This window comes from Labeo rohita, chromosome 17 (genome assembly GCF_022985175.1).
Source record: "Labeo rohita strain BAU-BD-2019 chromosome 17, IGBB_LRoh.1.0, whole genome shotgun sequence".
NCBI lineage: Eukaryota > Metazoa > Chordata > Actinopteri > Cypriniformes > Cyprinidae > Labeo > Labeo rohita.
The window spans coordinates 23,849,595-23,921,683 of NC_066885.1; the positions used below are offsets into that span (position 1 = coordinate 23,849,595).

General features: G+C 36.4%; 2 protein-coding genes across 3 annotated transcripts; both read right to left on the reverse strand.

Annotated features, from left to right (window-relative positions):
- Positions 1-19,059: 19,059 nt before the first annotated feature.
- Positions 19,060-55,222, reverse strand: LOC127179647 (doublecortin domain-containing protein 2C). The gene is made up of 13 exons (XM_051133313.1): positions 55,138-55,222; positions 54,768-55,044; positions 51,720-51,768; positions 47,273-47,349; positions 46,854-46,985; positions 46,631-46,777; positions 44,178-44,229; positions 36,846-36,939; positions 33,458-33,558; positions 33,226-33,369; positions 25,135-25,204; positions 20,003-20,053; positions 19,060-19,809 (listed from the first exon to the last, which is right to left on the reverse strand). The coding sequence occupies exons 1-12, from the start codon at positions 55,220-55,222 to the stop codon at positions 20,010-20,012; spliced, it is 1,272 nt and encodes a 423-aa protein (XP_050989270.1). The 3' UTR covers positions 19,060-19,809; positions 20,003-20,009.
- A 3,636-nt stretch (positions 55,223-58,858) lies between these two features.
- colec11 (collectin sub-family member 11) lies at positions 58,859-67,025 on the reverse strand. 2 transcript variants are annotated; one of them, XM_051132625.1, is made up of 7 exons: positions 66,861-67,025; positions 66,312-66,442; positions 63,487-63,558; positions 60,896-60,967; positions 60,752-60,805; positions 60,532-60,627; positions 58,859-60,272 (listed from the first exon to the last, which is right to left on the reverse strand). In XM_051132625.1, exons 2-7 carry the CDS (start codon positions 66,439-66,441, stop codon positions 59,881-59,883), a joined length of 816 nt encoding a protein of 271 aa, XP_050988582.1. In that variant the 5' UTR covers position 66,442; positions 66,861-67,025; the 3' UTR covers positions 58,859-59,880. The 2 variants fall into 2 exon arrangements, with proteins under 2 accessions (XP_050988582.1, XP_050988581.1); XM_051132624.1 differs by having other exon boundaries at positions 58,859-60,290.
- Between the last annotated feature and the right edge of the window lie 5,064 nt (positions 67,026-72,089).

Consider the following 72,089-nt stretch of genomic DNA (forward strand, 5'->3'; position numbering starts at 1 on the left):
TTCTCGCTATTGCAAGTATATATTTCACAATTGTGACTTTTCTTAGAATTGCGAGTTTATATCTCGCAATTGTGACTTTTTTTCTCATATTTTCAAGTTTATATCTCGCAATTCAACTTTTATTTCTCGCTATTGCAAGTTTATATCTTGCAATTGTGACTTTTTCTCAGATTTGTGATTTTGTATCTCGCAATTCTGACTTTATTTCTCACAATCGTGAGTTTATATCTCACGTTGTGACTTTAGAATTGCGAGTTTGTATCTCACAATTGTGACTTTTTTTTCTCAGATTTGCATGTTTATATTTCGCACTTCAAACTATTTCTCGCAATTGTGACTTTTTTTAGATTTGCGAGTTTGTATCTCGCAATTCAAACTTTATTTCTCGCTATTGCAAGTATATATCTCACAATTGTGACTTTTCTTAGAATTGCAAGTTTATATCTCGCAATTCTGACTTTATTTCTCACAATTGTGAGTTTATATCTCACATTGTGACTTTAGAATTGCGAGTTTGTATCTCACAATTGTGACTTTCTCAGATTTGCACGTTTATATATCTCACAATTCAAACTATTTCTCGCTATTGCAAGTTTGTATCTCGCAATTGTGACTTTTTTCTCAGATATCCCAGATATCTCAGATATTTTCTCAGATATCCCCCAATTCTGATTTAAAAATCTCACAATTCAAACTATTTCTCGCTATTGCAAGTTTGTATCTCGCAATTGTGACTTTTTTCTCAGATTTGCAAGTTTATATTTCGCAACTCTGAAGTCAGAACTGAGAGTTTATATCTGGCTTTATAACTGACAACTGTAAGTTTATATTCCCCAATTCTGATTTAAAAATCTCACAATTCAAACTATTTCTCGCTATTGCAAGTTTGTATCTTGCAATTGTGACTTTTTTCTCAGATTTGCAAGTTTACATCTTGCAATTCAGACTTTTTTTCTCTGCATTGCGAGTCTGTATCTCGCAGCTCTGACTTTTTTCTCAGAATTGCTAATCTGTATCTTGCAATCATGAAATTTTTCTCAGATTTGCACGTTTATATCTCGCAATTCAAAATATTTCTCGCTATTGTAAGTTTGTATCTCGCAATTGTGACTTTTTTTCTCAGATTTTCAAGTTTATATCTCAGAATTCAACTTTTATTTCTCGCTATTGCAAGTTTATTTCTTGCAATTATGACTTTTTTCTCAGATTTGTGATTTTATATCTCGCAATTCTGACTTTATTTCTCACAATTGTGAGTTTTTTCTCAGATTTGCAAGTTTTATATCTCGCCATTCAAACTTTATTTCTCACAATTGTGTTTATATCTCACAATTGTCACTTTTTTTTTAGATTTGCAAGTTTGTATCTCGCAAATTGTGACTTTTTTCTCAGATTTGCAAGTTTATATCTCGCAATTCAAACTTTATTTGTCGCTATTGCAAGTTTATATCTCGCAATTCTGACTTTTTAGAATTGCGAGTTTATATCTCGCAATTCTGACTTTATTTGTCGCTAATTGTAATTGTAAAGTATGATTTCTAAGCCTGGAAAAGTCATGAAAATAATAAAATACCTCCAAAGCCAATGTATAAACCCTTACCCTAAATCATTATCCAGTAAATCACATGCCTATGAAAAGGTTATGGGTCCTTTGCCTATTATTGTGGACAATGTGGCGTCTTGAAGTCAAAAGATTGAGAGATACTCGACACGAGACCTCTGATTAACGTGGAAATTGAAGCTTGTTACACTGTGGGCGATAATCAGCTGTGACACCAATCCAGCTCACAGGTGACAACTACATCTACTGCATTTTGTTCTACTGCAAATGATGAGAATTGCAAACAACTGATTTAACATTAAAGTAAGAGTTATGGTTCACTTAAAAGCAATTTGTCCTTTAAAAACCATGAAAGCTTCTTACTTTATAAGGATCTTGTGCCTCTTTAAATCAAAGCTTGTAATTTAACTTACCTAACATGTAAGAATCACATAAAGAAATCCATTGTTTTCTATAAGATCCCTTGTGTTGGATTGTTGTGGGATGGAAAAAGAAGACCAAAACTCAAAATTTGTCTTTTAAGACTTAGCTGAAGGGCAAAAATTGTACTCCCCATCCAATTGCCTAGTTTACTTGACTTTATTGCAGAGAGCTGGAGATTTACTTCCACCGTTTTTTTCTAACAACGAAATAGTGAACATTCAAGTCAAACTGAGATTGATGGAGCAGTGCCATAGACATGATGGAGGACTTGTCATACATTCCAATAAGAACTCACTGTGCAAATGCCCCTCCAGAAGCCCTGCCATTTGCTTCTGCGGTAGTTGTTTTTCTCCTGTTGTTTTCTCCAGAGTTCAGGGACACTACATTGTCTGGCCGCAAACAAACCTTAATGTAGACAGAGCCAAGTCGGCAAATCTCAGTGAGTACACACAGCCAGACCCCCCTCGCCTTTTCAGCTGGAAGTACACAGGAGAGCGAGGCATTTTTCAATGCATTTAGATGAGACCTTTAACAAAGGTCTCTAATGCAGATATCAATGATCCCTGAGAGAGGCTATTGGAGTGAAATTGGCTGACGGGGATGTCACTGCGTGCATGAAAAATGATGGCTCCAATTTGTCCGCTTCTCTGCTCCCTTCCTGCAGCCTCGGCGCAAGGCTGCCCGAACGGTCTTTAGAGGAGGAAGAGAACCAATAACGCGGCCCGTAGAGTTGTCTAACAAGTTAACTACTTGAATTGCCACTTTACCTCCAATTTTATCAGGCTGTCAGAGGGACCGTAGCAGAATATGATGAGTCAATGATCGCATCCATGGAAATAATAAAAGCCTTTGGTTTCAGCCAAGCACCAAAGGAAGTGTTTCCCTCAGTCCAAATGAATCGTTTCTCATAATATTGCTGGAAAGAAACACTCTGCGCCCTAAAACTCTATCCCTTGAACTCCTATAACAGATCCGGAAGGGGGTTCGACGCTGACAGGGGGTTGTTTTAATGGAGTGACTCCAGGAAGCCCAGTGATAGAGTGCTCAGCATTGCGCCCTTGAGGGGAAAGGTAAATTTGTGAAGTTAATCACTTAATGAGGCCAATTAAACATGGAGAGCTCAGGTGTAATGAGTGCCACCTCTGAGCCTGCAGCAAATGAGTCTGATTTCTCTCTCTGGGCAAGAGGACAACAGCGGGGTCTTCTCTGTTATCTGCCCCACAACCGAGAATGACCCACTTAGGTCATTCAAATAAAGCTCCTAAGCAGCAGTAATAGGATATGCCAGTGTGTTTAGCGCAAGTATGGGCCTTCAGGCCACAAAATCAGGCATAAAACAGCAACACATGGTTATCATCACTCAAACCCTCCAGTACTTTGAAAGAACTGTGCTGAATACTAGCGCTAGGCTAACGTTAAAATCTAAACAAAAACTTTTTTCAAGTTTACCTATGTCAAATCATTCTGCTTTGTTATGCTGTATTTTACGTAGAAAGGCTTAAATATTTATGTAGTCTAAATTTGTAAGTCAAGTTTGATTCAGGGCATAACAACAAAAGATTTAGCCTCAAGCTTGTTAGCTAACAGCTAGGGATGCACCGATACTACTCTTTCCAGTACTTACCCAATGCTGATACTTTTATTTTTGGTACTTGCCGATTCTGGGTACAGATACTTATATTTTTAAATTTACTGGTAAATTTGTAAAATATTGGGTACATAGACTAAAACAAATATGTATAATGTTAGTTGGTTAACTTAATTTATCAAATAGATACCATCAAACCAAAATTTATTCAGAAACCTTTTTCTCACATTATCACAGTTTATTTGCTATAGTTCAGAAAATGGTAATAAAATATAACAAGTTAAACTGTGTCAGAGTTAAACTGCATCCCTACTAACAGCACAGCAAGACTGACATGTGATATTGATGGTATAATAGAGGATTTGCTTTTACGTCACAGTTACTTGGATGCACGGCCATATTGGCGATACTCGGATGTAAACAACAGCATGGATTGCACAATTAATGTACTACTGAATATGTTGTTCTGCTAATTTATGAAAAAAAAAAACTTGGAAGCTGCTAAATCATATAGAGAAGGACTTAGTAAAGGAAGGGGCGCAATATTTTGAGAAACTAAAGTTAATAGGTGGTAAAGATTTGTATGAGCAGTATTAATTAAGATATTAGCCTAATATTTCACCTAATTTTTCTGCAAATGATAAGAACAAACATGAATGATGTCAAGATTCTTGCCCTGGAAATCCTGGTTCAATCTGACCAACCACAAATGCTTTTGTGAAAGTTTTTCTTTCTTTCTTCAGGCGTAAAAAAATATGTTTTTTGAGGAAAACATTTCAGCATTTTTCCTTCATATAATGGACTGATATGGTGCCCCGATTTTGAACTTCCAAAATGCAGTTTAAATGCGGCTTCAGACGATCCCAAATGTGGTTGTAAATGATCCCAGCTGAGGAAGAAGGGTCTTATCTAGTGAAACAATCAGTTATTTTCATAAAAATAAAACAATTTATATACTTTTTATTCTCAAATGCTTGTCTTGCCTTGCTCTCCTTGAACTCTGTATTTGTCATGATCTGGTCGGTGAGCTGCGGACCGCTCACCACCAGATGTCGCTCTTGCGTTTTGTCACGCACGGACTGCCACACTACACCCCGGACTACACTCCCCATCAGCCATTGCACTTCCTCCTGTCCAATCAGAGACTGTATAAATACCCCGGTCTTCCTGTCACTCCTCGCCGAGTATTGTATTGTTACTATCATTCATACTAAGCGTTTCCCCTTGCCATTCTGTGTTTTGTTTTCTTGTTGTTTGAACTCTCGCCTGTCTTTACGGATTACTCTCTGCCTAGCCCTTCTCTGATTTCGTTCGCCGCTGTATTGACCCTTGCCTGGATTTAGGATTACTCTTGTCTCGTCGTCCATACACCTGCCTGCCGTTGTCTGACCCTGCCTGCCTGACCATGTCTATGTCTAATCCCGTTAATAAAAGTATGCAAATGGATCCGCTCGCCTCACGTCTCTCACTCAACGTTACAGAATACTCGGCCACAAAAGGATCCAGCAGCTTTTCACCCAGACATTCATCAGGTATGGACACTAACAGGATTTTATTCGGACTTAAACAAGGACCACGTACACTTGAACAGCACATAATTGAATTTCTAGCCATTGCAAATCATTCTGACCTCCCGGATTGCATTCTCATTGAAATATTTTGTGATGGTTTAAATGAACTGTTAAAAGCGAGACTGAGACGCGAGGGTCCGCGTTCGTCTCTGGCCGTGTTTTTGGACTTTGCTCTTTTGTGTGAGGGCTCGTCGTTTACTGTGGGGGTCGCGGACGGAGAACGCGACGATGTGGTAATGGCGGCCGCTCACCCCGCTCGCGAGATGGCGGCCGCGCCGGAGCGCGACGCTACGGACACGTTTGCCGCTTGGATCGCTCGTGAAATGGCGGCCGTGTCGGAGCGCGCTCGAGCGATGGCGGCGACGGCGGAACCCGTTCACAAAATGGCGGCGAAAACAGAGCTCCGTCACGTCACAGCTGCCATGCCAGAGCCAAGTCACGCTGCAGCTGTGTTTCCTGAATCTAGTCAAGTTTCTAAGCCAAGTCAGGCTGGAGCTGCGTTTCCTGCACCAAGTCAAGTCAGCGCTGCTCTTTCTAAGGCAAGTGAAATTAAAACTGTGTTTCCTGTGTCAAGTCAAGTCAGAGCTGTTGATACTATGTCAAGTCAAGTTACAGTTGTCGCTTCTGTCTCAAGTCAAATTACAGCCATCAATCCTGAGCCAGAGCCACTGCACAAGATGGCTGCCACGCCAGAGCCACTGCACAAGATGGCTGCCACGCCAGAGCCACTGCACAAGATGGCTGCCACGCCAGAGCCACTGCACAAGATGGCTGCCACGCCAGAGCCACTGCACAAGATGGCTGCCACGCCAGAGCCACTGCACAAGATGGCTGCCACGCCAGAGCCACTGCACAAGATGGCTGCCACGCCAGAGCCACTGCACAAGATGGCTGCCACGCCAGAGCCACTGCACAAGATGGGCGCTACGTCAAAGCCTGCTAACGCCTCGTCAGCCAAGCCACAGCCTGTTCACGTCATGTCTTTTGCACCCGAGTCTGCACCCATCATGGCCGCACTTCCTGAAGCGGTTTCTGAGTCAAGTCACATAACAGCGGCTGTTCCTGAGTCAAGCAAAGTTGCAGCCGTGGTTCTTGAGTCCGGTCACGTCTCTCCTGACATCCCAAGACCACGGCTTATGATGGCCCACGTGCTGGACTCACCCCTAAGGGCCGTATGGGCAGCTAAAGTGGCGCTCCTTCACGTCGCGGCTGCTACCCCAGGGTCAAGTCAAGCTTCCAAGTCCGGTCAAGCAACTGAGTCAGGTCAAAGCACAGCTGCCGTTCTCCTTGAGTCAAGCCAAGATACAGCTGTGCCCCACGAGTCAAGCCATGTTGTTCCTGAGTCAAGCCACGTTACAGCAGATCCCCACAAGCCAAGTGACGTCATCGCTGCTGCTCTTCCCTTAGTGGCAGTGGCCATGTGGTGTGTGTGGGCGGCCCACTGTGCTCCTGAGGACACGCCTGTTCCCAGGTCAGCACCAGAGCTCTCGTCTGATCACAAGCCTGCACCAGAGCTCTCGTCTGATCACAAGCCTGCACCAGAGCTCTCGTCTGATCACAAGCCTGCACCAGAGCTCTCGTCTGATCACAAGCCTGCACCAGAGCTCTCGTCTGATCACAAGCCTGCACCAGAGCTCTCGTCTGATCACAAGCCTGCACCAGAGCTCTCGTCTGATCACAAGCCTGCACCAGAGCTCTCGGCTGATCACAAGCCTGCACCAGAGCTTTCACCTGATCACAAGCCTGCACCAGAGCTCTCACCTGATCACAAGCCTGCTGCAGAGCTCCCATTTGATCACAGGCTTTCTTCAGAGGTTCCGTATGGTCTCAAGTCTGCTTCAGAGGCCTTCCCCGTCGGAGAAGCTGCGCCAATGCCTCCAGAGGTGTCGGCGCCGGCCGTAGAACCTCTTACGGAGGGGGCGTTAACCACCAAACTCTCTGCTTCTCCCTTTTTCCTGTCTGCATCCTCTGTCACTGTTCTCCCCAGGTCCCAGTCAATGACGCAGCCTCCTGTTCCGCCCGGAGGGCTGCTCCGCCTCCTGTTCCGCCCGGAGGGCTGCTCCGCCTCCTGTTCCGCCCGGAGGGCTGCTCCGCCTCCTGTTCCGCCCGGAGGGCTGCTCCGCCTCCTGTTCCGCCCGGGAGGGCTGCTCCGCCTCCTGTTCCGCCCGGAGGGCTGCTGCGGCTTCTCCCTCTATTCTGTCTGCCTCCTCTGTCCCTGCTCTCCCCAGGTCCCAGAGCGTGATGCAGATTCCTGTTGCGCCCGCAGGGCTGCTGCGCCTCCTACTCCGCCTCCGGCTCCACCCTGGAGGGCTCTAGTGCCACCTGTTCGGCCTCCGGCTCCGCCCTGGAGGGCTCTAGCGTCGCCTGCCCTGCCTCTGGCTCCACCCTGGAGGGCTCTTGCACTGCCTGCTCAGCCTCCGGCTCCGCCCTGGTGGGCTCTAGCGCGCCGCCTGTTCCGCCTCAGGCTCCGCCCTGGAGGGCTCCACCGGCTCCGCCCTGGAGGGCTCTAGCGTCGTCTGCTCTGCCTTCGGCTCCGCCCTGGAGGGCTCTAGCACCATCTGCTCCGCCCTGGAGGGCTCCACCGGCTCAGTCCTGGAGGGCTCTTGCATTGCCTGCTCCGCCTCCGGCTCCGCCCTGGAGGGCTCCCGCTCTGCCGGTCCTGCCTCAATCACCGGGTCCTCCGCAGGGGCCTGGCCCTCCAACCCTCACCCTGTCTCGCTCCCTCCCCACCACTCCCATGGACTGTTGTCCTGTTGGAGCGTCTGGAAGCCGCTCTTTGGGGGGCTATGTCATGATCTGGTCGGTGAGCTGCGGACCGCTCACCACCAGATGTCGCTCTTGCGTTTTGTCACGCACGGACTGCCACACTACACCCCGGACTACACTCCCCATCAGCCATTGCACTTCCTCCTGTCCAATCAGAGACTGTATAAATACCCCGGTCTTCCTGTCACTCCTCGCCGAGTATTGTATTGTTACTATCATTCATACTAAGCGTTTCCCCTTGCCATTCTGTGTTTTGTTTTCTTGTTGTTTGAACTCTCGCCTGTCTTTACGGATTACTCTCTGCCTAGCCCTTCTCTGATTTCGTTCGCCGCTGTATTGACCCTTGCCTGGATTTAGGATTACTCTTGTCTCGTCGTCCATACACCTGCCTGCCGTTGTCTGACCCTGCCTGCCTGACCATGTCTATGTCTAATCCCGTTAATAAAAGTATGCAAATGGATCCGCTCGCCTCACGTCTCTCACTCAACGTTACAGTATTCTGATTCAAGACAGTTAGGGTATGTTGAAAAACTCAGATTGTATTTTCTCCCTCAACTTCAGAAATCATTTCAAAATCACCTACATCATCGCAGAAGTACCGACACAGTCTTTACAAAGTGAACATGCAAAGAAGATCAAACACCCTTAACAAAAAAGGTAAAACAGCGATATAGGACGATTTTGAAGTTGAGGGAGAACATGAGATGGGAGTTTGTTGACATACCCTAACTGTCATGAACCAGAACAAAAACAGTCCAAGCAGAGTAAGACAAGACGAGCATTTAACATTTAAAAGTATATAAATTGTATTATTTTTATTAAAATAACCAATCATTACGCTACATAAGACCCTTCTTTCTTGGCTGGGATCATTTACAACCGCATTTGGGATCATTGGAAGCCGCATTTAAACTGCATTTTAAAAGTTCAAAAATCGGGGCACCATATCAGTCCATTATATGGAGAAAAATGCTGAAATGTTTTCCTCAAAAAACAATTTCTTTACGACTGAAGAAAGAAGACATGAACATTTTGGATGACAAGGGGGTGAGTACATTATTTGTGAATCTTTGTTTTGGAAGTGGACTTTTTGTTCTATTGGAAGATTCTGTTTTTGTTCTATTTCCTCAATGAAAATAGTTTCAAACAGCCACAGCAGATCTGTTTTGTATCTCTGAGGAACACCCAACGGTGTTTCGTTACTAAATCAATCATTCATTTGAACTAATCAGTTGAATGAATGACTCGTCAACTCATGCAGTGATTTGCAGCCATCTACTGGCGATTTTAGGTTTATATTTAAAGTATATTTTCCTTTTTGTCCCCAAATCATTTCAAATATCACTATTGAATATTTTGTTTTTAAAACATAAAGACATTATTTAAGGATTTTGTAACCGCAGGTTAAATGCAGTCATGTCCTGCATTAACCAGTCTATGTGTATGCATCTAAATACCACTTCAAATGCAGATTCTGTGCCACCTCTGCATTGCAAACACAAATTTTGTTGATACTGATTTCATTTGATTGGTAACAGCCCTGTAGTGTCTTACTATTTAAATTTATTGATTAAAAATAAGAATTTGACACAAAAGATGATGCATATATTTAATTAGGTTAGATAAAATGCCCTTATAAAGCTAAAAGTGGCCATAAAAGGTGAAAAAGCTAATTTCTGTTACTACTGCAAATTAACCACTGCACAAAATATGAAGAATATCAAAAGCTTTAGGAGTCAGCTGTCCACGGCAGTCCTAAACCTGTCAAACTACCAGCACAATAACACACTCAGAAATATTGTCTAATTATGGTTATCAACAGAATTCCAGAAAATATCAATAGATCATTTTTTGTCATTATCGCATACCCCTACTCACATACTGTTATTCGCCTATGGTATGGCAGTAGGGATGGTTTTCCAAAGATTACATAAATGCTGCTTCTTATATCATTTAGATTTAATATAAGGTACTTTGTACTTTATCATAGGCTATTATTTTTCATATTGTATGATCCCAATCATAGCATCAAGTACATTTTGATAAAGACAAAAAACATTTAAGCGAGTCACCACAAAACAAGTAATCTGATGCAAATAGGATAAAATAACCCCTGCACTCATTCACCCCATAATGCATTGCAAATACACAGGGTTTTCATCAGATGATAATGCACCTCTTCATAAAATGGCAGGTGACCGTGTATTGTAAGGCTGTGACTAAAATACGTCTTTGATTTACACTTATTCCATTATTAGCCTGTCTTTGAAGTGACCCGAGAGCACTCGCTAACTCTCCTCATTACGCAGACAGAAATTAAGCTCTATAGCCGTAGAGGACTTTGATGTTTCCCGACACCCGTGAACCTGGGAGCAAAACATTGTACTCTCTTACATCAGATACAGTGTTCGTCCCTTGGGGCAGTACATTCATTAAATGTGATAGGAACAGATAAAAGACAATGTCCTTCCCCTTGTCAAGATTAGGTTGAGGCACTGGGTGGTGTTGTGGGGAGACTAAGACTGTGATTTTATAGACCAAAACATACCTTGAGTAGATTTACATATGCATAAGTAAAGTACATGCTGCAATTATTGACATCGCTGCTGTTTGATGAGATTTATTAGTCTGTCATTTGCTTGATTCTGACAGATCTCGGAAACAGGGCAGTATGCGTGGCAGGTAAATGATGGCCTTCATAAAACATTATATTGCTGCAATGAAATGGCATAAATCTTTCATAACACGGGTCATCATTATATGCAAAACAGATTTCACTCTGGCAGGATGTTCAGAGGAAGGGCAGGACATGGGCACATGGAGACATCAGCCTGTACTAAATGCACTAGAAGTAAAGCATATAGTTTTTTGCGATGTTAAATCTGGACAGATCATTTTAAATCAGCTGTTTGTGGGTTGGTTCTCAGAAAAGCAAAACAAAAAACAAAACAAAACAAAACAAAAAAACTAAACACATACAAAAATAAAACAGCAAAAAACTCAAAAAATACAATTACATCAATGAAACAAACCAATAAATAAACAAAAATAAAACAAATAAAATAAAACAATGAAACAAAAAGAAAAACAGACGAAACAATACAAATACAAGACAAATAAGCACAAAATAAAACAAATACAACAATAAAACAAAATACAAAATATAAAAAACAAACAAAAAATAAAACAAATCATGTACAACAATAAAAACAAAAAAACAAAAAACACTAAACAAAACACAAACAGACAAAAAACTAAACAAATACAGCAATAAAACAAACTGAAACACAAAAAAACTAATCATATAAAACAATATATATATATATATACACATTACAAATGCAACACCAAACAAAAACTGACAAGAAAAATGCAACAATAATTTTTTTTTTTTTTGGTCTGATTGGTAAAACAACAACAGACAAAAAAAAGCTACAACAGAAAAAAATCTTCATAAAACAACACTTACAACAATAAAACAACCCCCCCACCAAAAAAAGATAAAGCAAATCAAATAAACCAAAACCAAAAACAAACAAACAAACAAAACATTACAAATACAAAACAAACAAACAGAAAAAACACACCAAAAAGCAAAACAAAAACTGACCAAAATTAGGCAAATACAGCAATCAAAAATCAACTACAATAATAATAAAAAACACCAAACAAAGCAAACACAGACAAAAACTAAAATACAACAATAAAACAAATAATAATAAAACACCTCAAATACAAAAATCTAAAGAAACAAAACAATACAAATACAAAACAAACAAACAAACAAAATAACAGTCAAAACTCCCAAAACAAAACAAATATAACAATAAAATCAAAACAAACTCTAACAAAATCAAAAAAATCAAAACAAACTCAAACAAAATCAAAACAAACAAAATAAATCAATACAAAAACAAACACAACAATAAAACAAACAAAAGAAAAAAAAATAAAATAAAATGTCACAATACTTACAAACAATGACAGGATTAGATTATTATCAATAACAGACAGTGGCATTCCACTTCATCTAAATAACTGATGAAAAATATTCCAAATCTTATTCAACTATTTTAAGGAAAATTTCAAGCAAAGCATCAGAGTATCGGATAATTTTACATGACACTGCTTGTGATGCTTACAGTTGTCAAAATCTGTTAAAGTAATCAGCAAAATGTTCACATTTCAAATCAGTATTCCGTTAAAATGATATACAAACATTTGCAATAGCACTTAAAAACTACAGAATTTAAATTTAAAAGGCATAAACATTCAAATTACTGGAATGCATCAAAATGCTTGTTCCTATAGGAAAACGCTATTGAAAGCAGTCCTGAGGGTTACACTCCTACATGTGTTTGTGTTCAGGATTCACCCTCTGACATTAAGCATGAAAAGCGGCGTGGCCATCCATGCAGCTAAGCAGTAAAGCTCAAATGCAAATGGCACAACACTCCGCTCCAGTGCTGCCTCATCAGTTCTGACACCCTGCTGGAGTGGTAATCTGTGAGCCATATGCATAGCAAAGCATCATGGCCATCTGCCCTGGGAACACACGCATCCATCTTCCTGAGGATACAGGTTTGTGTACATGTAGGTCCGGAGCATGTTAGGATGGTGAGAAAGATAAAACAGGAGAGTGGGTTGGAATACCACTGGCTCCCTCTACTGTGCTAAATACACTTCAGTTTTAACAATTAGCAATCAAAACCAGGAATTAAAGATAGATCAGTTCCACGTCGAGTTAAAAATGACATATAAACAACAAAAAAGCACCACAGAAGTGGTCTGTATGACTTGTGTGCTTTATGTCAAATCTGCTGAAGCCATAAGGTGGCTTTGTTAGACTTAACAATTTATTTAATGTGCTTTGTGAATCAGCTCCAAAGAGTGACTCTCAACTGGCCAAAAATAATGACTTGTTTACTCATCCAGTCAAGTTTAACTCATGAACTCGATTTAAAAACAGATAGCAAGCTCCATCTGCAGCCTATACAAGCAAGGCATGTACATCAGTCTGCACTAAATGCACTAAAGGTACTTTAGTGTTTTATTTTTGTGATGTTAAATATGGGCCGATAAATATAAATTCGGTGTTTGTGGGTCGAAAGCGTGAATATTTTGGCTCTGTAGCACTTTTAAAATATTTCTCTATTTGTATGAGCATCCTGACCAGCTCAACTAAGTTATAATTTGGGACAAACATCAAAACAAAACTAAACAAAACTAAACTAAACAAAAACTGACTTTTTTCTTCACAAAAATACAATTACAACAATAAAACAAACCAGAAAACAAACAAACAAAAAACTAAAAAATAAAAGAATAAAAGAAAAACATAAAAACAAAACAAAAAGTTTTTAAATTACAAAACAAATACTACAATAAAAAACAAAACAACAATCATAAAACAAATACAATTAGAAAAAAAACAAATCAAGTACAACAAGACAAAAACACTAAACAAAGAAAAACAGACAAAAACTAAAATACAACAATGAAACAGAAAAAATCTTAACCAAACAAATACACTTACAACAATAAAACAAAAATGAAAACAAACAAAACAATACAAAACAAAAAATAGACAAAATGACAAAACAAATACAACAATAAAACAAAAAAAATAATAACAAAACAAAACCAGTAAAAACAAAAACAGACAAAAAGCTAGAATAGAACAATGAAATGCACTTACAACAATAAAACAAACTTAAAAACTAACTTTTAAAATCTAAAACTAAAATTAAAATCTAATGAAACAAAATACAAAACAAAACAGACAAAAAAATGGACAAAAAATTAAACAAAAACTGACAAATACAAAAATAAAACAAAGAAAATTTTATCAAAAAACACAAAAAAGAAAAACAAACAAAACAATACAAATACAAAACAATACTGAACAAAAATACAACAATAAAAAACACAAAACAAAAAACAGACAAAATGACAGCAATAAAACAAAACAAATCCTAAAACAAACACAATTACAACAATAAAATAAACCTAAAAACAAAAACATAAAACAAATCAAGTACAAAAATAAAACGAAAAAAAACAGACTAAATAAACGAATACAACAATGAAACTGTTGTAACAACATTTTTAAATAACAAAAATACACCTACAACAATGAAACAAACCAAAAAACAAAAGAAAAATAAATAAATAAAAAAAATTTTCATCAATAATTTTTCAAGCAGGCAAAAACAGTAACATAACTAAAATAATAACAGTGACAAAAATTATCTAAATATTTAATTCAATAAATTCATATTTATTACTATAATTTAAAAAAAAATGTATTTTTAAGAGAGTCAGCATGTTCTATACCTAATGTCCACTTGGGAATGATTCAGTAAACCTTACCAGACCACGCTAAGAATGATATCACCACAGACCAATCTGTTCTCTTTTATTTTTAGAAAATTTCCTCAGAGCATCTAATCAGTGCACAAACCCCAGCAACACCAACGTCTCCCTGCCTGCCATCTTATCATACACTAGGGGCTTTTATCCCTTCTTCCAGTCATTAACAAGGAATAAGCGGATGGCAGTCTGGAAAAAAACAAAGCCATTCTAGTGGTTCTGCATGATGTCAGTGCTAAAAAGCATTTTCAGAGAGAGACCTGTATGTTTCCAACAGTTCTGAGACTCGTGGTATTTCAATCAAGAAAGGAAATTCTGTTAACCGAAGGGGAACGAGGTGCTTTCAGTTCAGCTGGGATCAATTTAAGGACTTGCATAACTCTAAAATGTCTGCATTAGTAGTTTCAAAGACTCCGCTCAAGGTGAAGGAACATAAACTGGGTTTTGATACTTTTGGTTAGGCATTTAATTAACTGAAAGTTAGGCTGTAAAGTAGGTTTAAGATGACAGCTACACAATGCTCTGTGACAGGCTGCCTGAACTCCTGCTAATAAGTGGCGAATATATCCCAAAGGTGTGTGACATGATCCTGTACCATCTGGCAGTCATCATAAAACTTTCAGGTAAACTTATGAAATGCACACTCTTTTTCATGAACCATGTTAGAGTTTTAAAGGTATTTTATTATTTCATTACTGCCAACATTTTTAGTCAAACATTAAGGCTACTTATGAATGGCCATCAGTGGAGAAAGATGCTTTTTGCTGCCAGATGGTGTAGTTATCCCAGCAGGCATACAATGTCATATGACGTTGATATTTGGTTAAATTTTGCTTGCGATGGCGGGTGAGCAAAATTCAACGTCTAATGTCAATGTTAATGTCAACGTCAGCTGACGTTGATTTTTGTTGTTTTTAGACTGTGTGACCAGAATCCAACAATGACGTCAATGTCAAATTGACGTCAAATTCTGACTGCAACGTCTATACGATGTTGGGGTCTAATGTCAACCTGATGTTATATTGACGTCCGGTGCCTGCTGGGATGACATTCACCAACAAGGGCTAACAATAGCAAGCTAACATGCCAGACCTTCAACTTTTGATTTGGCCAGCCCGTCATAACATCATCTCAATCAATAGCACTAGTTTGGGGTAGGAGTTTAGGACCTGTTTTCCAACCAGTTTGAGGCAGCATTTGAGGAAACCTGTTTGAAAACACTCACTATTATTAGAGATAGGAACCGAGAAACATTCTGTACCATTTTATTTAAGGGATAGTTCACCCAAAAATGAAAACTTTCCCATGATTTACTCACCCTCAAGCCATGTCTATATGACTTTATTTTTTCAGATGAATACAACCAAAGTTATATTAAAAAATGTCCTGGCTCTTCCAAGCTTTATAATGGCAGTGAATGGGCGTTGAGATTTTGAAGTGCATCCATCCATCATAAAAAGTGCTCCACATGGCTCTGGGGGATAATAAAGGCCTTCTAAAGTGAATCCATGCGTTTGTGTAAGAAAATATCCATAATTAAAACTTTATAGACCATAATCTCTAGCTTCCGCTAACTGTTGTACGCACATTCACGAGATGGTGGCGTTCCAGCGGATGACATGGGCAAACGCAGTGACAATGACGGAAGTGATGAACACGGAAGCGCAGTGGAGAGAAAAACAAAACACCCGTCATGAATTCAAAGTACAAAACAAGGATTTGTAAAGAAAAGTGTCGGAGGATTTCGATATAAGTCATGAGCAGACTGATTTTCCTTTGCTGTAAACAAAATTGGTTTTCACGAAACTAGAATATTCTCACTGGATCTTACACCACGCCTACATCCCACATCATCCGCTGGAACGCCACTCTCTCGTGAACATGCATACGACATTTAGTGGAAGCTAGAGATTACAGTCTATAAAGACTTAAATATGGATTTTTTACACAAACGCATGGATTCACTTTAGAAAGTCTTTATTAACCCTGCAGAGCCATGTAGAGTACCTTTTATGATGGATGGATACGATTTATTGTACTTTAAATTCTTAACAACCATTTACTGCTATTATAAAGCTTGAAAAAGCCAGAACATTTTTAATATAACTCCAACTGTATTTGTCTGAAAGAATAAAGTCATATACACCTATAATGGCTTGAGCGTGAAATTAATGGGGTAATTTTCATTTTTGGGTGAAGTATCCCTTTAAATATACATGCATACTGCATACACTACTATTTGGCGTCAGTTAGGATTTAAAAAATGTTTTTGAAGTCTCTTATTCTCACCAAGGCTACATTTAGCTAATCAAAAATATAGGTAAACAAATAATATTGTGAAATATTATTACAATTTAAATAACTATTTTTTTCAATGTTGAAATTCCAAAAGGACTGAATTTAAAACAGAAATTTTACTAACAATGTGAAAGTCTTCATCATTTTTTAACAATTTATTGTATCTATGCTGAATAAATTAAAAAGTCGTAATAAATCTCACACAAATCTTACATAAATCAAAATAAATCTGAATACACACTTTATATTTATAAATACAGACTCACATGACATGTATTTTATAGGGCTGTCAGTTGATTACACTTTTTAATCTAATTAATTACATGATGTTTTGATTAATTAATCTAATTAATCACTAAATAAATTTGACTGTGAAAATACTCACAAAAGATTATTTACAGCTATTTTTGTGTTAAACGAGAAAGTATCAAGTCGACATTACAAATTATAGCAAATAGTAGAGAAAAATATTTTGGTTCAACATAAAATTTATTACACATTGACATTTAGGCCTACTGTAAACTGTGGAAAATAAAAGAAGATAATTTGAGAAACATCTCAGTATTCATTGGTAACCAAAACAGCTTTGTTACCAACAGTCTTCAAAATACCTTCTTTTATGTTCCACAAAAGAAAGGTTTAAAATGCCATGTAAGTAAAGGTGAGTAAATGATGACAAAATTTACATTTTTGGGGTGAACTAGCCCTTTAATGTTTAATTTTTATTTTTATTTTTATTAGTATTACTATTGTAATTTTAATAAAATGACACTCTAAATAAGTACACTAACTAAATCTGATAAATCTGTAAATGTCTTTATGAGACATTCATTTATTCATCTGATTCTTTCGAACAGCTGATTCATTCAGGAATTAAGTAAATGGCTCTGTTTATGAATGAATAGGCCTTTAAATCATTGGTTGACAAGATTTGTTCAAAACGCAGATTCATTCAGAAACTAAACACAGCTTTGTTGCTTGTAGACGCAACAATTCTGCTATGGCTTCAAAGGTAATATGTTCTCTGTATTTAAAATATAACACAATATCAACTTATTTTTTTACTGAACTTTAAGCTTGTGATAGATCAGGACAAAATCAGCACTCATGTCATATTGCTCTTGCTGCCTGTGTGATATCCTTTGATATATGTGAGACAAAACGCATACAGGGGCATTTTTTGCACCAATATCTTGAATTTTAGGGCTCAACTGCATTTATGGAGTTGTTGCCCTGCATCACATTTGTGAGAATATTTAAATCATGTTATTTTCATAACTAATTAATTAAGTTAACGCATTAAACTGACAGCCCTAGTATTTTATAAAAATTAGAATATTAGTTTATTGATGTTTAATATAAGACAACTTATTGAATTCCATTACAAAGTCATTATAAGTCTGTATCAACAAACATTTTGCAAGAATTAATTACTATGGACTACTTATTGAATTTGTTTCATTGGTAATAAAATTACATTTCTTTTGTTCAAATATTTATTACTTAAAAGTACTAAAAGAATCATTAATTGAACTATGAAGGAATCACTGAAGAGGAATTTGATTCAGAACCAGAAATGAATCATTAAATCTCTTTATGATTCCCATACTTACATTAACTGAGAGCATCATAGTATGATGTTCAAAATACTAAAAGCAACAGAACAATAACTTAATGTGAAAGCTATTTAATGTCTTAGACACAAGCATTTTTTAAGACATGCATGCCAAGTTAAATTAAACGTCTGTGTGCATTATGATATCATGCCCAATAACCATTGATCTTAGAGCAGAGGGCAGCCTATAGCATGTGACATAAAAATAAGGTATGTTGTCCTTGCAATGCCAAAGCAGAGCTTGTATGATGTCATCGGCCGCTCTGACAATGATGTGTCGCTATGTTTTATCAATCACAGAGTAAGTTATCCATACGCCCATTTCACAAAGCGAATTAAACCTCAGCTTCTGGTCCATTAACGCAGGGGTGAACCCAAGGATTTAGGAAGGATGTGTGTTCGTACACTTCATCAAAGTGCTTTTAATAAGAGCATTCGGTTGAAGGCCAAGCATTGTCCTTCTAAAAGTGCCACATTTACATAGTGTACAATTATGAAGCAGAGAGCCGAGGCGGCCCGAGAAATCATTTTGCATTCCCCATTGTGAAGAAAGATATAAACCATGACCTGGAGGTCAATCATTAGTCCCTGTTCTATACTTGTCTGATACTTTGCAAGCCGCATGTTTAATTTGTTGATTCATGGCATTGTGGAAGTCCATCCAAGGGATTAAAACCTCAAGCAATAACCCTGATATTAAAATACTGGTTTCATAGACTTACAACCTCCCAACCTCCACAAAAAGTTCATGCGATTAAAAACTAATTGCGTAAAATAATTTATCAAAAGCGCCACGATGGTTCCCACTCAAGACCTTTAGTTCTTAATTATTAATTCAGTGCAATTAGGCAGCTTACTATGTACTGAGTGTGAGGGCCTATGCAATATTTATAGCGATGCATAATTATGTAATACATTCCAGACATAAGAAGCTATATATCCACAGTGGGCTTGTCAAGATAAAGACATTTTTATTTGCTTTATAAGATTGTTTCATCTCCAGAAGGGTCTTGGTGGATAAAAGAGCCACAACTGAAGGGGGTTTTAGTGACCTTCCATATTAATTCTATCAAGACACATGAACATTAGGAAGTGTTCAAAACACCAGGCAGTCTTGCTATCAAAGTGCACAGAGTGCATCAAAGGCTTACCTTAAAGAAAAAATATGGATGAACTGCAGAGTCTGTCAACAAGTGAACATTGAACTGAATTAGACTGTAGAACACAGTGCATTGTGTGATAAATTATATATTATGTTCATGCCAGTATTGGAAGATTATTGAAGGTCTTCATGGTGCCTGAAGCAAATATGGAACCCCATCTACAATGGACTCGCTGGAGAAGTTTGGCTTTCATCTCGAGATGAGCTTCAAAGCTCGTTTCGAAACAGAGCAAACTGGCAATCAAACTAATGTGTAACCGGGCAGTTGTGCACTTTACAAAGCCCATCATCAGAACCGCAGCTGAGATCACACAGAAACAGCGTCTTCTCCTCATACAAGGTCTTCCAAACATGTTATTTTTTTTTTCATGTTAGAAGCTATGGCGAGATGCTTTGAAAATCTTTAATGTCTTGCTCGTGGCATGCGAGTGAACATCCTCCTCGACCAGAAATCTTCATATATATGAATAAAACAGAAAGCTTCAGTACAACTCCTGCTTCTTGTGCAAATCTTCGTCTTGCATTACTAATATGTAAGGACAGTGTATAACTCTTTGATAATACTTTATGTTCATACTTTATATCCAAACTTACAACAAACAGAATATACTTTTAAACATTCAATAACTTTTCATTCAGTACATACCTGTTATTTAAAGGCCATTAGGTCCACAGTTCAAGGTTACTTTCTTCTTTTCTGAATAAATGCAAGAAAAATGATATAAATTAGAAAATAGAATATTATTAATTCAGAGCGACAAGTTCAGAGTGAGCTTGACATGGCAACCCACTCCACAGGCTAGCGATATAACTAAAAGTGCAATACTTATTAATTTATTTTAAAAAATATTACTCATTTATATAAGTGTGAAACGTTATACAGGGTTCCCACGGGTCTTTGAAATCCCTGAAAGTTTGTGAATCTGAAAAAAATCAAGGCCCTGGAAAGTTTCTGAAAATAAACATACATAGATACAGGTCCTTGAAACTGCTTATATCAAAGTCCCTTTAAGGCAAGTTTCATTTCACTCGACCATCTTTGAAATTCCTTTAGGGCAGGCAAGTGCAGCTCCCTGAATAGAGAAACATTGAATTCTCCAAAACGTTTCACCAAGCTAACGGTATGTCATATTTGAAATCACCAATGAAATCTGACAAGAACTGCTTCGTAAATATTGTTCTTTATGCTACAATAGCATTAAAAAAAAGCTTGATGTGCTGACTTTACTAATCAACGATTCATTAAGAAGGCAGGGCTTTGTGGCCATAATGAGCGTTCTATCTTTCCCCATTCAAAACTATATGAGTGAGAAGTCTTGGGTATTCTGTAATCTTTGGTTTGAACTTATTTTGTGTAAAAAGTTTTTGGAAAAAATTCCATATGTGACCCTGGACCACAAAACCAGTCATAAGTGTCAATTTTTCAAAATTGAGCTTTATACATCATCTGAAAGCTGAATAAATAAGCTTTCCATCGATGTATGGTTTGTTAGGACAGGACAATGTTTGGCTGAGATACAGCTATTTCAATAGTTGGAATCTGAGGGTGCAAAAAATTCAAAATATTGAGAAAATCACCTTTAAAGTTGTCCAAATTAAGTTCTTTGCAATGCATATTACTAATCAAAAAGTAAGTTTTGATATATTTACAGTAGGAAATTTACAAAATATCTTCATGGAACATGACCTTTACTTAATTTCCTAATGATTTTTGGCATAAAAGTAAAATCTATAATTTTGACCCATACAATGTATTTTTGGCTGTTGCTACAAATATACACCAGCGACTTAAGACTGGTTTTGTGGTCCAGGGTCACATATTATTCCCTAAAATGTCCGCTAATGTGTTATTTCTCAACACTTTGTGGCCTATGCATACCAGCTTGCTTGATTTACGTTAGTTAGGGTGACCATACTTCCTCTTTTCCCTGGACACGTCCTCTTTTTTGGACCTAAAAAAATGCGTCTGGCCGGGATTTCTAAATTGCCCAAATTCGGCTTTCTACAGTCGCCATTCATTTTGTGCATTTTTGTATTAGTTCTTAGCCCTACGCAGAACTGTTTTCTTGATCCCACTGAAAACCAGGCCATTACCGCCTGTTCACACAATCATTCTAATATTAAATGTAATTTTTACGCATCCAGGAGCCGCTATCGTATGCAGATTGCAGAGTATTTAATTATATTTGGAATGAGTGGCTATTCACTTTCACTTTAAATTTCGCAATAACACGCACCCTGTATAAAGGGAGCACATCTTACAAGATCAGATATAAGCACATTATCTGCTGGGCAGCAAATTCTCCAGCATGATTTGTCAGTTATCTCTCCTTACTCTTGTCTTGACCCATGATCAGTTAAATCTGATTCCTGCAGCTTGTGTTGAATGCAGGGTTGCCAAATCTGAATTTTTATTTATTTATTATTATTATTTTTTTTTTTTTTGCACAGAACTAAATTAAATTTTAACTGTTGCGAAGGGTTCATTTTTTTTCCTGTGGGTTAAATGTTTGAAATATTGCATTAATTACATTTGACTGAAATGCTCGTATTGAAACATTCTGCTTTCTACCTGTGTTAAAACTGTGCAAGATGTTACGTTTTATGATGGCCACTGGTAGGAAGCCTTTCAGCTGTGTTTATGATCAGCCTGCACAAGGGTGACTGGAAAATATACATTTTAGGTATGGAAATGAAGTATTTTGAGTTTTGATATGGGATATGGTCATTGCACTTTTTAATGGCTTTTTAACCCCCCCAGAAACATGACAAATAGAATATCAGATCTCTGTCAAATGGCCAAAAATAAATGCAATAAAATAGTTTTGTTTAACACATGAAAACATGATGTAACCTTGCTCTCACCTGAAATGTGTTCCCACATTAAGTCCTTGATTTTGAGGTTAATGGACCTGGAAAGTCTTTGAAAGGTCCTTGAATTTGAAGTTAACCAAGGTGGGAAATAAAGGAACTAATAGATGGCACCATACTTCCCCAGTTCATTGATTACATTAAGAATTGCAAACATTTTTTGTATTACAAAGTTTCTAAAATGTTATGTTTACATGTGACCCTGGACCACAAAAAAATGATAGATTTTTCTTTTATACTAAAATCATTAGGATATTAAGTAAAGATCATGTTCCACTAAGATATTTTGTAAATTTTCTACAGTAAATATATCAAAACATAATTTTTGATTAGTAATATGCATTGCTAAGACCTTAATTTGACAACTTTAATAGGGGATTTTTTCAATATTTGGATTTTTTTGCACACAAGACCCTTCTTCCTTGGCTGGGATTGTTTATAGCCCTTTGAAGCTGCATTTAAACTGCATTTTGGAAGTTCAAACTCACAGACACCAATGAAGTCCATTATATGGAGAGAAATCCTGAAATGTTTTCCTCAAAAAACATAATTTCTTTACGACTGAACAAAGAAAGACATTAACAATTTGGATGACAAGGGATAAGTAAATTATGTGTAAATTTTTGTTCTGGACGTGAACTTCTCTTTTAGGTTACAATTTTAATCTGCTCAAGCAGACTATTAAAGCCTGTTAATACCTCTGGCTAAAACTAGCTAATGTTAAAGTTAGTGAGTCAATGTTAGCGTACAAACCTAAATAGCTAACTGTTCTCACATTGTACAGTGCAGGTCAAAAACACATAAACAAAGGTCTACAGTTCAGTGCCTCTCCATATTAAACTGGTTAAATGTAAATTAATTTAATCTTGAACTGCGGTACATAAACAGTGTTGGATGATGTCATCTGTCAATCGTGACAATGTTTTATTACTCCTATGAGTCTAGTTTGTGGACTTCTGCATGAGGGCGCCTTCTGGTGTCGAGTATGAGTGAAACGAATCATGTTAGAGTTTACCGATCCATAATTACGCTGACGTGGTGCAAAAGCACCTTTTGTTTCATATTATCGTATGTGTACTATTCATTTTCAAATATTGCCAATATATATTGTGACACCCCTAATTAATACGATAAGGATATTTAATTATTTAAATATCACGATTATCCTCAATACCTGTATATTGTGACACCCCTACTGTTGACAGTACTTTTACCATGTTTTTAGGATTAAAATGTTATGTAAAATCAGGCATACAGTGTGATATGAACAAACCCCTTTGTAAAAACCTTAAGAAAATCTATAAATTATTACATGTAAATTGTGGCGTTAGTGCTACTGAAGTGTCGATTTGTGGCTCAGTGCAGGAGGGAAAAAACTTGGATTGTATCTACAAAATTGAAATCTACAGATGTAAATATAAAGTGCAATAAAATAAACATGGTTGTATTTTGCAAAGCCAGATAGCCCAAAACCTCAGATCTAACTAGTATATGGAAAAAAAAAACAATGTTTTCCCTAGTGTCTTGCCTTAAATGGGAATAAAAAGTAGATTAAACCATTCAAAAATCTTTTTGTGGGAACAGTTTGATCGGACATTGAAAGTGACACCATAACATATGATACACCCACACATTACATGACTACTGCATATTACATGATTGGTGTTCATTATTCCTGTTGTATGAAAGAAGATACAAAGTAGTGTGGTACACACTGCAGATTGTGTAATACTACACTAAATGAGTGCTAGGCCCCAGCCCCAATCAAAATCCAAAGAAAACATGGATGTACTTTTACATCTGTGAAGTGTTTCCTGTTTCCAATGGAGGGCTGCCATCCATTTTGAGGTCTGGTATGGATTAAACATTTTGATATGAAACAAGCAGGTTTCAAAAGTCTTCCTCTTGAGTAGAATACTAGATTTTGGTTTAGCTTGGGGGGAAAAAAAAAAAAGCTTCTTAAGTCTTTTGTAAATATAATTCTAAAATTAGTCCCCATTCATATCATTATATGAAAAATAAGGGCTAGAATAATGATTTTTTTTAATGAGAGAGGGTACATGTTTTGGCTGAAAAATCCTATTCTGACATACCAGAAATCAAAATTGAATCTCACCTCCATATTATCATTCAGATGTTTACGTCCTCATATCTAGTGCAGAACTTGGCATGAAAACATCTAAATGACTTTATCTCTCCCAGTTATTGCATGAGAGATAAAGCTATTAAGAGAATAGGAAACAAATGAAAGATTTAAAGGCTAAATTTACATAGAGAGTAAAGAAAGCATGCTGAGATGGTGCTTGGTGTCCATCATATGCAGGATAATAGTGTGGTTATATTCACCCAGGAGGCCATGCCTGCGTTTGTTACGCTTATGCCTTCAACGTATACAATTCTGGTATGGAACTGGCCTAGTTTGATGGCTCCTCAGCTCCCATTGACTTGATAGCAAAGGGATAGCAAAGTGTCTATAGTTGCGTCCCAACAGATGCAGCATGTCATCTTAGTATCATTGAATATTTTATGAACATCCTACTTAAAGGGATAGTTCACCCAAAAATGAAAATTCTGTCATTAATTACACATCCTCATGTGGTTCCAAACTTCGGAACAAAAATTAAGATATTTTTAATGAAATCCGAGAGCTTTAAAATAGTTCATATACTAAAATAAGGTTAATATTTCATTTTTTTTCCAGTCAGTGTTAGATTTTTAAATATTTAGTATTCACTGTGATGATCTCATATGATATCAGTGTTGCCCAACCTGTTATTTTATGATCAAGACCGCGGTGATATTTTAAGGTTAGTTATTACTGTGTAAGTGGTCTCTTTATAAGTGTATCATGTGGACTTGCATCCCAGGAATTTTGGCTGTGGTTTTAGCAGGCATTTAGGAACTTACCCTTTAAAAACTTAGACATATGCGATTGTATTCCACACTTCTTTGAGGACATCTCCTCCCCCTTGGTGTCCTGAAAACATAAATCAGAATCTCATCCTTTGATCTAATTACATTTCAATGCAGTACGATCCTCATTTAGTGAAGCTGTCAAGTTACGCCTTAAAATGATATATTAAAGTCAAGCTAATGCCTCTTTTGAAGTGAAAAGAAAGAAATATGGCTTTTACTCATGCACTACCACATGAGTACTATATAAATGATAATCAGCTCAATTAGGATGCTTAACAAAGTGGTTTGCTTTACTTCTATTAGTATTGCATTTTATGAATGATAAGACGAGATCTTTAGAGACTAAGTGTCGATCTAAGCATGGATTTAATGCTTGTAACTAAAAGTAAATTAGTTAAAGGAACGGTTCGCCCAAAAATGAAAATCTGCTGAAAAGTGTACTCACCCTCAGGCCATTTCAAGTATTCTCATACCATTACAGTTGAACCACTAATGTCACATGGGCTATTTTAATGGGCTATTATTTAAGTCCTTAACTACCTTTATGGACCTTGAATGTGTCAGTTGCTTTGCTGTCTATGCAGGGTCTAAAAGCTCTTGGATTTCATCAAAATATCTTAATTTGTGTTCTGATAATGAACAAAGGTCTTACAGGTTTGGAACGACATGAAGGTGAGTAATTAATAACAGAATTTTAATTTTTGTGTGAACCCAAAACTTAGCTTGACAGCTATTCACTTTCATTGTATGGAAAGGAGCAGCTTGAACATTCTTCAAAACATCTTCCTTTGTGTTTTTTGTGAGAAAGAAAAATATACAAGTTTAAAAGGACATGAGGATGAATAAATAGTGAAAGAGCCTCGAGAAACTTGTGAAAACTCTACCAACATTTCAGTATTTCTAGAACAGGGTCTAAAGATAGAAAAGCAGTGTTTTCTTAAGTGTTCCAACAGCCTATTGGACAAAACCTGTGCATCTCCATCTGATTAATGACTATCCACTGTCTAATAAACAGTAATTGAATGGTCTACTGCAGAGGCCCTAAAAGCCTGGGAGAGCTGCTTGCAGCCCGCGCTATCGTCTGGGGTTGATTATGGTTGACCTTGTGCGAAGCGCACTTTGAAACAGTGAGTCTAAGCTAGGGAACTGTAGCCAGAGAGCAAAGCAGAAGATAAATGAACAGATACTGTATTGACACTGCAAAAGGAGATCGATAGTGTGATCAATATCTATTTGATTTTTATCACAAAACTCTGTGGAGGAGGAAGACGATTGATCAAACGTACCGGGACACATCGGCATATCTAACAATATTAATTAAGAAAAACTGCTTAGGTGACTGATTGCTAAATCAGTCAATATTGTTAAAATCAAAACAAACGATTTCTGCATTCAGATGTATAGCCTAATGCTTTTTCAGGATGGATTTACTGTAAGCTTTGTAGTACAGGAATTGTCTTAACATGCTAAATGAGTCTGTAGGCATAGTAGTTATTATAATAAGAGTTAATAGTTAAAAAAAAAGAGTTATATAACAATAACTTTTTAATATTATTACACTTTAAAAATGCAACCCAGCACTGTGTGATATATGGACAAAGCAGTTGGGTTAAATGTCTATATTTCTTGCTTAAAATTGATTGTTCCTGATGCCTCTACACTCTAAAACTGCTGGGTTTTTTTTTTTTTAACCCAAATGCTGGGTTCAGCTTGTTGGGTCATTTTATTGGGTTATTTTAAGATTTTTTTTTTTTTTTTTTTTTTTTTACCCAGGTGCTGGATAGTTTTTCTGTAACTAAGCTGCTGGATCATTTTTAACACTGGGTTATTTTTTTCTACCCAACCGCTGGGTTAAGCCTGTCTCTGACAAAACAACCCAGCTGCTGAGTTACAGAGAGAGCGCAGGCTTTTTGAGTCCTTTACAGCAGAAAGAGGTTCTCAGCGCCACCAATTTGGTGCACTTCTTCAGTGAAATAAAGGTTTGTATACATTTTATTTTATTTATAAAGTCTTTACTGTGCTGTAAATTGTATTATTTTACGCAAAGCAACATAAGGACAAAGTGTCAGTCGGCTACACCAGTCAGCGGTCACTTTCGCATGATGGAAACGCCTTTTGTCTTGCATAAAATAAATGGATTTTATTCGTTATAGTACTGAATTGAATTTAATTTGATGTTAAAATATGTTCTCTAATGTCAGTACTGTTTGTTTATGGGCAGGTTTTGGAGTCAGTAGCAGCATCTACGAGTGAAACACAAGGCCGCGGTCTGAAGTTCATAGTTAACCGCAGCTCTTTACCATCTTTTTTTTTTGGCGACACACTGGCACGAGAATTAGCGCTATTTCGGTAAAAAGTGATTACAGAGAACGGTTGAATACACTAACATCAAAATACTAGTTTTAAATGTTACTTTTTTATGTCTAAAATGCATGTTAGAAGAGTTTAAATGTATGTAATATTGTAAACTATGCTGTATTCACCCAAATAAATGTAATTTGTCTTGTATTTTGTTATTGCTTAATAATAAATGTTCATCTTTTGATTATTGCTGTTGCTTCTAGTAATTCTGTGTGTGTTTTTTATAGGTTCCAGTCCATTTAAGCCAGCAATATAATGATGTTTAAACAATAGCTGACTAATTTGGGTTGCCAAATAACCCAAGTTGGGTTGTTTATAACCCAGCATTTTTTAGAGTGTAGTAGTTGTGTCTGATTTTTAATTTACAGCAGATTTTGGCTTATTTTTGGCATATTTTTTCATTTTAAGCAAGAAATATAGTAATTTTTAATATTTAACCCAACTGCTCAGTCAGAACAACCCAGCTGCTGAGTTTGTCCAAATTCCACCCAGCGATGGGTTGTATTTAGGGAGTATGTTACATATATTTGTGATTAAATCAAGTCTTAGTATTTTATTGTTATTTGTTGCTAAACAAATACACTTGATTATGAAAATTAAGTGATTATAAATAGCATTTGAAAGCACAAATATAAGGTGCAAAACCTGTGTTGTTATAGTAATAACTAAAACTTTATTTTGCTAAATGAAATAAAGCTGAAATAAATTAAATATAAATATTAGATTAAAAAAACCTTAAAACATGTAAAGTAGAAATGTAGCCCTGGAAACTAAAAGAAATCAGTAAGTTCAAGTTTAAGTGCTAAAATGACTAATATAAAATGAAATAAATTACAAATATATATATATATATATATATATGTGTGTGTGTGTGTGTGTGTGTGTGTGTGTGTGTGTATACAAAAACAAATGACAAAACCACATAATAAAATTACTAAAACTAAAAATCTAAAAGCTAATTCAAAATATTAATAAATACCATAGTAGTACAATGCTAAAATAATGGTTTCCATCCATAGAAAAGTAAATATATACTTAAAATTACATAATTATTAATTTCATTACAGGGACAGATATTTTAACAGGTCACCAAACATACTTCAGCAGATTTATCTGAGATTTACTGTAAGTAAATTGTATAAAAATACCAAATCATTGCACTTGTTTTGCTAACAATTACTGTAAACAATCTTGATGTCTTTATGACAGCTTAGCTTTTCTTTTGTCTATGTGCAGGGGTTCAGTGTGTCTTAATGTAAATCAAAAAATGGCATCATTTCTGTTAAGGTGGCTGTTCTGACTAAAACACTATCATATAATTGAATCTGTTCATCAATAAAAAGCGCAACTCTAGTAACAGTAGCAGGCGATATAATTCAAAGGCTTGTCAACGGATGAGGTAATATTTATTTTGAAGCATGACTCATATGTAGTGAATGAAATGTTTTAAGAAGCTTTCAAATATATCATGCTTTTAAAAAGCCTTCTTAAATTACATGCTTTTAAACATCAGAGGGTGCATGAGCACTTTCTCACCAAAGCAGCATTTTTACATTATGATTGCTTACCTCAGGTTCTAGTGCAACAACATACTTGTTATGCTTTGTTCTCATGCGAACACAATACAGCTGCCATTGTAAAATATATCAACTCCATGATGGCAGATTAAAACCGTCACCTCGATATGAAAAGCACAGCAGATTCATAATAACTCATTATCACAAAATATCTACGCCATAATATACACGTTACTGTCAGATTCTTATGAAATAGATCTGTTTGAGGGTCATAATCAAGCCTTACGATGCCGGATAATAAACACGGCTGGACAGGAAAAGAACAGCGTGTCGCGGCTATGTGTGCAATGGGAATACAAGCCTTCAGCGTGCGAATATTTATTGGACATTGTTGAGTGCTGGGGAACATAGTTAATGGTTAACATTACGCAGTCCTTCTGAGCAAGTCCTGCAAGATTAGCACTTACATGTCTTTAGTGCCGCCACTGCGAACGGGTCGTAAAAAGGAGCCCTCATCTGCTCTTGTAAATCAAATCATGTTTTGAGCGGTGATGATGATTCTGCCAATTAGTTGAGGCTGGACTGGTGAGAATTACTACTGACTATTACACATGGTCCATTCCCGAGATCTATAGCCACCCTCGATTTGGCAATCTCCATACAGGACTAAATGTGATAAGAAATGAATTATACTATTGATGAGGTCCTTAACAAGGTAATAACCGCGCTCCCCAGTCAATAATTATTCCGATAAGAATATCTTTATTATGAAAATGCCGACTACAGCAGAAAGTCACAGCACCAAAACAATACCCAGTGGTGTAATTGCCTTTGTCTGAAATTATAGTTTTCATTAAATGGAATGCTGCATGTTATTGATTGTTTAAATAAGACTCGATATCTTCCTGTTTCAAAGCACTGTGAAATTGCATGGCATTGTAATATTCCAAAGCATTGTTGTGTCTGTTCATCAATGTTATGAGATTCACACTATAACGAGTCAAGGACTATTGGCCACAATAACTGCTGTATCTAAATGGACTAATTTTATGGGGTTAGATCACAGACAAAAAAACAAAAAAAACAAATCGCTGCCTTTCTCCTTGTGACCTCATCTACTGTGCAAACAGAATGTAGAGGAAATACGACTCGTGCTGCATTCCATTCAAAGCCATTGTGGGATATTCCTACTAAAGCCATAACCCAGCTAACAGGGAAGGTTCTCAGAACTTTGGCTAATGTTCTAGCAAGATTTTCTCAAATTAATAAACAAACATTCTTCCAGTAACATTAAAAGAACATTAGTTACCTGGTCTTTAATAACATTCTCAAAATCTTGTTAAAGAGATAGTTCACCAAAAATGAAAATTCTGTCATTAATTACTCACCCTCATGTCGTCACCCACACGTAAGATCTTCGTTCATCTTCGGAACACAAAATAAGATATTTTTAATGAAATCTACTGACAGCAATGCAACTGACACATTCGAAACCCAGAAAAGTAGTAAGGACATCATTAAAATAGTCTGTGTGACATCAGTAGTTCAACCTTATTTTTACGAAGCTATGAGAATACTTTTTGTGTGCAAAGAAACAAAAATAACTTTTTTAACAGTGTCTCCTCTTCGTACCAGACTTTGACTCACGGCCACAAGAGTATCACGTCGCACGCATGTGGTGCTGCTGACGCAGGAGTCGGCATTCTGATGTAAAACCTAGACGCGCTGTGCCTTGTTTGCAAGCAGACAACACACGCTGTACATAAAACAGTCTTCGTAAACATGTCTAAAGGTTTCAACAGAGAGGATGACTTGCTTATTCAAACTAGAATATACAGACGATGAACTAAGAGATATGGACGTTCTATGTCAGAACATTGGCTCCTGCATCGACAGCACCACACGTATGTGTGTGCATGGTACTCTTGTGAACGTGTCAACGACTGACATGGAAGAGAAGAAATTCTTGAAAAAAAGAATTTTGTTTTCTTTGTACACAAAAAGTATTCTTGTAGCTTCATAAAATTACGGTTGAACCAATGTTGTCACATGGACTTTTTTGGACCTTGATTATGTCAGTTGCTTTGGCGTCTATGCAGGGTCAAAAACAGGGCTCCACACCTTAACAGGGTTAACTTTAAATTCAAGGACCTTTCAAGGACTTTCCAGGTCCAATACCCTCAAATTCAGGGACTTAATGTGGGGGCACATTTCAAGTGAGAGCAAGGTTACATTGGGTTACCCTGAAGATACATTGTTACAGTTTTCATGAGTCAAACAATTATGCAAAAAAAAAAAAAAAAAAAAAATATATATATATATATTATTTTTTTTTTTTTGCATTTATTTTTGCCCACAAGACAGAGATCTGATAGAAATGAGCGTAACTAATGTAAATCAATCAAGCTTAGTATGCATAGGCCACTAAGTGTTGGCGAAATAACACATTAGCGGACCGGAGGAAATAATATGGATTTTTTTCCAGAAAACTTGCACAAAATAGATGCAAGCACTTTCAAGGACCTGTATATATGTATGTTTATTTTCAAAAACATTCCAGGGCTTTGAAATTTTTTCAGATTCACAAACCTTCAAGGATTTCAAGGACCGGTGGGAACGCTGTATCAAAAATATATTGATTTGCGTTCCAAAGATGAACAAAGGTCTTACAGGTTTGGACTGACGTGAGGGTGAGTTATTAGCGACAGTAAAGTGGGTGAAGTAAACCTTTAATGGCAATGTTAGTAATGTTCTTGGAACTTGTTTGTGTTAGCTGGGAAAGACATTTGTGTTATGCATAAGGAAAAAATGTTTCTGTTTTGCAGGTGTTTATCAAAAAAAATAAATAAATAAACACATTCTTTTGAGATGACCTATATTAAAGGGGTCATCGGATGCAAAATTCATTTTACATGATGTTTGAACATAAATGTGTATTGGCAGTGTGTGTACACAACCACCCTATAATGATAAAATATCCCTATTTAAAAAACTTTTTCTCAAATCACGCCATTCTCAGAATCTTGGCAGAATGATGTAGTTCTGCACAGGCCACTCCCATGATAGTTGATTGACATGACTGTCTTACCTTACACCCGCCCTGAGTGAGCTGTGAACAGTCCACCATTGTTTCGACGCTGGAGTAAGAGTATACAAGAATGTCTCCAAGTGATTAAAGTGTTTTGTTGTTGAATGTAATAATGAACATAGCAGTCATCACTTACTCCCAACATCAGAGTCAATGAAGACGTAGTGGATAACTTTTGTTTTAGAAGGGAATGCGCCTAAACTTGGACCTGGAGGGCCAGTGTCACGAGAGTTTAGCTCCAACCCCAATTAAACAAACCTGAACCAGCTAATCAAGCTCTTACCAAGCATACTAGAAACTTCCTGGCAGGTGTGTTGTGGCAAGTTGGAGCTAAACTGCAGGACACTGGCCCTCCACGACCGAGTTTGGGCACCCCTGCGCAATTCATTCGTGATCCAGTTTTACCTACAGAAGAAGTGAGTATAAGGGGTTTTTTTTATCAATCTTTTGCAATCTTTCCTAATAATGTGCTAGTTAACAAGTTCTGCAGATGAATGCAGATAAAGTAAACAGAATGGCTTGTCACACCACAAAAGAGATGGGCGGGGTGAGCAGAGCTCATTAGCATTTAAAGCAACATGCAACAAAATGGGTTGCTGTGTGCAGAGCTGATTTTAAAAGGGGGAAAAAAGGTTTTTTACACTACCATTAAAAAATTTTAACCAAAGTATGTCTAAAGAATTATATCAAATTGTGGAAAATTGGCATCTGATGACCCCTTTAATGGTTATTTTGTGCGTTTTAAATTCAGTCACCAGATTCAAATCCACAAAAAAGCTCATTTACACATCTGTCTTGGCAGCTGACAGTTTTTGCATCTTAAATAAGTACAAATCAGAAATATTTAATGTTTCAGATGTTCAATTGCTTTTTCCATTAAAAATGAGCTTCATACTTTTGCTTCTTGTTGATCTAATGCCTGGTCCCTACTCTCTCCATGGCTGTTGGGTTGAAGATCTCCTGGCTCCTTCATACTAGAGGTAACATTTACTACATTACGATCTCAGAGAATGGTCAGTGGTCAAAGCACAGTGGTCGGTGTCCTGCAGAGTTGACTGAATATTTAGATTCTATGCTAAGAAGGCATTATTAGGTCTAAGCTAAAGTCTATTTTACCTTATTAGTTCTGGAAGGGGATGACCTTGGTGAAAAAGCTGCATTTGAATGGTTTGTAAAGTTTTTGGCAGGGCTATCACCACCACTTTCTGGTCTGGGGAATTTGTAGGAGTTTTGCTCTTCCTCAATTTCTTTTACTTCCATCTGTGGAAGAAGAAAACATTCAAGTTTTGGAATTCAATAATCTGCATGACTGAAATGTGACAGCATGTATATTGCCTGTCATCTTCACCTGTTCAATGGGAAGATCCACCTTCATATTTTCATCTTCCAGTACTTCAGATGCGACTACTGCCTCCTTTCTTTTGTTGGTGGCTCTGAAGACACTTTTTTCTAGAGAGGGCGATAAATCCTAATTACATGCGAAACATATATTGGATGCATCCATTAGTACACACAATTCTCTTTATTTTCAAAAGCATCCAAAGTTTTACATTTAGAAAAGTTAAAGACTGCATGATCATCCTAAATATTTAATCAAAAGCAACCATTCAGGATTTTACTGTAACTTATAAGATCAACAAATAGAATATGCATGTTTCTCTAGCATTCAGGGCCTACATGATAGAAAACATTTAAAATCAGAGGATTAACAAACAGCAGGATGATGTGGGATCGGTTTAGTCCATTAGTAAAAACCTTGAGATTCCACAGATGAGCTTCATTGCTTGAAGTGAACATAACAAAATGATACTGTAAATAGACAGGCTCTGTTGCAAATCAACTACAAATCAATTAATGTTTGTTACAAAACGCTCAATATCTTCTCTCAAAACACAAGCTATTAACACAGACAAAGAAAAAAAAACCTGTCTGGAGATGAAATGTCTTGTTTCAGCAGACAAGACATGAGGGTTAAAGTGATAAACACTCTTCAGCATTACCCAGAACACTTCACCTCACATCAAATCAAGTCCGTCCGAGCTCAGCACTTCACAAAGCATTTAATGGGCTTTCTTGATCCCGAGATGCAAACTGCATTCGTCGGTGCCTTTGACATTCAAAGGTAAGACAATCTTGGCTAATGATAGGCTGACAGCAGACACACTCCTCCTCCAGTAGGTGATGGGAATGGCTCTCGCAGTCATGGCATGTTTGATTACCCCTCTGCAGCGATTGATGTAGTTAAAAGGAGGTTTCTTGTTTTATTTTATCTCGCTTTCTGCCATTAGGAATGGCATTATGTGGATCTTCTGCCCCAAGGGACATGATCAAGTGTCCAGAGTAGGTATGAGCCTTCATCGAAGGGGCTTTTATAAGCATGGCTGCAGACATACCGTCCGAGGCTAATGCGAGATCTGCATGAGTGAGGGAAACTCAACTCCATCACAAGGACTGCTGGCTCGGCTCTTATGAGCAAAGTGATGGCAGCTCCGGAGCGCCTGCAATTACTCACCAAATGACCTCATGGCATGTAAAAGACACAATGCACTTGCTCAGTCAAAGTCTTGTTCAGTTAATCTAGTGTCATTCACATGTGCCCCTTCAGATTTGTGAGCCAGATGGATTTTGCATAACAACAAAAATATTAATTTCCTTAAAGGGATAGTTCACCCATGTCATTCCAAACCCTAAGACCTTTGTTCATCTTCAAAACACAAATTAAGATATTTTTGATGAAATCCAATCCTTTCTAACTCTGCATAAACAGCAACGCAGCTGAAATGTTCAAGGCCCAGAAAGGTAGTAAGGACCAGTGTTGGGCATGTTACTTTAAAAAAGTAATTAGTTATAGTTCTCACAAATAGTAACTGAGTTAGTAACAAAGTTACATCATCATAAAAGTAACTAATTACCAGGGAAAGTAACTACTGGGTCAGATGTGTCAAATAACTTGGATGCCCCCAATATTAAATATGTTACATGGAACATTGTACACTAATCTACACTATTTTAATGTTGCTGTGGGACAATGTAAGAGACACCTTCCAGGCGCTAAATATCACTACTGGGGTCGCTTCCATCCACCAAAGGGTCTACTTTTTTATTTGTGTATAGTCATAACAACAACAAAATAATGTACTTTTGTAAAATAAAAAAATACATAAACTCTGCCGTCTCGGTCTCCGTCACCTCTCTTCAAAGACACATAAATAAAACAACCTGAATCACAGTGAATACATACTTTACAGACATGATAAGCTTGAAACGTCTACTTTTAAATGAAATAGGTCACGTCGAAAACAAATATTCTTTGATAAAGTAATCTATATGATACCAATGCAAGTCTTTTCCTGTCTAAACTCATTATCTCTAATGTAATCATGCCCATGAGCAGCTCCGCTTTTCAAAGGTTAAAAATTTACATGAGCCACGTAGACATATAGGTAACCTCCGTAAACAAACGTGAACACAAGAAGAACACAATGTGCTGCGATGAGCAGCTTTGCAAGTCCTATGGCTGAGAGAGAGCCTACTGGGAAAACCACTTCAGTGAGCTCAATTATGTTAATGCCACATTTTACTGTCAGTAACGGTAACGGCGTTGTAACGGGGGAAACATATTTTTTTGATTACTCATTACTGAAAAAAATATTGCTGTTAGTAACGCCGTTATTCCCATCACTGGTGAGGGCATCGTTAAAACAGTCCCTGTGACATCTGTGGTTCAACGATAATGTTATGAACATACAAGAAAACAAAGAATACAAAAATAACGACTTTATTCAACAATTTCCTCTCACACGTGTCAGTCTTCGACGTTGCATTGCTGTCTATGCAGGGTCAAAAAGCTCTTGGATTTCATCAAAAATATTTTCATTTGTGTTTTGAAGATGAACAAAGGTCTTACGGGGTGAGTAATTAATGACAGAATTTTCATACTTGCATGAACTATCCCTTTAAAAAATGTTATAGTAACAACCTTGACACCCCTCCTCAAAAACACTGGTGTATAATGACTATGTATAACATATTATGCAGTATAGGTGACGAAAAATGATAGTTATAAATCTCTATATGTAACAGAGTGAGAGAGACTCTGTGAATGAAAGCCAAAGAACAGAAACCAATATAGAGAACCAATAGAGAAAAATCAGAGAGAATGAGAGAGGGAGATTTCTCATGAATAACTTATGAACATTTTGATTACCTATCAGAAAAAATGGAAACATTTTGTTTTCCCTGGCATAGCTAACAAGGCACTTGCATACATTTTAAACAAAACGGCCTGATTGAATTTATCTATGATTTAAAGCCCTCCGCAGCATTTGAATCCATGCTGAGCTTTAATATTCCTCTCACAGGACGGCATTCTATCCAAGAACGAGAGCGTATTTCCCTAATGTAGGTGGGCTTTAGAGAACAGCCTGTCAATTCAAAGCAATTTGTGGCGCGCGCACGCCCGCGCTCGCTCGCTGTATCGCGCCTCACACATGCAAGAGTACAAGATCCTGCTTTTTTGGCACTCTCTCTCACTCCCTTAATCATAAATGCATCACAATCACACAGCAGAGATGGCATAAGAGAAAGACGGAGGAGAAAATAAGACTTCTACAAAAACAACAGCCACAGCGCCTATCAGCAATTATGTAAAACGCCTGTATCTGCCGAAGGAAGAGGCGGGAAACGGAACTCCTGGGAGACAGAAGGAAAATCGTATCACAACTTGCCATACTCACCCGCCGTAGCGAAGAGATCTGGGATTTTTAAACCCTGGCCGGGCTGTTTAGCATAAAAAACGGAGCCGGCGCTGTCCACTCCTGGTTTTGCGAACTACAAGAGTTAAAAAAAGCAATCTTCAAATAAAGACCATACATGGCTTTGATTCGATCTGATGCTTAAAGTGTGTCTACAATCCTTTGATAACAAGAAACAACTGTGTTTCGAGCACAGCCCGTTCTTCCTCTTTTACTCTCTCTTTTTCACATTTTCCATTGACCTCAATTTTTCATGAGCTGATATGCTTTGTGGCTCCCCAGCGACCGGCACGGTATTGAATTCATCTGGTTCCAATACATCCCATGCACAACCTATCAATCACCAGAGAGCACAGCAAACTAATCATTTATTGATGAAACAGGGCAGCCATGAATTTCTAACTGCAATAGTCTTATTTATCAAGCCAGATCAAACAATGAGGATCCAAACAAGCTTTAAAAAAGAGACTTGGAGGGAATAACTTATTCTCCAGCAGACAGCAGACAGTTATTGATGATGAAAAAAGAAGACTGGGGCACTGGAGACACAAAGAGAGACGGAGCAGTGGGAAGAGGAGTTTAGAGTGATGCTTTGACAGCAGGATGCATGTCTGAATTAATACTCCCACAAAAGGTAATTTTCTTCCAGCAGTCAGTGCATAGCCGATCTACCGTTGGGAGCAAGGTGAGCCATTTCTGGCGCAGTGAGGGAAAGAGAAGGCTTAATACATTTTTCTCCTGCTCTTGCCACTGTTAGTTGGCTCCATAGAGAGGCAGCTTGGGGGTACTTCACTGATCTCCGTCTTCCACTGGTACACACTTCGGGCAATGGTGTTTGCAAGCCCACTAACATGGGGCCTGGGGAATAGCTGAATATTTGTTCTACTCGCTTGCTTTTTTAAAGCAAACTCTGCCTGACGTGTCTCTGAATTTGAACAGACGTTGGTGGGCCAAGGAGAAATAAAACAACAGAACTGACAAAAGTTTGACTGGAATATTCAATTCAGTTAGGCTAAATTCATTCAGAATTCAGAGTCTTGAGTCCTTAGTTTGTCCTGAACAGTTAAACTGCCTGCTGTTCTTAAGAAAAATCTTTCAGGTCCCATAAATTCTTTGGTTTTCCAGCATTTTTGTGTATTTTCCAAAAATTGTGTTCCCTTTCCAACGATAACTGTATGATTTTGAGATCCATCTTTTCACACTAAGGACAACTGAGGGACTCATATGCAACTATTACAGAAGGTTCAAACACTCACTGATGCCCCAGATGGGAAAGAGCCGGGGGATAAAAACTTTTGAACAGAACGGAGATGTGTACATTTTTATTTTTATTGTTCCTAAATATCATATTTTTCATTTAGTACTGCCCTTCAGTGTGTACAGAATATACTTACATATTTCCCAGAAGACAAAATAAGTTAAATTTACCCTGATATTCAAATTCAAATAGTTTTCACCCACCCGGCTCCTAATGCATGGTTTTTCTCTCTGGAGCATCAGTGAGCATTTGAACCTTCTGTAATAGTTGCATATGAGTCCCTCAGTTGTCCTCAGTGTAAAAAGATGGATCTTGAAATCATACAGTCATTGTTGGAAAGGGTTCAAATATACAAAAATGCTGGAAAACCAAAGAATTTGTGGGACCTGAAGGACTTTTCTGAAGAACAGTGGACAGTTTAACTGTTCAGGACAAACAAGGAACTCATGAACTATCACTAAACAAACAAACAAACAAAAAAAAAAAAAAAAAAAACACACACACACACAGCTGTAAATCAGTCAGGTAACAGACATCTTTTATGTGAAATATCTTATTCAGGTCAGTACTAAATAAACAATAACATGCATTTTGTATGATCCTTCTTATTTTGGAAAAATAATTAATATATAAACTTTTGACCTCAACCGTAAATGAAACTTTTAGGATGAAAGTGCTGAATTCATATGAGACCAAGTGAGTTTTTAAATAGTTTAAGATCACTTTTAATTTAGTCCCAGCTTCAGAAAGCCTCCCCGTGAACCACAGTCCATTCACTGACCATTTGATTCATGTTGCACAAAACTGGCAACACTGCTTGAAAACTGGCAGCTTCAATCTGACTGGGCTGGCTATTCAATTTCACTATTCCGTTGAGGTTCACAAGTCTGCCTGTAAACAAATGCATGTTTAAAAGATGCTGGGTTAATACAATGAGTGTTTCCGTGGAAGAACTAATCACTGGATGTGATGCCAGGTTAATGCCATCCAATCACTGAAAAACATTCAGTTTTCCTACACCTATCAGTTAGTGTGTTATCTAGGTATCTACTTCAGATAAAACCACCTTTAAATGGCACATAAAAACAAAATAAACTGTGGTTGGTCACTTTTTATGTCAGTCTGACGATTCTGTTCCCATCTAAGTGGGTGATTCTTGATTGGAATAATGCTGCCTTCACGTGCTAAAATTTTCCTGCTTTCCACTTCTCAAGTTGTAATTACAAGTTTGACGGGTTCAAGTGTTTCGTTGTCAGAAAGAATAGGAATTATGGAGGACACCAAGTTCATTCTTGCCTATTTCTTGGGGAAATCTTATTAAAGCCAAAATGGAAAGTCAATATCACATGGATATTGAATTAAATGTAGAGTCCCATTCAGTGACAACCATATAAACATTAACCACAGTAGTGTATACATTCAGTGCACCATCTAGTGCATTTGCACTGTGGAAAATACAAACAATATGCATCAAATGGTTATATACATAATATGTATAATATGTTCTCTCCTCCACTCGTCGAAATCAGAAACTCAGTTATTAAATACAATGTTTACGTTTTTCTATTAAAGGATTACTTCACTTCCAGAATAAAAATATCCTTATAATTTACTCACCCCATGTCATGCAAGATGTTCATGTCTTTTTTTCTTCCGCTGAAGGGAAATTGGAGGAAAACATTCCAGGATTTTTCTCCATATAGTGGACTTCAATGGGGATCAACGGGTTGAAGGTCTAAATTGCAGGTTCAAAAGGCTCTACACAATCCCAGCCAAGGAATAAAGGTCTTATCTAGTGAAACGATCAACCTTTTCTTTAAAAAAAAAATGTAATCTATATACTTAAAAACCACAAATGCTCGTCTTGCACTAGATCGACTTCACGCATTACGTAGTCACGTCAGAAAGGTGGAAGTACCAACCCAGTGTTTACAAAGCGAATGTGCAAAGAAAGTCAAACGGCCTTTACAAAAATGGGTAAAATAATGATTTCAGATGATTTTGAAGTTGGAGGAGAAAATAAGATGGAGTTATTCGCCCTAACCTACCTTTTTGAACCAAAATACACAGACGAAGAACTTACTGCACGTGACATTTCCAGTGTGATTACGTAATGCGTGAAGTTGAGCTAGTGTAAGATTAGTATTTGTGGTTAAAAAGTATACATATATTTTTTTTTTCTTTTAAGAAAATCACTGATCGTTTCACTAGATAATACACTTATTCCTCAGCTGGGACTGTGTATAGACCTTTGAAGCTGCACTGAAAGTTTGGACCTTCAACCCGCTGATCCCCACTGAAGTCCACTATAGTCCAAAAATCCTGGAATGTTTTTTTTTTTTTTTCTTTCAAAAACCTTAATTTCTTTTCGAATGAAGAGAGAAAGACATTAACGTTTTGGAAGACATAAATTATCAGGACATTTTTAATCCTGGAAGTGAACTAATCTTTTAAGATGTGTTTTCATCAAGTGAATCACAAATGGATGACACTAAATACAGGTGTATATGGTTTCTAAAATGTCCAGCTGTAAATACGACTTGAGAGTAAGTCCAATTTTCTACTATTTCCGCAATATAAGCCACAATGTAAACCATTATGAACGCTAACAGTCAAAAGTCTGGCTATGTGAGACTAGTTTTCATTTAACCAAGACATTTAGAGGTGAAATGTCTGAGTTCTGTTCATAAGATCGAACTTACATGTAGAAAAGGCCTATATTGTACATTTGAGAAGCCAAAAAAGACATTTTCCACTAAACTAAGGACCATCATTACTCCCAGAGTTATTCTGTTTTGGTGAGTAATTTTAGGAAAACATCAAAAAGAGGTGTAAACACCATTTAAAGCATTTGCATGTACAGTATAAAAATCAGCTGATACACATCTAAATACCAGATCTACACTGGTCGTCAGAACAGGTTGTGGCGTCCTTTACACTAACTCAAGCATGGCAGAACAGCGAAAGCCGGGGGATGGTAGCTTCAATCCAGAGCGATGTGATAATGACTCTGAAGCCAGGCGTGGAAGACCCCCTGCTGTATTAGTGAACCACTCCCCCTGCCTACGCAGGACAGGCCTGACAGAGAGCAGCTGGATGGGTGTCTCTACCAATCCCCTAGAGAAACAAATGCTTCTCCACAACAGGAAGCCACTGCGGGGACGGCAGCAGGTCTGACATGAGCAAGTCACCGGAGATATGAGGGGACAGCTTCACCCTGCAGTGGCACGGAGAAGGTCTGAACAGCTTTACTGCTTCTGCATGTCACAGTCATGGATGTGTGGCCTCTAGTACAAGGGGGTGTGATCGTCTCTGTCGCTGCTGCACTTTTCCACCCGTGTCAACTTTGCTGACACCTCGCTCAACATCTGTTAGGCCAGTAGGAGAATAAACACCAAATGCTGTGCTACTGCTTTCATCTGCCGGTGCAGTGCCAGCTCTGTCACATGAAAAAAAAAAAAAAAAAAAAAAAAAAAAGCCTGTGTGGAAAAAAAATGCTGAGATTTCTAATAACACACAGGCCCCTTCATGCAGTTTACGTGACAATAAAATATAGGTTTAAGTACACTGTATTGATTTTTAGGGAAAGATGAGAAAAATTCTTCTGTAATTCAATTTCATTATCAAAATGTTTACACTGGAATGACATCATTGGATAACATAAGCGGCAGGCCAGAGAAAAGAAAGGTGTTTTGGTGGAGGCCATAGCTGAGTCTTTGTCTCCCTCATGTGGTAAATATGAGATCTGAAGAAATAATGTTATGAAGGAGAAATACAATGCTATGGATTAAAAGCATACAGAACATGCAATGTAATTATGGAATTTCTTTTCATATTTTATATTCATTATCTTTTCAAATAATATATTCAATATTCATTTTTAATGTAATAATTATATCATTAATCATATACACTATTGTTCACAGGTTTGAGGTAAGATTTTAATGTTTTGAGAGAAGTCTTCTATGTTCATTAAGGCTAGATTTATTTGATTGACCACAAATAGTTTAAAAAAAAACAGTTGCACAAGCCACAATACATTTTTCCCAGAATTCTTTCGTGAATAGAAGAAAGAAAAACATATTTGAAAGAGATATATTTTTATATAATGCAGAAGTGTTTGTTGTTAATGTTGTTAACTTAATCCTTGCAGAATAAAAATATTAACGTCTTTAAAAACAAAACATTCTCCAAACCTTTGATCAGTAGTGTAATTAAATTTAGCATAATATAATTATTTAAAAACGACTATCACTATCTGTAATTTATTAAATATTTTTAATTTTAATCATTATTACTAAAATACATAATAATAGTAATATTATATTTATCAGTTATATATATATATATATATATATATACACACACACACACACACACACACTTTCATTGTTCATTTCAAACACGTAAAACATAAGCCTTTACATCTAAATCAGCCCAAACTTATGGACTGTAGTGTAATTAAATTAATCATAATATAATTAAAAAACAAAGGTATTACTATTTAGAATTTCTTTAATATTTTCTTTAATATTCACGTAAACATAAGCCTTTACATCTAAATCAGCCCAAACTTATGAACAATAGTGTAATTAAATTAAGCATAATATAATTATAGAAAACAACTGTATTTATAATTTATTATATTTAAATAATAATAATAATAATTAAATGTATACATGGTTATATATATATATATATATATATATATATAAACACACTTCTCTAAATTATTATTTATAAATTATATTTGGTAATATTCTTCTATAAATTTTTATACATATAAATTTATATGAACATATATAAAATTTATGTCAAGCACATTAACATAAGCCTTTAAATCTAAATCAACCAAGATTTAGACTGAGACTAAGAGAAACAATCAAATTTAATAACATTTGTCAAAACATTTTTCTGTTAGTGCAAAGCTTTGAATTACTATTACAGATTCTCTGCAGGGAAAACAAATATGTGACTGTTTGTTCTCTCTCTACAAATACAGATTACAGGTGAATGTAAACAGATTATGGAACTGCACCTTGGAATTTAATGACACTTTGATGAGACTTTGATTGCTATTCCATCTTCATTGTATCAAAGATAATTGGCCACTTTCTTCAAATTATTTCCTCTACTCAATAAAGCTGATGAAGCATGAGAAATCAATTAGAGAACAACACACATGGAGCAACCACAAGAGCTTTCCCTTCTAACATCAACGGGCGAGAGGTTTGCCGCCATTTTTCTTATTCACAATAACCAGATGTCTCAAACTTCACTTTGGAGAGCTCTGGGTCCCAGTCCACTGAGTGTGTATTTTTTCCCCATCACTTATTTGCCAGGTCTAGCTCTTATTGTAGTCTGGACCATCCCAAAGCATCAAGTGAACAAGCACGATATCACAAAACAATTTATCCTCATTCTGCAGGTACAGGGGAGGGTTTCAGCGCCTTCCCCCGGTGAGGGATTTCGGCTCTCACTTGATCAAGTAACACAAACTCTGAGCGTTGGGACAGTTTGAAAAAGGAGAGGTGAGAAGAACTCAATACCTCCTACAGACAGTGATTGATGAGGGGAATGTACTCACTCCCAACTCGCACTGCCACATATCAGCCTGATTGGAGACATTGAGATCCTGTGACGGTAACATTTTTCTCAACTATCTGATCTTCAACACTAATGAACAGTAGCCAATTTATATCTGGCCCAAATTGAAATTTTCTCGCTAACTGGTTTCAGTCTGAGGGGTGAGGGGAAAGGGATGGGTGCTGATCAAGATCAGTGTTTTGTATACTAGTTTAGGACATTAGTTCTGCTCTATGTTTAATCTCCATATTACGGTTCAAGAACAGAGCAAATAAGACTAATATGGCATTCCACATTCCCAAAACAGGCTCATTTGCTCATCCCTGTCTTCTGAAGAATTAGTCTATTAGTTTTTGACTATGCGAAATCAACACCAGCATTTTCATTAAATATTTACTTAATATAATCACACCAATGCCATCTATAATATGAATATTTTATCTATTAAAACATTATTTCATTATCCTTACCAAAGTTTTGTCCTGTTTTTCTTTTAGTACTGGAAGAATGCCATTGTTGATCCTAAAAAAGGGGGAAGATAAAAAATAATAATTTAACAAAGAAAGAAAAGAGAAAAAACTGTTACTTTTATGTCTGTTATCACAAAAGTCTGTTATCATGTACTCTGGTTGTTCCAAACCTCTCGGCTTTCTTTGTTCTGTGAAAAGCTTATTTACTTATTAAACTTATAAAACTTAAAACTTATTAAACATATTTTATATATATATATATTTTCTTATATTATATTATTAGCTCTAGCATTTTTTTTCAGTCGTTCCAGAACTTCTATATTATATATTTATATATTTATTTTAAAAGATTTTTGTTTGGTTATTTTCTATTTAATATACCCTACTAATCAAAAGTTTAGAGTCAGTAAGATTTTTATTTAATTATTTATATTTTTTTAAAGGACATATATAGTTTTATTCAGCAAACAACAGGAAATATGTACAGATGTATCTATAATATTACATTATAGATTTCCATTTCAAATGCTGTTCTAACTTCCTATTGATCAAAGAATCCAGAAAAATGTATCACAGTTTAGACAAAAAAAAATATTAAGGAGCATAACTGTTTTCAGCATTGATAATAATAAGATTATTGTTTCTTTTAGCAGCAAATCACCATATTAGAATGATTTCTCAGGGATCAAGTGATACTGAAGACTGGAGTAATGGCTGCTGAAAATTCAGCTTTGCCATCACAGGAAAAAAATGCATTTTAAAATATATTAAACTATATTTACAATATTTTAAAATATATTACTATAAAATATTTTAAATTATAATTATATTTAATATTACTGTTTCTTGTGTATGTTTGACTTCTTTCAAAAACATTAAACCTTTTGATCAGTGGTGTAATTTGTTCAAATTTCTGTATACTTGCATAGAATCAATCATGAATCATGAGTCAATCACGACTTCAAACGAGGACTATTTCCATACAGCGGTAAATGACAAAAATCGTATATGACGATGAGTAATATTATTTTACGGCAAGAATATATATCACAATATATACAACACACAAACTAGTAAAGTAAACACTCAGCGATTAAATAAGAAACTAATTACAAGTAATAGGACAAAAAAAACTACAGTAGAACAAATGAATAATAAATTGTACATTATACATTGTATAAAATGATCAAATGTATTAAAAAACTGCATATTCTTCACTTTGTAAATTAACATTTCTTCTTATTTAAGTTACAAAAGTGGTTTAGTCAAGACCAGTGCGAGATTTTCTCTCTTTTGTTGTTTTGTTAACATGAATGACGGACAGCAGGAATATTAGACTGCTGTCATTTTAAGAGCTGCCCAGATCCAATACTGTTACACATACATTTTCTTTCTCAGCTGTTTGCTTTCTTTTAAAGGAGAAGTCCACTTCCAAAACAAAGATTCAGATATAATATACTCACCCCCTTGTCATCCAAGATGTTCATGTCTTTCTTTCTTCAGTCGTAAAGAAATTGTTTTTTGAGGAAAACATTTCAGCATTTTTCTCTATATAATGGACCGATATGGTGCCCCGATTCTGAACTTCCAAAAAGCAGTTTAAACGCGGCTTCAAACGATCCCAAATGCGGTTGTAAACGATCCCAGCCAAAAAAGAAGGGTCTTATCTAGCGTAACGATCGGTTATTTTCATAAAAATAATACAATTTATATACTTTTTAAGGTCAAACGCTCATCTTCTCTGCCTGGACTGTTTTTTTCCAGCTCATGACAGTTAGGGTATGTCGAAAAACTCCCATCTCATGTTCTCCCTCAACTTCAAAATCACCCTATATCGCTGTTTTACAATTTTGTTAAGGGTGTTTGATTGTCTTTGCATGTTCACTTTGCAAAGACTGGGTCGGAACTTCTGCAATGATGTAGGATGATTTTGAAATGATTTTTGAAGTTGAGGGAGAAAATACGACATTGAGGGAGAAAGTTTTTCGACATACCCTAACTGTCTTCAACCAGAATACACAGAGTTCAGCAAAAATGCTGTAATGTTTTCCTCAAAAAACATAATTATACAAGGATTTTGACAAATACAAGTGTGTATGTTTAACCTTTCAAGGCCTAAAAACAGCAAGAATAACTCTAAATAATGCTCTCTGCATGTAAACAATAATTTTTCGTGACCACGCAGCACAGCAAGTCACAAGAGCGTGTAACCACAATAGAAGCGATAGTCCAAAATCTCTACAGGTTGACAAATTTCTACGTTAATTATCACCCACCACTATTTCTATAATGCTTTTCTGTCCTTACTTGGAACCAAGAAAGTCATACAGGTTTTGAATGGCAAAAGATGAGTTAATGATTTTTAGTTTTACTACAAGAAAGTTAAACAAAAGGGCATTATACATTTGTTAATTACTGTCACTGAAATTATCATGTATTCTAATCTTTCTTACACATCATTGATGTTGTGTATCACTCCTTTGCTTGGAGCCAGATGATACGGCAAAGAGCGGAACCTCTCTGTCCCCACAGCAACATAATAGTGGTTGTTCTGTAGTTCATACGATCCACGTAAAGGCCTCCCATTCAGCATGTACAATCTGAAACAAGTGAGATCACTCATCATTATTTATATGTACATTTTACACACATACATTTTATAGATGAGGCTCATACCTGTGCACAGCTCCAGTGCGAAGATGAACTCTATCAGTCACCATGGCCAATACGTTTTCCCAGCTAGCAAGCGTGTGTTTTGGAATCAGCACCCGTGCTGGAGGAACCAAGATATCTCCATTGGTAAAAACACTACAAGACATAATCAAATTTGGCACTTAGGACCTCAATCCACACATTTGTGCTTCCAAATATGTTTTGTTATCAAAAAATGATAAGAAAAGATGATATCCACTAATAATTAACAACATGAGGAAATTAGATGCCAGTAGAGATAAATAATTAAATAAAGCAAAGAACACTGGTCTGATTTTATACCATTAGACAGCATTACAGTTTTAAAGAATTAGACTTTGCCGTAGCCTGAGGCTTTGCCACTGAAGACTTCCAATAGGGACACATTAAAAAGCAGGGCTCACTTGATGATGCACGACTCATTACTGATTCTCTTCCATCGAGCTGGGACAATTATTCTGCTGTGAACTACAGGTTGGATCTGCAGTGGAGACAAATGAACAGGACCCTGCTGAGCATCACCGACAATAACTGTTCCGCTGCTCATTTAGGGCACTTACACATCTGGTTTTCTTCAATCAGCCGTCTTAAATGCTATGTTGGTTGTTGTTCAGATGGAAACAAGGAGCTAAAAGGGAGACAGACAGTGACATATATGGCCATAACCTCAAGCAAAGTCACTCTAAATGGGCATTTTTATGATTATTGCTCTATTATGGTCCATTGCATGTTGGTCTCTGAGGAAGGTTGTAAAAACTATCAGCTTAATAAGTCACTTCAAATAGTCCAAATCTTTTGACTCCTGATTTGAATCTTATGCAAAACAGATCATGTAGATTCTCGTTGCTTCATAACATTACGGTTGAACCACTGATGTCACAGTGATGCCTTGAACATGGTACTTGTGTTGCTGTCTATGCAGAGTCAGCTCTTGAATTTAATCAAAAATATCTTAATTTGTATTCCAAAGACGAACGAATGTCTTTTACGGGTTTGGAACGACATGAGCGTGAGAACTAATGACAGAATTTTTGGGTGAACCATCCCTATCCCTAATAGTATTATGGTATTTTGGTGCTTATATTATGCTACTGTTGACTATAGTTCACAATCCTGCTGAGTTGAGCTCCAACTTTAATGAAAAACACCTGAAACAGCTAATCAAGGTTTTGGGGTTTGCATGAAAATTACAGACAGGTGTGTGAGCAGAAAAGGAACTGAACTCTGCAGGAAAACAGAAAACAGAGCAGGGCTGAGCACCTTAGTGCTAAACTATGGAAAAATATATATATTTTTGTAATTATTCAACAGCTGATCATAAACAGTTAAACAGCTGTATTTATAATATTTTAAAACATGATATAAATGGTCACTGCATTTGGACCAACAAGGTATACAAGTGAAAAGAACAATATGACTGGGCCCAAAAGCTTAGACAGCTGATTTACTGCCTCGCTGTCTTATTACTTTGCAGGCAGCTTTTCTGCATGAAGGTTTTGTACCTGATGAAACTGATTTCAGACAGGCTTCTGAGAAAGCATAAAGGTTTAATGGTCTACAACAGGGGTCACCAGATCCGGTCCTGGAGGGCCGGTGTCCCTGCAGAGTTTAGCTCCAACCCAAATCAAACACACCTGAACCCGCTAATCAAGATCTTACTAGGTATACTTGAAACTTCCAGGCAGGTGTGTTGAGGAAAGTTGGAGGTAAACTCTGCAGGACACCGGCCCACCAGGAACAAGTTTGATGACCCCTGGTCTACAACATGGTTCCTCATATCCAGTACTGGAGGGCTGCTGGTCTGAAGAGTTTAGCTCCAATTTTGATCTTGATCAATCTATGATTAGCTTGCTCAGGTGGGTTTGATCAAAGTTAAAGCTAAACTCTGCAGGAGTTTAGAGTTGGCAGAGATTTGAGGAACCCTGGTCAACAACAAAACAGAGAGAGCTTTGGTAATAGCTAAGCAAATTACTTTCATTGACATGTACCTTTACTGGTGGAATAACCTGCCCACCTCAATTAAGAAACAGCTAAAGACACATCTCTTTTATCTACACTTGACCCTCTAACACTAGCACTCTCTGTTATATTTCTATTCTATCTATTGTTAATTTATTAAAAAAAAAAAAAACCTTGACCCTCTAACACTAGCACTCTCTGTTATATTTCTATTCTATCTATTGTTAATTTATTTAAAAAAAAAAAAAACCTTAACCCTCTAACACTAGCACTCTCTATATTTCTATTCTATCTACTGTTTATTTATTTAAAAAAAAACACTGAACCTCTAACCCTAGCACTCTCTATTCTATTTCTATTCTATCTACTTATTTTCTATTTATTAAAAAACTTGACTCTCTAACACTATCACTCTCTATTCTATTTCTATTCTATCTACTTATTTTCTTATTAATTAAAAAACCCTTGACCCTCTAACACTAGCACTCTCTATTCTATTTCTATTCTATCTACTTATTTTCTATTTATTAAAAAACTTGACCCTCTAACACTAGCACTCTCTATTTTATTTACCATTCTATCTACTGATTTTCTTATTATTAATTAAAAAACCCTTGACCTTCTAACACTAGCACTCTCTATTCTATTTCTATTCTATCTACTGTTTATTTACTTAAAAAAACCCTTGACCCTCTAACACTAGCACTCTCTATTATATTTCTATTCTATCTACTTATTTTCTATTTATTAAAAAACTTGACCCTCTAACACTAGCACTCTCTATTCTATTTCTGTTATATCTACTTTGTTTTTTTTTTTTTTATTATTAAAAAACTTGGCCCAACATCACTAGCACTATCTATTCTATTTCTATTCTATCTGTTTATTTATTTAAAAAAAATTGACTCTCACTAGAATTCTCTATTCTATTTCTATTCTATTCTACTTATTTTCTTTTTATTTATAAAAAAACTTGACCCTCTAACACTAGCACTCTCTATTCTATTTCTGTTATATCTACTTGTTTTTTTTTTTTTTTTTTTTTTTTTTATTAAAAAACTTGGCCCAACATCACTAGCACTATCTATTTCTATTCTATCTGTTTATTTATTTAAAAAAAAAAATGACTCTCACTAGAACTCTCTATTTTATTTCTATTCTATTCTACTTATTTTCTTTTTATTTATAAAAAAACTTGACCTTCTAACACTAGCACTCTCTATTCTATTTCTGTTATATCTACTTTGTTTTTTTTTATTATTATTAAAAAACTTGGCCCAACATCACTAGCACTATCTATTCTATTTCTATTCTATCTGTTTATTTATTTTTAAAAAAATTGACTCTCACTAGAATTCTCTATTCTATTTCTATTCTATTCTACTTATTTTCTTTTTATTTATTAAAAAACTTGACCCTCTAACACTAGCACTCTCTATTCTATTTCTGTTATATCTACTTGTTTTTTTTTTTGTTTTGTTTTTTTTATTAAAAAACTTGGCCCAACATCACTAGCACTATCTATTTCTATTCTATCTGTTTATTTATTTAAAAAAAAAATGACTCTCACTAGAATTCTCTATTCTATTTCTATTCTATTCTACTTATTTTCTTTTTATTTATAAAAAAACTTGACCTTCTAACACTAGCACTCTCTATTATATTTCTGTCTACTTGCTTTCATTTTAGTTATTTAAAAATCCTTGACCTCTCTATTCTATTTCCACTCTATCTGTTTATTAAAAAAAAAACTCTTGATCTTCTAACACTAGCACTCCCTATTCTATATTTTGTTCTAGCTACTTTTTTATTTTATTTATTAAAAAATGAATCTCTAACACTAGCTCTATTCTATTTCTATTCTACTTGTTTTCTTTTTAATTTTTTCTAAAAAATAATAACCTGACCCTCTAACACTAGCTTTCTCACTATTCTGTTTCTATTCTATGTTTTATTTTTATTATTTGTATAAAAAATACAAATAAATACCTTGCTACATGTACTGCGCTAGACTAACTGGGACTTGCCACAACACTTAAATAATGTTGCTCTTTTGTTGGTTTGATTGCTTTTCTTATCTTCATTTGTAAGTCGATTAAAGCTTGTAAGTCGATTAAAGCATTTGCTAAATGATTGAACATAAATGTAAAATGTCTACTAATTTCTCACTAGGCAGCATTTTTCAGCTTTCAGAAGCGGTCTTTTTTTTTTACTTCCAAAAACATGTACATTCACCTAATTGACAAACAAAGATTGTAAGCACTTACTCCTATAGAATGCTCGTAAATGTAGCTCATGGAAAAGGGAAGGAGATTGCCATTATTTCACTGCATAAATTAGAAAATGAAAAGGAATTGTAGGCGAGAGCCTCTAATAAGTACCACAAAGAATTTGAACAGAACATGCTTTGAATGCTGATTAATGACCTTAAATAACTTTATGAGTAGTAAAAAAAAAAAAACTCCTCCATTCAGAGACTGGTTACCTGGTAGTTTGAAATTGAGAGAAATAGCTGACTCAAATGGATATTTTATAGTAAAATCAATACACATGTGCATGTTTTTCAGCAACAAGGGGCATGAAATCAGTCATCCGCTACAGTCCAGGAAAAAATGCACTGATATTCTGCCAGAGAGATTTATCAATAAAGTCAATATCAGAAAAATGTATATGGAACACCACTAATCATACTGCAAACATGTTATGATTTGCCTTGGATATTTGTATCCTCTTTACCTTTCTGATACACATAACTCATACACGGGAAAATGCATATTTCAAATATAAATATCCGTCAGCAAAGCTGTCCACCAGTTCATGTCTTGATAGAATGACAAAATGTTTTATCTTATATCTCTCTAACAAGAATGATGTAGATACTGTGACTCTTACCTGTTCACTTTTCTTTTTTGGAGGTTTCTGTGTTGTTATGTGGCGATAGCTATCAAAGACAAGATATCAAAAGAAAAGATAAAGTACAGTTAATATAACATAAGTATATTATTTTGATGGCTTTGCATTGCAACGTCAAATGTAAAAAATAATAATAATAATAATAAAATGTACACTTCTATTTTGGTACTGTAACAAGGGGAACGGGACGAGAGACGAGCGGATCCATATGCATACTTTTATTGATAATTCCAGACAAAGACATGGAAAAAACGGGATAGGCCAGGCAAGAGAACTAAACACTGGGAAACAACGAAAACACAATCCAATACTCGGCCGTGAGTGACAGGAAGACCGAGGTATTTATACTGTCTCTGATAGGTCACAGGAGTCGACGCAATAGGCGCAATGGGTGATGGGAGTAGTAATCCGGGGTGCACAGCAACAGTCTGTGAGAAGTGACAGGGTGAGAGCGACATCTGGCGGTGAGCGGACCACAGGACACGACCAGATTCGTAACATAGCCCCCCCCCAAAGAGCGGCTTCCAGACGCTCCAAACAAACCATAGTCCAGGGGAGCGGTGGGGCGGGGGTTAGACAGAGCAAGGGCCGGAGGGCCAGGTCCCTGCGGAGGACCCGGTGATTGAGACAGGACCGGCAGAGCAGGAACCTTCCAGGGCGGAGCCGGAGGAGCCCACCAGGGCGGAGCCGGAGGCGGAGCAAGAGGTGGAGCAGCCTTCCGGGCGGAACAGGAATCCGTGTCACGGTCTGGGACCTGGGGAAAGCAGGGACAGAGGAGGCAGACAGAATAGAGGGTGAAGGCGCAGCAGCCCTCCAGGACGGAACGGAAGGCGGAACAGGAGGCGCAGCGGCCCTCCGGGGCGGAACAGGAGGCGCAGCAGCCTTCCGGGGCGGAACAGGAGGCAGAGCAGGAACCTGCGTCATAGACTGGGACCTGGGGAGAACAGTGACAGAGGAGGCAGACAGAATGAGGGGAGAAGCAGAGAGTTTGTAGGGGGGCGCCACCTCCAAGGGAGGATCCACAGCCACGGCTGACACCTCAGGAGGCATTGGCGCGGCTTCTCCAACTGACGGGACCTCTGGAGCAGACTTGGGACCAGACGGGACCTCTGGAGCAGGCTTGAGACCAGACGGGACCTCTGAAGCAGGCTTGTGATCAGACGGGAGCCCTGGCGCAGGCTTGTGATCAGACGGGAGCCCTGGCGCAGGCTTGTGATCAGACGGGAGCTCTGGCGCAGGCTTGTGATCAGACGGGAGCTCTGGCGCAGGCTTGTGATCAGACGAGAGCTCTGGCGCAGCCCTGTGATCAGACGGGAGCCCTGGCGCAGGCTTGTGATCAGGCGTGACCTCAGAGGCTGACTTGAGAACGGGCGTGATCTCTGGAGCTGATTCGGGAACAGGCGTGAGCTTAGGAGTTGGCTTGGGATCAGACGCGGTGTTGGCAGGCGCTGACTGGGTTGACGTGGCGTTGGCAGGCGCTGGCTGGGCTGAAGTGGCGTTAGCAGGCGCTGGCTGGGCTGACGTGGCATTAGCAGGCGCTGGCTGGGCTGACGGGGCGATAGCGGTCATCTTTGCGACAGGCTCTGGCGTGGCGGCCATCTTTGCGACAGGCTCTGGCATGGCGGCCATCTTTGCGACAGGCTCGGGCGTTGCGGCAGCCATCTTGCGTGCAGACTCGGGCGTGGCGGCCGCCATCTTGCGTGCAGACTCGGGCGTGGCGGCAGCCATCTTGCGTGCAGACTCGGGCGTGGCGGCAGCCATCTTGCGTGCAGACTCGGGCGTGGCGGCAGCCATCTTGCGTGCAGACTCGGGCATGGCGGCAGCCATCTTGCGTGCAGACTCGGGCGTGGCGGCAGCCATCTTGCGTGCAGACTCGAGCGTGGCGGCAGCCATCTTGCGTGCAGACTCGAGCGTGGCGGCAGCCATCTTGTGCAGTGGCTCAAGAAAGATGGCTGTAATTTGACTTGACACAGGAACAACAGTTTTGGCTTGATTTGACACAGGAAACACAGTTTTAACTTGACTTGACTTAGAAACTTGACTTAACTCTGGAAACACAGCTCCAACTTGACTTGACTTAGAAACTTGACTTAACTCAGGAAACGCAGCTGCAACTTGACTTGACTTAGAAACTTGACTTAACTCAGGAAACACAGCTGCACCTTCATATGGCTCAGGTATAGCAGCTGTGACGTGACGGGACTCCGTTCTCGCCGCCATTTTGCGAATGAGCTCCACGTTCGCCGCCATTTCGAGAAGCCGTTCCAACGCGGCCACCCCTGCTTGAGCGTGCTCCAGCAGGGCCGCCGTGTCGTGAGCAGGCCAGGCGGCCGGCGTGTTCGTGGCGTCGCGCTCCGGCGCGGCCGCCATTTTGCGAGCCGGCTCCACAGTAGCCGCCATTATATGAGCGCGCTCCGACGACGCGCCCGCCACTCCGCGAGCGGGTTGCGCGACCGGCATCACTGGGGTATCGCGTTCCTCATTAGCGACACCCACCGTGAAAGACGAGCCCACAGTCAAATAAGTATACTCCATACCAGGATGATGTCCGTGGAAAAAGTTGCTGGATCCTTGTGTGGCCGAGTATTCTGTAACGAGGGGAACGGGACGAGAGACGAGCGGATCCATATGCATACTTTTATTGATAATTCCAGACAAAGACATGGAAAAAACGGGATAGGCCAGGCAAGAGAACTAAACACTGGGAAACAACGAAAACACAATCCAATACTCGGCCGTGAGTGACAGGAAGACCGAGGTATTTATACTGTCTCTGATAGGTCACAGGAGTCGACGCAATAGGCGCAATGGGTGATGGGAGTAGTAATCCGGGGTGCACAGCAACAGTCTGTGAGAAGTGACAGGGTGAGAGCGACATCTGGCGGTGAGCGGACCACAGGACACGACCAGATTCGTAACAGGTACACTGTTATTAAAGGTTATTCAACACAATACCACAGCAATTAAGCTTACTCACTCTCTTGTAAATAACTGCACCATTACTTTCATGTTTATGAATGAACTTACTCCATCTTTTTCAGTCTCTCTGCTCCAGCTGCAACATATATCTCTCCATGCACCAGCTGCTCCAGATTCGCCACCCTGTGACCCTTGTTAGGGGTGTAAATATTTCGCACTGCCCCAAAGTGAGCTGTAATGCCTCGAGTGACAGTGTTCAGAAAGCTGTCAAAAGTGGATGACTGGCGTTGATTGATAACAAACTTTCGGCCGGGGTAAAAAGCATCTCCGTTCCTGAACACAATAACCGTTTTGGTTGGCGGAGGATGCGCGTAAGACCCCCCGACTTGACATTATAAAGTAAAAACAACTCTGCGGTAATCCACGGGGAGGTGCTGACGAACCCAAATTAAATATAGAAAAACGCGATTTTAATAACCACAATGGAAAGTTGTTAGAAGTAGTTTGAACCCTTGTTTTCCGCGTGCTGGAGGCAGCCAGATGTTGTTTGGACGAGTTCCCATAGTAACGGCGTGAAAATGCTAAGAAAATAGCAAGAAATGTAAAAAATACTAGAATCCATCAACTATCTTTGAACAAACAAAATAATAGCACACAAAATCGAAGTAACTGTTTCTTTTTCTAGTGCTCTGGGGTAACTGGATATTTAGCGGCCGCAGTCAGGCATTAACCAATCTTAGACAACCGCCAAACAATAGATTAAATTTTAATTAGTGTATTACTTACTTCTGTCTTCGGAGACAGTATTGTAGGTCAGCTTTTCAAAAATATCAGTTTCATCTATACGTGATTTCTTTCCTGTTTTGTTTTAGGGGTTAATAGTCTATAATAATTAGATAATTTATTTTATTTTATTTTATTTTATTATGAATTCACTAATGCGGCCTTCACGTCCCTGGTGAAAAAAACAGCATATGCTGGTATGTTTTGATGCTGGGATGCTGGTTAGGTAGGTTTTGATGCTTTTTTATGCTGGTCCTTTGCTGGTTCATGCTGGTCCTCGACCAGCAACATGACCAATAAAAAACCAGAAAAGGACCACCTTAAACCAGCATCAAAACCTACCTAACCAGCATTCCAGCATCAAAACATACCTACCAGTTTTTTCACCAGCGGTGGTATCGGAAATTATTTACGATCATTCAGTTTGCATGAAAAAGGAAGCATAAAACTAACAGGCTATGCTGCACTTTTTTATTTATTTATTTATTTATTTATTATAAGAACGTTATACAGTGTAACAACAGTGGCAATGAGAGAGAAGCTTTTTAGTTGATCAATGCTATCTCAGTAAAGAAGAAGTCAGATACTAATAAATGGAATTACACAAAAAAGTGGTCACATGACCCATAGGGATCCATTTTGTTTCCACTTTCAGGACATGTCACATGACTCCATATTTTCTCCAAGGAAAAGTGCATTTTTTATCAATTTTCATCCATGTAATTGCAGGAGTCACCTTCACTGGTTAGTAAAGAAGTATTTTCAAAAACTTTACATAATATATCATCAAATATATCATAGGTAATAACAAAAAAATGCATGCCTCAAGGCAACAATGTACCATAATGGAATCACATATGGCCACACCAGGCTTGTAGGATAGAATACATGGATATGATATTTGTAAGGAAAATAGTTACAATTATCTAAATGTTTTTGCGTTTTTGCATGATATTGTAATGCATTTATAAATATTGTAATTCATATACAATATCTGCACATACTCTGTTGAGAGGAAGTGCTTCCTCAGCTTTCACAAGCAGTGAGGAGTCATTAGTGAGGAAGGAGATTTTACATGCATGTGTGTGTGTGTGTGTGTGTGTGTGTGTGTGTGTGTGTGTGTGCATGCTTGTAAGGATAAGGTGCATATTAGCATAAGGTTATGATCATTTCTAATTTTGTACTTCGAAACAACTCTAATTATAATGTTTTGGTATAATAACAGATATGATAGTTTGGTTATACTATATACTATGGTACAGTGTTGCCTGAAAGCAAGTGGGTATGAAATCTTACTTTTTGTTAAATATGAGATGTGCATTACATCAAAAATGTGATAAATCTGTTTGTTTAAATGTTTGATGAAAGAAATTGATGTTTTAAATACATTTATTTATTTTTTCTGCATGACAATATCAAATGTTTTATTTTGTCTGTTGTGGTACAATGTTGCCTTGAGGCAACAAAAATAAAAAATATATACAAAAAAAAAAAAAAATTTAAGCAGGAAAAACAAATAATTTTGTTTAGTCATATGCACTGTGAACAAACATGAACTAACAATGAACGACTGTATTTTTATTAACATTAACAAAGATGAATAAATTCTGTAACAAATGTATTATTCATTGTTTGTACATGTTAGTTAATTGTTATTAAATGACACCTTATTGTAAAGTGTTACCAAAAAAAAAAAAAAAAAAAAAAAAAAAAAAAAAAAAACTTTTGTTTGGTTGTTTGTTTGTTTTCAATGCTTTGGGACATCATGCACCTTTGAATGCCCTCTTCCTTCCATGAACCTAACCATTCAATAACTTTTTCAGAAACTTTTCAAAATGCTAACACCAAAATTGGCTAAAATGACTTGAAAATGGTTGTGAATGAATGAAAAAATAAATACATAAACTAAAAAGAGGTAAATAAAGGGACAGAGATGTTATAGGGTGAATTACATTCATTACAATTATTAAAAATAATGAAGGTAAATAATTTGTTATTTAATAAAACATTAGGCCATACACTGAAAAGATAGTAACTTGAAAATGGTAAGTCAAACATATTATTTAACATCTCTGAATCAACCTAAATACATTAATTTATATCAACAAAACAGTTTTTTTTTTTTTTTTTTTTTTTTTTTTTTTTTTTTTTAATTAAATAAAGTAGAAATACCTCAAGGTAAAGGTTACCACTTTTTACAACGTAGAATGACACCTTTAGGCCTATTGATTGATTGATTGAAATAAAATGTATTTATTTATGAATATTTTGGTAACACTTTACAACAAGGTTCATTAGTTAACTACATTAATGAACAAAAATTGATAGATTAATAAACAGTGTAATAAATGTATTGTTCATTGTTCCCTCATGTTAGTTAACACATGAACTAATGTTAACCAGTGGCAGCTTATTGTAAAGTGTTACCAATATTTATAATGATTTCTTTTATATATATATAAAAAAAAAAGCAAAAATATTTATTACCATATTTTAGGAAAGACAGTTTGCACTGGTCAAGCCGATTTAAAACTGACTAGCAGATTTATGGTCTCATTATATATTTTATGGCAGGATAGGTTCCTTATGCCATTGTGTGTTTGGTGTGATGGCCAGTGTAGAATAACAGATCAGTTTACACAAGCAGGTCACCTGATTATGTTTGTAAAGTTTATTGTAAAGCCCTATTATGAAATTCAAGCACCATCCATCTTTAAAGATTTATGAGGAAAAACTGTTATACGTGCAACAGAGGTGTACAGATTGCCACTTTGCCCCAAATGAATCTGATTTCCTGTCTTCTGTTATATTTTCATGCATAGTTAATTCCAGGACGCCTTGACCTTGTCATTAGCACATAGGTCTACAGCAAATGCAATGAAGGCAAAACAATCACGTGTGTAGAGCCACACGTGACCACTAGAGAGCAACAGATCACTACTTTAACAATGAATAGAATCTTGCCAAGAGTTATGGAGTTTTATTTATCAAAAAATGAATGGACAAAGATAGACAGATAGATAGATATGGTATACAAAATATGCCATATTGATGTTTGTTTTTTCTTATGTGACCTCGATGCTGCCCCAGTCTGCCAATAATGTATTAAATAAATGGGATGATGGACTACTGGGACATTCATTTCAGTCATTTTACTGGGGAGAATAAGTTGTATTTGACCATTAAAAATACAATTCCTAACCTCAACCCTACAGTTCAGTCAAGAAGACTGGATGTTATGTAAATCTGCTCTTGTTAGCTAGTTCTACAAGTATGCTGACCTATTCAGCATATTAATAATACACCATGTAATTCAAATTCAAATGGCAGGGAAGAAAGGTAGTAAAAGAGAAATGCAAGAAAAAGGTCAAATCAGTGGAATTTGAAATTGTTAATATAAAAAGATAACAGGAAAGTCTTATTCTTCATTCATTTAATTGATTACAAGTAAATGTAGTTTAGTAAATTAGATGTCCACTTTTTACAATAAAGGTGATGAAAAGTACAAATATTTAATACAGTCTCTAAATTAATAGAAGGTTTTCATAAATGTGGGGTCAGTAAGATGTTTCATTACTATTTTTTTAAAAAAAATAATACTTTTATTCAGCAAGAACACATCAGATTGATCAAAAGCCATAGTAAAGACATTTATAATGTTACAAAAGTGTTCTGCTATTTAAAAAGTGTGGCGCTTTTGAACGTTCTATTCACTAAAGTATCACATTTTCACGAAAACATTAAGCAGCAGTTTGATAACACTGATACAACATTAATATGTTTCACTATATGTCCGTTTTTACTGATCAAATAAATGCAGCTTTGGTGTGAATAAGAGACTTAAAGGGATAATTCACCAAAAAAAAGAAAATTCTGTCATTAATTACTCACCCTCATGTCGTTCCAAACCCGTGAGACGTTTGTTAATCTTCAGAACACAATTTAAGATATTTTAATGAAACCTGAGAGCATTCAAGGCCAAGAAAGATAGTAAGGATGCTAATAAAATAGCCCATTTGACAGTGGTTCAACTATACTTTTATGAAGCTACGATTTTGTGCACAAAGGAAACAAAAATAACTATTTAGCTCTCGGATTTCATCCAAAATATCTTAATTTGCATTCTGAAGATGAACGAATGTCTTACGGGTTTGGAACGACATGAGAGTGAGTAATTAATGACTGAATTTTCATTTTTGGGTGAACTGTCTCTTTAAGACATTCAAATGTTACTGACCCTAAACTTTTGAACTGCAGTGTGTAATAATAATAATAATTAAATGTTGATTTACACCACGCCTAGCATGTCACACTGATGTCACTGCTTAAAAAGTCAAAACATAAAAGTCCAGCATCTTTTTCATTCTAATTTTAGCCTTCTTTAATATGTTTTAAACATGTCTAAATTGACTTTACCCCTTATAGATTGGCACTGAACTCATACTGTGTCCTTGTCAAACTCGCACACGAAGTACATAGTGAGGTGACAAGCCACATCAATCCACTCGCCTGAAGACACCATCTCGACGCAATCCTCGTCATCGTAAGCGTTGTTTGGCTCGCCCTCCCTCCACTTGCTGAAAGTGGTCATGGGTGAACGCTCCACATACACAAAGTGGCCTTCTCGCTCCAGGTCATTAATGCCGATATACACTCTACTGAGGCCGGCGTCAGTGACGTAGCCAGCGATGGCTCTGTTAGCCGCCGCGTCTTTGGGCATAGCCAGGTGTCCACCTCGGCCCTGACAAAACACCTCCGCATCCCTGTAGCGTTTTTCCTCCTTCACCAGCAGATAGACCTTGCTGTCTGTCTCTTTGATGCCAGCGACAGCTGCGGGGGAGGGCAGTGCTGAAAAATGAGGATCTGAATTTCTATAATCACACCGCAGCAGCCAGCGTTCACACAAGTTCATTCTGACAGTCAAACAAAAGAGCTTCTGGCTAATAGCTAAATACTTTTGTCTGTGTGCATTCACCCTGCACATCAAAACGAACAACTGTATGAATCAACTTGACAACATCACATTATTGTAATCTCATAAACATTGGTAGACAGTGCAACTGGTTCATTCTTTATCTTCTGGACATACCATTTTTAATGAACTTCAGCTCATTGGTTAATTGTGCCACTTGAATATCCATTTCACCAATCATTTTCCGTAAGGGTGCGCACTCACAGGGGACGCCTGAGGAGAGAAATTAAATACAAGACCATTCACATGAGCAGTCCAAGCATTAAACTGGTTCATAATGAGTTCAATCCAATTACCAACTGATATGAACTGAATTCTATTTCAGCAAGGCCTATACCTGGATCTCCATTTGGGCCTTTAGGTCCCGGATCTCCCATATCACCTTTTATACCTAGAAAAAAAGACGCCTATTGCATTATTAAGCAGTTAGACAAAACAAGCCTGATTACTTTCATAATTGCAATTTCATTCTCAAGCTTACCTTTGAGTCCAGTGGGACCCATTTTCCCATAACGTCCGGGACTACCTTTTTGGCCTTTGACTCCAGGGGGACCTGGAAAATAAGGTATTAAACTTAATAAGTACAAAAAATAAGCACGAATATGAACCGAAGAATGTAGTAATTCCCAGAATGGAGTAGGATTCCCTTGTTTATCAGTATGCTGAGGCTTTTATAAACACAATGATGGGTCAACACTGGGTTAGCTATCTAAAAGCAAGATAAGCAAAGTTTTAGGGGCCCTTTAAAGGATTAGTTCACTCCTAAATTAAAATTTCCTGATAATTTACTCAACCCTATGCCATCCAAGATGTTCATGTTTGTCTTTTTCAGTCGAAAAAGAAATTAAGAATCCAAGAAATTAACATTCCAGGGTTTTTCTCTATATAGTGGACTTCAACAGGTTGAAGGTCCAAATTGCAGTTTCAATGCAGCTTTAAACAGGGTTCGTACAGATACTGTAAAATGAAATAGCAGGACTTTCAAGGACTTTTCAAGCACTGCTTTTTTATTTTCAAGGGCTTCCATTAGAGATCTCACTTATCAAACAATGTCTTCTCTTTTAAATTAAAACCATGGTTAATTTTTGTAGGGGATTTGTAACTGTGCTGCCTTAATGGTTTGATGTTTTCTACTGTTTAATAAAAAAAAAAAAAAAATCACAAAACCACTCCCCACTCTGAAGTCCAAAACTTAATCAAATGATTTGGGAATCTGCACCAAAGTCTTTATCTGAATCAGATGATTTGTGAACAAATGTGTAGCAGCAACATACATATGTAGGGTATAAGGTACATATACAGATGTAAAAATTAGAAAATAAAATAAATATATAAATTAACAAATCAGAAAAAGGAAAGGAAATTAACCACCTTATACCTGCCTCAGGCTGTCCAAAATACCTAGTTGTAACTGATGTGAAAGGCTATAAAACAAGGCAACAGATCATCAGAAAAAGAAAGAAAGAAATAAGGACAATGAAAGACAAATAGAATAAATAAATAAATAATAATAATACAACATAGTAATAAATAAATGTGATTAAATGGCATAGAGTCAGTTGGTCCATATTTGTTCATATGTTTAGGTGACCCCTCCCTCAATAAATTTTAAGTCATCAAAATATATTAAGAAGTGTGACCATGTTCAAAAAATGTATGTTTTGAGCCTCTGACAGTGAATTTGATTTTTTTCAAGCTGAATATGATACATCACTTCTTTAACCCATCTATTATGTATTGGGGGCTCAGCTTTTTTCCAATGGAAAAGAATTAAACGTCTTGCCAACAGCGTGGTAAAGGCAATTACATTATTCATTCCCTCCGTAAGTACAGTATTTTCAGAACTAATACCAAAAACGGCTAAGAGGGGGTCAGGGTCAATAGAAACACCATATATATCTCTAAAAGATTTAAAGATATCTTTCCAAAATCCCTCCAGTTTTGGGCATGACCAGAACATATGGGCTGTTGTGGCTGGTGAGTGTAGACATCTAATGCAAGCAGGACTAACAGTGGGGTAGATCCTAGCCAATTTTGAACTGGTGAAATGTAGTCTGTGAAGTATTTTAAATAAATACCATGTCTGGCGCAGGGTGATGATGAGTGTACTTTGTCCAAAATACCTACCCATTCAATATCAGTAAAGTCTCTACCCAGGCCATATTGCCATGAATTTTTATCACGGTCTAAACTTTGTGGATCTATAGTGCTTATAAGAGAATAAATATGAGAAATTAGTGCTTTGCCCTCTGGTTTTAAATCTAGCATAGCCTCAATGACTGAAGGAGCCGGTATGTCTGGAAAAGACTTGGACGTTGACTTAATAAAACTCCTTATTTGCAGGCATCTAAAAATGGGGTTTAGACAGGGAAAAGTTGTGCACAAGCTCCTCAACTGAACAAATAATATTGTTTAAAAATACATCTTTGAAGGACCTAATTCCCTGATCTTCCCATGCCAGAAACGCAGTATCTATAAAGGATGGGGGGAATAAACAATTGGAGACAATGGGACCAGCAATTGAAGCAGCTTGGAAACCAAAATGCCTCCTGAACTGTGACCAAATTTTTAACGTATACACAACTACTGAATTAGGTGATGTAATGAAATACTTTCCTGATATTGGAAGTGGCGCACAGATCAAAGACTTGAGGGAGAATTTGGTGCAGGCTTCCTCCTCTTGCACCCACACAGGCATTGACTGTGAATCCCAAGATGATACCCAATACACTATTTTTTGAATATCGCTTGCCCAATAATAAAACAAAAAGTTAGGGAATGCCATCCCTCCTTGACACTTAGGTTTCTGCAAAAAAGATTTCCCAATTTGAGGGGATTGTGTGAGTAAATTATCTTGAAATTTTAATGCAGGAGTGAACTAATCCTTTAAAGCGTACAAATTTGGCAGCTCTCTGTTTAGTCACTTGGTTTGAAAGTTTTGGAAATTCTTTTAACACCTAAAACTCCTTTACAGGTTGCGAAGAGCTTGAGTCTTGTTTCATCATGTAAGTGAATAGTAATTAAAAAGCACTGATGGAATTCGATTAAGCTCTCAAAATGGTTTAGTGTTACCTGGCTCTCCAGGTGGCCCTACTTTCCCAGGTCTCCCAGGTGCTCCTTTCTCTCCTTTCTCTCCTGCTTCACCTATAGGAATACAGGAACAAAGTCATAGACTTGCACAGACAAAGCAGTTCAGAATAACAAATAGTTTTACTTTTATTATTATACTGTGCATATTCTCTATTCATAGTATTTCCTGTAGTATTTTCAAATTTAGATTTTAAGCGTTATCTATATAATTACCAACCTGGTCTCATGACAAAACATACCTGAGGGAACTTTTTTGTGAGATGCAAAATACATACCAAAAAGTAAAAATATCTCTAGGGGTGGTAAAACAGCGAGCACTTTTTTGTACACAGTTATGATTACAGCTCCATATGTTTCGCTTTCCAGTAGTGCTACCTATCAGATTATGCTACCAAGACTGTATTTTTAATACAGTAGGTTTAGGATGTAAAAAGCTTGCTCAGTAACTCAGGCGGCACGGAGTTGGACTTGAGATGCTGAGTACTTGGGTACGAATCCCATGAAAACAAGACTCACAATGAAAGAGCTGAAAGATGAGAGATTGAAAAACAAGCTAAAACAGGCAGGTTTAGGTGTAGTGCAGATTATTTTAAAACGTCAAATAATTTACATTTTCTATCTATCAGATTGTGTTTTATTAATGTCTACATCCACCCCAACCCTAAACCTACCCCTTACAATAATGCAAAAACAGTAATTATTGTACAGTACATCTGTATATCATCTAGCCTTTACCATAAAACGTACCATATGTACATATGTTACCTGTTCCAGGGAAAAAAATGGACACTCTTTTAGCAGCACTCAGTGGACATTTCTGTTGGAAACTGCAGTGATGTGTACTTATTGTTACGTATTTCACATTTCATGAAAAAGTTCCTCCAGGTACGTTTTCACCATGAGACCAGGTTGATAATTACAATATATACAAACACTACCATTTAATTGTGACAGTAGAGACATTTATAAAGTTGCAAAAATATATTTAAAATAATTTTTGCTCTATTGAATTTCTATTAAAGGGAACCCTGGGAATAAAGACTGGCTTAATATGGTTCAATATAACGCTCAATATACATAACCGATGTCTCTTACTTAAATATGTAGTAGAAAACCCATGAAAGATTAACGCTATTTTAAAAATCCACATTGTTTTATATTTATTTTGGACTGTGGGGGGCGCCATTATTTCGATGACGTGAAATGGTTGCACTCTGTGAGCTACTGGTGCTACCTGTTGCTATTTTTAACGCAACACAATTCAGAAAATAAAATGCTGATACGATGACCACAGCTACTGAAAGAGCTTACAGGTGGAAATGGATACAAGCCTAGGCTTAAACCAAATGCCATACCATAAATTTTTCCCCACAAGGAGTCTATTTGATATTCCCTGATATAGAGTGAAATCCAACTCAAAATTACAACCAAAAGCCACAAAATGTGGCATCATATTAGTATTTTCTTTTCAGAGTTGTGTTGTGTTAAAAATAGCAAAAGCTTGTGCCAGTAGCTCACTGAATGCAACCATTTGACGTCATTGAAATAATGGTGCCACCCATAGTCCAAAATATGTATGAAAAGATGTTGATTCATTAAAGGAGAAGTCCACTTCCAGTACAGAAATTTACAGATAATGTACTCACCCCTTTGTCATCCAAGATGTTCATGTCTTTCTTTCTTCAGGCGTGAAGAAATTATGTTTTTCGAGGGAAACATCTCAGTGACTGATATGGTGCCCCGATTTTGAACTTCCAAAATGCAGTTTAAATGGGTCTTACCTAGTGAAACAATCGGTTATTTTCATTAAAAAAAAAAAAAAAAAAAAAAAAAAAAAAAAAAAAAAAAAAAAAAATTAAATATTTTTAATCTCAAATTCTCATCTTGTCTTGCTCTTCCTGAACTCTGTGTATTCAGACTCAAGAAAACCCCCAATTGTACTTTCTCCCTCAACTTCAAAAATCATTTCAAATCATCCTAAATCGCTGCAGAAGTACCGACCCAGTCTTTGCAAAGTGAACATGCAAAGAAGATCAAACACCCTTAACAAAAAAGGTAAAACAGCGATATAGGGCGATTTTGAAGTTGAGGGAGAACATTAGATAGGAAGTTTTCGACATACCCTGTCATGAACCAGAAAAAACAGTTCAGGCAGAGTAAGACAAGAAGACATGCGTTTGACATTAAAAAGTATATAAATTGTATTTTTTTTTTTTTTTAATGAAAATAACCAATCGTTTCACTAGATAAGATCCTTCTTCCTCGGCTGGGATCATTTGAAGATGCATTTAAACTGCATTTTGGAAGTTCAAAATCAGGGCACCATATCAGTCCATTATATAGAGAAAAAACCTTGAAATGTTTTCCTCACAAAACATAATTTCTTTACGGCTGAAGAAAGAAAGACATGAACATCTTGAATGACAAGGGGTGAGTACATTATCTGTCAATTTTTGTTCTGGAAGTGGACTTCTCCTTTAAATAACGTTAATTTTTAATGGGTTTTCTACTACTTATTTCAGTAAGAGATGTCATTTACATTACATTAAGCCAATCATTTCAGCATTGATAATAAAGAGGAATGTTTCTTAAACAGCGAATCAGTATATTAGAACGATTAAATTAGATAAATTAGATTTTACAATATATTAAAAAGATATATTTTAAATTGTAATAATATTTAATAAAATAATAGTTTTTACTGTATTTTTTTAATACAATTTGTGAGCATAGCCTTGGCGAGCATAATATTAAAATGAGTGTCATTAGTGTAGATGCCATAATGTGGTGTAGTTTAATTGCAGTACCTTTGAGGCCAGGGACGAGGATCTGGACGGAGCACGGTTCTTCTGGCATGTGCTGACCATAAACTGACCTCATTAGTGTCAGACTTAACATAGTGACCAATATGCAAGCCACCAGCTTTTCTCCACCCATACTGGAAACACAACAAAACATTTATGTTCATCTACAATTAAAAAACAACATATTTCAATGCCATGTTGATTGGAAACAGAGCAGCAGCTGTTATTGGATTCGCAAAGGCTTCAGTGCTCATAAAATGGAACAAAAATCATATTAGGGCATTCCGTGACAGAAACATCTCCACAGTCAACTGGTCTTGTGACATACAAGCATACAAGCATTTGCAAAGCAAATACACCAAAGAACACATCAGTTTGTATCCGTCATTCTCCCAAACAATCTCACCGTCCACCTTCATTTCAAAGTCGATACTAGAGAGTAAACAGTCACACTGTGACGTCTCCTATAACCACCAGCTTAAGGTAACATTTGAGTCGTCTCATTGTCTGTGCCACCTGCCGGACACCATATTGCTTATGAAATGGACTTACCTTGTGTTGAATTTCAAAGCCTGATATATGCAGCAGACTCAGCCTGTATACGGATCCAAGTGAGTTAATGGCGGTTTGTTCACTGGTGGTCTCTCTGAAATTCTTCATCTCACATACCCTGCAAGAAACGGGCCTGAGAGTGAGCAAGTACGTGTAAACACAAAGATAAGAGCGGCTCTGCAACACTCCTCTCTGATAACTCCATGGGAAACATCAGGGTCAGTGACAGCACGACTCTTAACACATTCCTCACTGTTACGCATCAAAAGCATTCCCAACATTCGTTGAGTTTTCGTTAAGATAGTATTGAAGAGCTGAGGTGGAAAGGTAAATAAATATATTTTATTTTTTTATATAGGTTTTAAATGCCGAAACAACTTTTAAATCATTTTATTTTCACAATTTAAATGAGCAGAAAACATGGAAGTTAGATAGGAACGCATTTAATTTGAGGTCAACCAGGATAAGGAAAACTTGGGAACAGAAATGCTGCAGTTTGTACACTGGTGCACAGGGTGGCAGTAAATATTTGCCGGAATTTTATATGGAAAAATCCAGAAAAAATAAACTTTTGCTGTGCATTTTGTTCACGTAATGAACATTTCTTGGTTGAGTTAAAAAAAAAAAAAAAATGCAAAGCTGCTTTGCTAAGAATTATATTATATTATATTATATATTGTAATAAACACTGCTTTGCTAAGAAAAAAATGTTATAATAGTGAAGCCATTATCATATTATAATATATTATATTATATTATATTATATTATATTATATTATATTATATTATATTATATTATATTATATTATATTGTAATAAACGCTGCTTGGCTGAAAAAAATGCAAAGCTGTTTTGCTAAGAAAAAAAATGCTATAATAGTAAAGCCATTATCAGAACATTATATTATATTATATTACATTATATTATATTGGTTGCACCTTACAATATGGTTCCATTTGTTAACATTACATTAGTTCATATCAACTAGCAATGAAAAGTACTTTTAAAGTATTTATTAATCATAGTCAATTTTGAAATACATTTTAATACATTTAATACATACGTACATCTAATACATTTTATCAACATTTGTATATGCTAATATTATTTAATGGACCTGAGCTGACATGAGTTAACAATGAAAAGTTCTATTTTTATTCATTAACATTCATTCATTAACAAATTGTAATAAATACTGTAACAAATCCATTACTCAGTATTAATTCATAAAAAAAAAAAACTAATGAGACCTTATCGTAAAGTGTAACCATATAATATAATATAATATAATATAATATAATATAATATAATATAATATAATATAATATAATATAATCAATATAATATAATCAATATAATATAATATAATATATTCAGTTTTGTTTGTTTTTAACCACAATTATTTTTGTTTTTTTGTTAAGTTGTTTGGATTCAAATGAAACAACCTGAATTATAAAATGTTTGTCTCTGTTGCTCTAGAAACCCTACAATTCATTTCCCATAATTGCATTGTACTTACAAATGAGTCACATGCCAGTAACTGACAATGAGGATCAGCTCTACATGCACTGCTATTTATATTCACAGTAATAAACAAGCTTAATAAAACCATTAAGGTGTCATTCATCTCCAGAGCTCTGGTGCTCTTCTTGTGTGTTGCTAAGGAATATCCTTCCCTTGGTAACAAAAACTAACATGATAACGTGATGAGAAAAAAATCGATTCCTTGAAATTGAAATTGTGCTGCAGCGCAGTTCTCACTCTGACTCACAGCACTTCAGCAGTGACACGGCATGCACGAGACAACGATCTTATTTATGCATGTATGGGGTCACATGTAGTACATTCCACCCTTAAATGTGCCAATATATCTCACAGTGACTAAATAAACTGCAAATACACTACCATTCAAAAATGTCAGGTCGGGTAATGTTTTTGAAAAAAAGCCTCTTATGCTGACAGCTGCATTTATTTGATTAAAAAAATAAGATAAAAACAGCAATATTCTGAAAGTGAAATATTATTACAATTTAACACAACAGTTCTACTCATATTTTAAAATGTAACTAATTGCTGTGATGGCAAAGCAAAATTTTCAGCAGTCTTCAGTATGACGTAAACCTTCAGAAATCATTCTAATATACTGATTTGATGCACAAAAACAACATGCGTCATAATGTTGCCAACAGTTGCGCTGCTTAATAGTTTTGAGGAAACCGTGACACATTATTTTAGGATTCTTTGATGAATAGAAAATTCAAAAGAACAGCATTTGTTTAAAACATAATGTTTGCTATATTATACAAGTCTTTACTGCAACTTTGATGTGTTTAATACTTGTTAAATAAAACTATTAATTTATTATTATTACTATTATTATTTTATCTTACTGACCCCAAACTTGTGAATGGTAGTGTATATTTGTCATGATAAAACATCAAATAATAAAAATAAAAATGAATACTACTACTACTAATAATATATTATTATTATTATTATTATTATTATTATTATTATTAACTCCAATTTCTAAGATTAAGGCCACTTTTGACTTTTAACACTTTTAACAATATTAATTATTATTATTATTATTATTATTATTTGAAATAAATGAATTATTATTTAATATTTGAATTGTTTTTTTTTTTTACTTACTGACCACAAACTTGTGAACGGTAATGTATATTTGTCATGATAAAACCCCAAATATTATAACAATAATAATAATAATTATTATAACTTCATAATATATATAACCCCAAATTTATGACCAGTAGTGTATATTTGTCCTGATAAAAGCAAAAATAAATAAATAAATAAATAAATAAATATAAATATTATTATTGTTATTTTTTTTAAGTATTTTTTTAATGTCTTGACTGCAATGTTGTAAACATTAATGTATATTTATCATGATAAAACACCAAATATTATTAGCAATAATAATAATAATAGTAATAGTAATTATTATTATTATTATTATTATTATTATTACTATTATTATAATTATTAAAACTTCATAACCCCAAATTTGTGAACGGTAGTGTATATTTGTCATGATAAAATGCCAAAAAAAAATAAAATAAATAAAAATAATAATATTATTATTATTAGTTTTTTTAGATTATTTAAATCCACTTTTTAATCAATATCTTTAACAACAATAATAACAATATTATTATTATTGTTGTTGTTGTTGTTGTTGTTGTTGTTGTTATTATTATTATTATGTTCAACTTTTTAATATTTTTTTAATATTATTTCAAAACACTTTTGAATCAATACTTTTAAAAACAATACTAATACTAATAATAGTAATAATAATAATTCTAATTATTTTTATCAAAACTTAATAACCCCAAATTTGTGAACGGTAGTGTATATTTGTCATGATAAAATACCAAATAAAAAATGAATAATAAAAAAATATATTATTATTATTATTATTATTATTATTATTTTTAAGATGATTTAAATCATCTTCTTATCAATACCTTTAACAATACAAATTATTATTATTTTTATTATTATTATTTCAAAAGCGGATTCAAATCATCTCTGTTTCAGCTGACTGTGACATTTAGAGAATGCTCTCCTATGGCATCGCTGACATATGTGTACAATGCACATATGTGGAAAAAGTTACAGAAAGAAATCTACAGTTATATCTCTAAGTCCTGAAAACTGATTCAAATTCTCAGAGTAAATAGAACAAAAACGATTACATTTTTTATTTTCTTTCAAAGATCGCTTAACCCCCTCTGTTTTGTCTGACATTGTCCTGTCTCTGAACCGGAGAGGACGAGGATAGAGTTTGAATTTAAAAAGTGTGCTGTTGGATGTTTTGCTCCTGCATTCTGCTCCACTAAGGCTAAAAGCCCTCTGTGGATCAGAGCCCGAGAGGACGAAGCCTTGACCACCGGAGCATGACAGCCATAGAGGCCTGTCTGACTTAAGGGCACCTTCAGAAGGATGGCACTTTGTGCTGTGTCAGGATCAGGAGGTTGGCAGGCGGCTCAGCCGTCGGACGTAACGCCCATTCAACCATCTCAGCTCATTAAAGCCACTCATTTTCTTGAAAGATGAATGAATAAATCACGCCGTGCAAGGGTGCCAACTTCTACTTGTTAATCAAGGGATGGTTGAAATAAATCCCAGTGACCCGGACGTCGTGCTTTTAGAAGCCCTGTATTGATAGAAACAGGGTGAAAAATGTTTTTCTTAGTATTAATATTAGAATAGAATGTAATGTAAAGGTTTTTTTTTCTTTATAGAAAAAGTAAACAAAATATATTGATGATTAATAATCGTATAAGAAAAATATTTTTCATCCTGCTTCTATCAATACACGGCTTCTAAAAGCACGACGTCCAGTTCACTGGGATTTATAGGATGTTGAACAAATACTTAAATCATTAATAAAACAGAAACCTCTAGATCTGAGTAACATTCGGTTTCTTGGCTCATCTACGTGCTTTTCTTTCCTACACCTCCACATTACGCAGGTCTCTTCATCACAATATGCCTCGTGTTCACAGTCAGACGTGTATATTATGCTTGCTATGAGGGCTATTTCAAGCACAAGAGGGAAACAAAGCCATTATGAAAGACACTGAGCAATAAGACAATAACTCTTATAGTTATTAATACATTAGATCATATTGTCCCAGATGTGTCAAATTAAACTAGATTAATTTTTACATAAGACTAATCATTTCATAATATGTAGAAGGTTCAATTAGGGTAACATATTTATAAATAATAAATATTAATAAATATGAAAACATAATGTGTATTTGTGTTTTTGTGTGTGTGTATATACAGTGAAAATCAAAATTAGAGAGCAAACTTCAATTTCCTACTTTTTAAGATCACAATTTTATGTTATCCTAATAGGAGTAGAAGGGCAGTTTTTAAAGAGATAACTCACCCAAAAAAAGAAAATAATCGCATTGTTTACTCACCCTCCAGGCATCCTAGGTGTATATGACTTCCTTCTTTCAGACAAATGCAATAGGACTTATATAAAAAATTATCCTGCCACTTCCAAGCTTTAGAATGGTAGTGGGTGGGTGTTTCTATTCATCAGCCCAAAACAAGTCCAATAAAGTGCATCCATCCATAATAAGAAAAAGTGCTCCACACAGCTCCGGGGGGTTAATAAAGGCCTCCTGTAGTGAATCGATGCGTTTTTGTAAGAAAAATATCCATATCTAAAACGTAATAATC

Coding starts and splice junctions, on each gene's coding strand:
- LOC127179647 (XM_051133313.1), bottom strand. CDS start 55,222: ATGGGAACTCGTCCAAACAACATCTGGCTGCCTCCAGCACGCGGAAAA. Junction 46,986..47,272: donor AATGAGTCGTGCATCATCAA/GTGAGCCCTGCT, acceptor TATGTCTTGTAG/TGTTTTTACCAATGGAGATA. Junction 33,370..33,457: donor TGGATCTTCCCATTGAACAG/GTGAAGATGACA, acceptor CTTCTTCCACAG/ATGGAAGTAAAAGAAATTGA.
- colec11 (XM_051132624.1), bottom strand. CDS start 66,441: ATGGGTGGAGAAAAGCTGGTGGCTTGCATATTGGTCACTATGTTAAGT. Junction 60,806..60,895: donor GGGTCCCACTGGACTCAAAG/GTAAGCTTGAGA, acceptor CTTTTTTTCTAG/GTATAAAAGGTGATATGGGA. Junction 60,291..60,531: donor GCTGAAGTTCATTAAAAATG/GTATGTCCAGAA, acceptor CTCATTTTTCAG/CACTGCCCTCCCCCGCAGCT.